This window comes from Artemia sp. Qi Xiang Cuo, chromosome 9, assembly GCF_049724085.1.
Source record: "Artemia sp. Qi Xiang Cuo chromosome 9, ASM4972408v1, whole genome shotgun sequence".
Lineage (NCBI taxonomy): Eukaryota > Metazoa > Arthropoda > Branchiopoda > Anostraca > Artemiidae > Artemia > Artemia sp. Qi Xiang Cuo.
In genome coordinates, this window is record NC_142802.1 from 49,206,526 (window position 1) to 49,278,614 (window position 72,089).

The 72,089-nt window shown below is 34.4% G+C and overlaps 1 protein-coding gene and 1 long non-coding RNA gene across 2 annotated transcripts; one reads left to right on the forward strand and one right to left on the reverse strand.

The window, feature by feature from the left end:
- Nucleotides 1-20,717: 20,717 nt before the first annotated feature.
- LOC148948746 (uncharacterized) lies at nucleotides 20,718-37,726 on the reverse strand. Its single transcript, XR_016142199.1, has 4 exons — nucleotides 37,608-37,726; nucleotides 34,198-34,366; nucleotides 26,583-26,693; nucleotides 20,718-20,874 (listed from the first exon to the last, which is right to left on the reverse strand). It is a non-coding gene; the product is annotated as an uncharacterized LOC148948746 (long non-coding RNA).
- A 9,978-nt stretch (nucleotides 37,727-47,704) lies between these two features.
- Nucleotides 47,705-48,487, forward strand: LOC148948747 (vesicle transport protein USE1-like). Its single transcript, XM_089095008.1, has one exon. It carries the CDS (start codon nucleotides 47,741-47,743, stop codon nucleotides 48,485-48,487), a length of 747 nt encoding a protein of 248 aa, XP_088951134.1. The 5' UTR covers nucleotides 47,705-47,740.
- The last annotated feature ends 23,602 nt before the right edge of the window (nucleotides 48,488-72,089 follow it).

A 72,089-nucleotide genomic window follows, 5' to 3' on the forward strand; every position in this document is an offset into this window, starting at 1 on the left:
GTCTGTGAATAGAATTCAAAGGAGTGAGAAGAAGAATAGTTTTGACTTTACTCATTTGGATATATATTTGTGTGTGTTGATGACGACGAGTGGAATGTTCACCCTATTAGAAGTTGATAGTGTAGTTGATGGTAATAATACAAGAGCACCAAACATTGCGGTGGAAATCACGAAAGGATCACGGCTTTGTCTGGAATGGGATGCAGTATATGCAAGATATGTGATATCCTTGAGCAAATTTAAAATGGAGGATCAATTATGTTTCGCTGCTAAAGTTGATATAGCTCGTGTGAATAGACTTCACTGTGCTTTTAGTGTAATAGTGAAACATATTGAAGTCAATAAACTGTATCACAAACTTTACATGCTTAGTATTATTGTTGTTGTTTTAATTATTCAGTAAAATTGTTTCGAAATCGAAAATGTTCCCTTTCTTTTCTGGTTAGGTTAGGGCTAACGAATCAGGGTCAGTCTAGAGTCAGTAGTCAGAGTGAAAGGATTGTAAAATTAACAAATTTGAGATAGAGAGAATTAGATCAAATCTAATGTTTATGGAAAAACATTTGATTTTGGATGACAATTTTCTCGAGTTATCTCTTCAACGCATGATATTCTCTCGTCAGGGAACACTTGACAATATAATGAGGAGTGATTCTCCCCCATTGGACTATTTTATGAAACTTTTTAGGCGTGATTCAAATGCTTATACTCAATTTATTGATATATTAATTGGAACAAAGCAGAATCAAATCGTGGATATACTTTTGAAAACATTGCCAATGGATTCAATGTAGATGGCTCCACCATTCGAAAGAGGTAACGTCACAGAGTTACTCCTCTCTCCATTCCCCTCACTGAGTTTATCGAGCGAGTTTCGTTTTACCTGTGAGAGAGTTGACATCGGAAACCAAAAAATGTTCTATACATGTCCATTGTGCATGTACACTCTTGGCAATTGGACTCAATGTGAGAATTGCACAATTATTGATGACTATAGTAAAAAGTGCAAATTATGTAATCCATGTAAATTACATAGAGTCTATGCAGTACAAATTAAAGGATGTAATTCATGTCTTGAAGAGGTGTGTGACTCTCACACTAGAAGGCACCTGTGCTCCAACTACCACTACGATAAATGTGATCAGTGGGAGAATACTTACCCCGCTATAATTGGAAAAAATACCAAACGTGATTTTAGTTTATTTCTACGAGAATGGTATCGTCGTGGATTTAAATTATTCTGGGAGGAGGAATCTGGTCTACGTTTCAACTGTTGGGGTAACAGGACAATTTGGTTTCTACGTCATCGTTGTGACGACACTGCTTACTATGACTATAAACTAAGTGATTTTTATTTGGCAGTTACCGAATGTGATTCACCATTTGAAAACACTGTATGTGATATTGCTTCAAATAGTCAGATTGAAACTTGTGAATTTCATAATATGAATGCAAATAGTATCATTGACTATACAAAGAGATATGACAAGAGTGAAGTTACATTGTACTGTAGAAAATCTGACCCTGACTTTGCAGTCAATCAAGATCAATATACAGTGAATCCAAATGATTTACCAGCATTAGTGGTTCACGGCAGTTGCCTATACACCGAAAACGAAGAAATCTAAAGTGAAGATTTAAAGACATTGTTGTATATATATATATATATATATATATATATATATATATATATATATATATATATATATATATATATATATATATATATATATATATATATATATATATATATATATATATATATATATATATATATATATATATATATATATATATATATATATATATATATATATATATATATATATATTATTAATAAACAAATTCACAAACATTTTTTAAGCACTTTATTCGTAGGGCACTGAAATCAATACTGTATAGGTCTGAGAGGATATTTTCCACTAGAAAGTCGTTCAGACGTGGATTGTCACCATAAATGTGGAGAAACTGCTTGTAAGTATAGCCGCGATATCGGAACACAAAATATAGTAGTGCATGGAAGCCACAGCTTTTGATCGTTAGATCCTGCACCCTCTTCCGATTTTGAATAATAGTTTTCCCACTGCTCTCGATATAGTTGCTGATGTGGGGTGTGTAAAATGTATAGGGTAGACCAAGAGGATCAAAAAATTCAATCGTCGTCATTGTTTGAAAGATGCACAGCCAATGACCCGTCAGCACAGTCGACGGACTGCTATTAACAATAATTAAGGTATTGTTGACACTTTGAATTTTTCCAAGAAAGTCCGAGGGTAGACAATGGGATTGGTACTTGGATATGTAGGGGTCTATATTAAATACATTGATTCTTTGACTGGTGGTCATGGTGCCAAGTCTAGTAGAATACTGGCTTTGGGAGTGATTTCCCAATAGGTTTCATATTGATTTAGTGAGATTAGGGCAATACTCTCAGCCAATGAGTCGGCAAATGTACACTCTAAACGCACACTCCCCTTACGTACTATACTCAGATCCTGTGCGCCAGACAAATCCAATACAATGATACCATGTGTTTTAGCAAACATATCTTCGGTTATACCATTTTCAAATAGTTGAGAATCATGATCTAGAGTTTGCATGGTCAACTCGTACAATGTTCTATAGGATCTATCAAAAGATAGATTGTAGAGTGGGATACCGTTTACTTTACACACAAGAGATGAAAGTCCAAACATCTCGAATTTATGTGGGCATCCAGTCCACGATCCTATTGCACTGGCACTTTTTACAAATGCCAAAGCTAGTTTTGACGGAATTTCGCCATTGATAAACGATGAATCGGTGAAGGTGCGAGACACCGTGTCAAAATGAAATTGATTGCTTGTTGTGCGAAGAAAAACTATCGTTGTATCATTTCCATTGGCTCTCAGAATTTCGACGGTTAATGCAACAGAGATCATAACCTGTTTTTTTCGCGCATGAACCTTTGCTAAGGTGATGGAGAGACTAACATCAGGACTGGTAAAAAGCTTGTTTCTCAACATGAAATTGGATGGTGCAAGTGTCAGTTTTATACCCAATTTAACATCGGGCAGCAGACATTGGGGTATATTAAATATTTCATGATATATTTTTCCAACTAGATGTAATTCACTAGTTGTAGCATTTTAAGTGCATTTGTACTATCAGTATTAGTAATATATTCATCTCCATTAGAGGTTCCTCTCAATTCCTTGAATGACGACGGTGTCGTCAACATGAATTTCATATAGCTTGTATAATTTGAGAGATTGTTGCTTGTGCTCACCATTGTGTCATTGATGCAGACACTAATTTGGTGAATTAGATTATGTAGTATACAGCTTTCATAGGGCAAACCATCGGCCCACATCAGTAGAGTGTTATCGGATTTTCTGAATTTCGTTTGCAAATCAATAAATGTTAAAGACATGTCCTCATTGGAATAAATTTGAAAGTGAATATTATCGGAGAGGGGTTGTTGAGGATAAAATTGTTCATAGTATCCATGCTTGACACTCACATAAAAATTTTCAGCATTGAATAGATTCAATGAGGCGGTGATTGATGGTTGAGAATCCTTATGCGGTAGGTAGGACATCTTAAGAAAATAAATCTAGTTTTGATTTAACAATTTTCTTCCTGGAGCTTCTTCTTCTTCTGTTTACACTACGTGTCGGCTTTTTCCTTCTTTTCTTTGACTAGAGGGATGAAGTCTTTCGTTTCCGACCTGAGTGGAGACTTATGAGTGATGCATTGTTTCTCTACCTTTTTAAGCCTTTACCATTTTGTTTTAAACTCTCGCCAAGGGTTCGCTCACTGGACTTAAGATTTTCCGTAGCATTTTTTTTAAAATCCTTGCCAGAGCCCCAATCATATAGTGTAGAGGATGCAAAATATGTCACAGCCGGTACAAGATATTTTCTTGACAATGGTAGTGAAGAGCGAAACATCTTAGTAAACCAACTGCCAAGACCATAGCCACACATTGAAGAGCGACATTTGTAATAGTACGTTCCATTGCCATGCTGTCTTGGGCCAGGAGTATTAACATAGCAGTCAATATCAGGACAAGTGAATACCAATTTTTTATTAGACATCTTGTTGTTGAACGATGGGACGAAAATGGCATGTAATCACATCCAAACCTTTTGAAATTGCTATGGGATCACCTAATTCAGTTCTTAGTGTTAACTGACAGAGTTACAAATAGGAAGTGATTACAAGAATATATTGAAGCTGCTTTATATTGTAGTGGTGAATATGTTCTCGATTGGTTTTTCGTTCAAGAAGTCGTAGGTAGGGAACATTTGAATTACCAACCCCATATGTTTCCACAAATGAAGCATAGAGAAATATACAAGTGTCTGTGGAGAAGGCAGGCGGGTAGTCAGCAAAAATGAAATTAGTGTTTCCGGCACTTTTACCATTGATTATATTGAGCTGAAAGCCAAGAACATCCTTTAGGTTATCATTGAGAATAACCTTTTCGCTGGCAATAGGTGAACTAATGTAGATCTTCCCCTTCTCCTTTGAATAGTTGAAATGAAAAGCTCCTTTTTTACGAGCGGAAATTCTTTTATTAATTGAACGACATAAATCATTCATACAGGTGAGTTCCTCGTAGGGTAATTCAACATATGGATAATCCATCCAATTGATTCTTTGAATTTGTTCTTGATCACCTGAGGATGGTGGCGACCAATCATAGGGTGTAATTTTTATTTCATATTTACGATCCTTTCTCAGGATGTCGTAGGTATTTTTGAGAATACATTCGACAAGAGCCACTTCATACTTTCCATTGAATTTGATGGTGGGGGAGAGTCTCGTCCAAAAATCACTTGTTTTATTCTAGTCATTGCAGAGTGGATTAGAACCGCTGGAGATAAAAGTCGCATATAAACCATGTGGTATTCTCGATGTCTTGAACAGTGGATCAAGAATCAAAATCTCAGATGTGTCAAAGTAAGCAAACATGCTCTTTTTTTCTGCACCCATGGGTATGGCTCTATACTTTCTTTTCAATTTTATACCTTTTGCTAGTCTTTCTAGCCTTTCTCAATTCACAATCATATAACCCTACTAAGAATCTCATTATCCTTGTCGTCCTACATTTCATATTTTGTGGGCCCAACGTTCAAAATTTTGTACACTCTAAGAAGTTCGGTGCTTCACTAATAATTCCCCTTTTCAAAAATATTGGTGGTTCTATTAACTCGAACAGTATCACCAACATTGAATTTCCTCTTCACATTTTTTTTTCTTAAAAAAAACAAAATTAAATTCTCGTAAATAAAATTAAACAAGTTTCGAGAAAGCCCTTTAACCAAATAAAAGTAAAATTAATATGCAAACTTTGTTTTAATTATTCGGCCTTTGTGATTAAGAGGTCATTTTTAAAGAATTGGAACAAAATTCAAACTTTAGATTACAGAGCAAGGTATTGACTAGGGGGTGAAACCCCTAATATACGTATTAAATATATATGAATATAGATGTTCGTTACGTAAGTTAATTCGTAAGTTACGTATATTTATTACTAATAAAAACGTTCGTAAATAAAATTAAACAAGTTTCGAGAAAGCCATTTAACAAAATAAAAGTAAAATTAATATGCAAATTTTGTTTTAGTTATTCATGTACGGTGAGCCAAATCAAAACGTGCATTAATTCAAAAACGTTCAGAAATTAAATAAAAAAACAAGTTATTTTTAACTCAAATTAAGGAACGACGTTAAAACTTATAATGAACAGAAATTATTCCGTATATGAAAGGGGCCTGTCTCCTCCTCAACGCCTCGCTCTTTACGCCAAACTTGAACTTTCTCATAAATCAATTTTTTTAACAATAAAATTTTGTTTTAATTGCAAATTTTGTCTTAACTAAATTGAATTAACATTAACTCCATTTAAAAATGGAGGGCAACTAGGCCCCCTCCCACGCTCATTTTTTCCCAAAGTGGCCAATCATAGGGTCTAATTTTTATTTCATATTTACGATCCTTTCTCAGGATGTCATAGGTATTTTTGAGAATACAGTCGACAAGAGCCACTTCATACTTTCCGTCGAATTTGATGGTGGGGGAGAGTTATGTCCAAAAATCACTTGTTTTATTCAAGTCATTGCAGAGAGGATCGGAAACATTGGACATGAAAGTCACATAGAAATCATTAGGCATTGTTAATATCTTCAGCACTGACCCAAGAATCAAAATCTGAGGTGTATCCTAGCCAGCGAACAAGTAACTGTAGCTTGACCCTATGAGTACGACTCTTTTATATCTTTTCAATTTGATACATTTCACTAGTGTTTATAACTTTTTGCAGTTAATATTCATAAAAACCGCCGAGAATCTCATCATCTTTGTTGTCTCGTAGTCGATACGTTGTGGGCTCGGTGTCTAAGATTTTGGACACTTTAAAAAGATTGGTGCTCCATAAATAATTCCCCTTTTCAAAAATATTGGTGGTTCTATTAATTCGAACAGTATCACCAACATTGAATTTCTTCGTTTTTTTTCTTTTTCACCATTGGAGTATTGCTTTAGAAAAGCATCAAATGTATTTTCACTGTAATGAACATCCCGAGGGCTTGAGTTGGACAGAGATCGATGAGGTCGAAAGGTTGTATATCTGCATGATTTTATCTAAATCATGAATAAAAGCAGATGTATTTTTCAATGTACAATATCTTGAAATTAATAGACGAATCGTTCTTATTAATCGTTCGGCCAATGCAGCCTTTATCGGACTGTGACTATGATATAGTGTCGTATTATATTTCAATAGAACCCTTTGCACATGGGGATTAACAAATTCACTGCCACGATCCGATTGAATTTTTCTATATGAATCCTGTTCGAGAATACTTTCAATGGCCCAAGCTACTTCAATACCTCTCTTTGATCGTAACGGAATGGCATAGGCATAACGACTAAAGATACAGATTGCCACCAGAATATATTTGTAGGGCGCATTGTAACTCCGATGAACTGTGTCTAAAGTTTAAAGATTTGTTTGCAATATATTCTTAGGGGAAAAAGCTTTAGTTTTTCGATATTGATTACCACGAAGCCTGTGATTCTGGTGAAGTGTGTTACTCGATTCAATTTCTAGATACGCCCTTTATTTTTTTATTATGGTATCAGAGACAACTAAAACGTTTTGGGAGAACTTAAACTTCCCGCTTCACCAATATTTTCATAGACACCTTCCAAAGCTTCATCCAATTTGAACGCAAACACGTAGTGTAATGTCCATTCCCCTTTTGCACAGTGGAGGGTGAATCAATTCGTCTTCGCTTTTGACTAGCAGCCACAGGTGTTATAAAATCATTGCTGCTGCTGCTGCTGCTGCTGATAGTATTTTCAAATATTGAATCTTCTGCTTTTTCAAATGGTGTTGGCGTTGTTGGAGGACTATATTCTCTTAGTTTCTTAATAATTTGCTTATTGCCAATAAGAATTTTTGGGAAGTTTGATGCATTTAGAAAGGTGCATAGATTATTGTCAAAGAATAAAAGTCCTTTACGATTCGTCACCATATCACAAATTAAATCAACTAGATTATAACTTTTTCCCTGAATTATAATTCGTTTCCCTGTGCTGTCGACTTGAACTCGATGATGATCAGTTTCCAACATGAGATATGATGATACTCTTTTACTCTGATCTCGATAGGTCAGTGGCAATAGGTTTCAAATTTTCAATACAATTGAGTTAATGTCCTTCTCCTTTGATTCCAGTGCTGCTGCTGCAGAATCTTGAGGAGATTATTCCTGTTTGTAGGGATCTGTGACGGTAAAAGCGACGGGTCTCTCACGATATGGCCTATTCTTGTCCATACATCGCAATGCAGCTTGAAGTAAAAGCCGTTTTTTACAATCGGCAATATTCTCATCATTAATGAATTTGCTTAGATTGTGTTCAAAATGTTCGACGGGCGAGAGGACAAGTTCAAATGGTGTCAATTTATAGGGTTTAGCCATTCTCTCTCTAGAGAAAACTGTTTACAAGTCCTCCAATTATTGGCAGTAAAAGTGTGAAAAAGCTACCGCCCGCTTGAAGGAGACGTTTTCTTTTTAAATTTTTTCCCTTGTTTTTACAAGCCAAGGCGCGTACAGTGGAACGATGTTGCTTTGTCTGTTGTCTTACACCATCTAACAGTTGAAGATTGCCCTCGGTTAAATTTAAACAAAAGTCAAAAATTATATCAATGAAATCCTTGTCGACACCATGTCTGAGCATGACCATCCTGATTCGAGGTTTTGAAGTGCCTAAAACTGAAAATGGATGCCGTTGCTCGTGTAGTTTCTTCAGTGTCATAACGCCAACTAATAGTCTTTTCTACTGTTCACCGGAAGATATACTGTAATTTCATTGTTGAAAATGTCGGTGACTACACGTAGATCCTCGGGCGTGCTCTGATTAAGATCCAGCAAAAAACAACCATAGGGCTTGCTAGTCGCCTGAGTGTACGCTGACAACAGAAATTTTGAGCGCCGGTGTATATCGGTTTATTGAGAGTGATGAATGAGCTAAAATTACGAACGTCTCGACAGATAATATAGATAGTACAATTCAATGGAAGGGTTCACATACATTTGCTCTGATGAAACGGATTGTATAGAACCAGGGTTATGGACATCTTTTCATGTTGGGAGCGAACAGTGAACAGTTGTAACATTTCCTGTGAGAACTGTTCAATGGATTAAGCCAAATCATCAGTAATCAGCCACGAGTTCGGTTCAATACTATTGAAAGCATCAAATACCCGCATTAATTGTATTGGTATGGCTGTGGCACTGGATTTTATTTGATCGTAGGACTCCTGCCAAAATTCTATAGCAATAGTAATTTTTTTTTTGTTTTTCCGAAAACATTTTCTGACAATTTGGAATTATTTTAGCTAAAAGTGTTGTTTTCCCCGACATTGAGGGACCATACAGAAACGATCTGAAGGGTGTTTTAAATTGATACATGCTGCTGCTGCTGTTGTTGACAACAGTCGGACTACAACTAACTGTAAATCATACGTATCCAGTAAATAAGTAGTAGTAGTAGTAATAGTTTTCCCATAGATCTATCTAGTACGTTAACAAGAACAACAAAAAAACAATATTTCATGGTCATTTATTTGCAACATGAAAACGCCTATTTGTTCAACATGAACAATAACAACAACAACATAAGAATAACACTTGTTCAATAAGAACCTGAAAAGAACATATTTTCATGGTCATTTATTTCGGCAACATTAAAACTCTATTTTTTCAACATGAGCATGAACAACAACACAACAATGACACTTTATATACAACATAATTAAAAAAAAAACACTTTTGTACATGAACATGAACAGCAAGAGAAAGAACAACACTTATTGTTTAAAAAAACACTTTTTTTACAGCAAGAACACTTTATTTACATAAGAAAACACAGAGTAGCACGATATTTATGAATGACTTGAAAACATCAAAAAACACCTGAAAAAGACACTTACAAAAAAAAATTGATAGCACAGTTGAACATTATAAATTTAAAAGTGGAGTTTTTTAAAACTTGTAGCTCACTTATAATAACATAAAAGTCTCTGCTGTAATTCCTTGTTTTCAAGATTGAATGAATTATTATTAATTCAGTAGAGTTGGTTCTTTACTATAAAACGCAAATAGCTCTGACATCCCTCATTTGGGCTACAGTATAACGAATGCCCATGCTTTCTTGTGTCCCTGTAATAGATTTCACAATAATCCAAGCCGCCAAGGTAGAAATTAACCACTTTGTCAGTTGAAAATTTTAATGCTATATTATCTTCAAGGATATCAAAAAGAATTTGACATAATTAAATATCCGTCGGATAGAGCTTGCAGATATCAGGGTGACATTGCCAAGTAACCTGCTGCCCAATTTTTGGTTTTGAATGTTTACTCAGATTGTTATAGGTGACTTCAGCCATCATAATTTCCTTGTCAGATCTAGATTCAGAGCATTTTTCAATAGTTGTCTCGTACTTTTCAGGACAGTTTGTTCTACTACACAGAGATTTTTTTGCCAAATATTCAGTAGAACTAAAAGAACTGTTTAAAACACAGCTAGAAATGCTTTTTTCTTGAGTCGGTGTTCCAGGAGTTTGTTCTAAATCATTAGCCTTACAAACACATATACTAATAACCCTAACAGGCTCGTTTTTGCCAAAATTGAAAAACATTGCTTTTCCTTTGCTGCTGATAGGTATGCTTGTTTATATATTTTTATTGCTGCTACATTTACTGCAATTACTCCTTCCAAAATTAATATACGAATTTTCTAAGAAGTAAGCCTCCGTATATTCACTGTGTTGTCGAACATTTTCCATTGTATCTATAAACTGTTCCGCAGTTGCCAATCCATACCTTGGAAGCTTTTCATTAAACTGACAACATTTCTTTTGGATATTACTATGAAGCTTTGCCAAAGCATTTCTAGCTGACTTTTCAACAGCATCCACTCTTTCGAAGAGAATTTTAATCCGTAATTTTGAATACTTTTCGTGATCCTGATAAAACATGCGTAAAATGTTTCTCAATTTACAAAGATCAGCCTGCATTTTTGCCATCTTCTTGTATTTCTGAATGTAATTTTTCCCTTTGTCCTTATGCGTTCTTCGGTACAACCTCGCAGAGAATTTAAATTTTTTCATTATAGCTTTTGTCACCCCAGTATCTACCCATTATTCTGGTAGCAACTTTTTTCTTATGTTTGTTTCAGTAATCTATATCGTTATCATACCGTTCCTTGCTCTTTGGTTTGGCTGTCTCAATTGTTGCTTCTCTGTAATCCTCATCATTATCATACCGTTCCTTAATCTTTTGTTTGGCTGTCTCAATTTTCGCATGTCTATAAACTACATCATTATAATAACGCTGTTTGTCACTATAAATTTTCGCATCTCGATACGCCTGGTCGGTTGAATACCTTTGCTTTTCTCTTTTCAAGATGCTATCTCTGTTTTTTTGGTAGTACTGTTTTTTTAACTTGCGTGTAGCTTGCTTGATTGAAACCATTATGTAACCATTAGTTGAATGTTTAAGTCACGCATCAAGTATCTAGAATCTAACAAAAAATTAAACTAATTTTTAAATTTTCAGGTTTTTTTCTAGTCTAAATTAAAAGATTAAAACTATTGTTCAGACACCATAAATATTTTTGCAGTTTATAACTTTAGCGATTGTGAACTAAAAACGGAAATAAAATAAAAATCAATTTTTTCAATTTTTACGTCACGTCGCTCATTAAGTCATATATGGTTATTAGTACACAATAGGTTTTAGATATTACGTCATGTCACTTATTACGTCATATATGGGTATTAGTAGATAATCGGTAAAATATTCGTTCTTTATTCTAATTTAAAATGATCCATTGAACAACTCTCTACGATGTTCCAGTGCTAAGCTATCTATGAAATATGAAGTTTAAAATATAACCTTACCATGAACTGTTTGATGGCTTCAAAAATCAAATGTCTTTGAAAACACAGCAGTATGGAAAGACATCAAAAATACAGTTTTTAGTGGAAAAATTTATCCTGTTTTAAAATAATTTGTTTTAGTTACAAAACATTTTTAACCCAATTAATTTCCTTTCAAATGAGCCATTGAACAACTCTCTACGATGTTCCAGTGCAAAGCTATCTCTGGAAAAGAAGAAATAAAGAAAAAAATATCCCGTTTGTGGAGAATAACGTGGTTAAAGTCAATTTTCTTGATTTTCAAGCCAATATATTTCCCCTGCTGTTCAAGCCAAAGGGCGGTAAGTTTCCGTTCAAGGGGTTTCGGACAAGGCAGTTCTAATGGTGTACTTTTTGATTTGATCTGACTCCTTTTTTTTTGGAATTATGGGTTTTTACATTTCTTAACATTGGACGTGATCGTCTCTTACTAGGTTGCTAGCTACCGCTGCAACCCGGATTAAACAACTTTCTAGAACTCCATTTAACCAAAAAATAATAATAATAATAATATACATATTTCGTTTTAATCATTCAGGTACGGTGAGCCAAAATCAATACCTGCATTAATGTAAAAACGTTCAGAAATTAAATAAAAAAAAAAGTTTTTTTAACTGAAAGTAAGAAGCGACATTAAAACCTAAAAAGAATAGAAATTATTCCGTATATGAAAGTGGCTGTCCCCTCCTCAATACCTCGCTCTTTACGCTAAAGTTTGACTCTTTCTCACAACTCTATTTTTTAAAACAATAACTATAGGATGAAATGTGAGCTAAAACAACTAGTAATGTGCAGTAATTTACCATTATATAGAAGGGGAAGGAGTGGAGGTAGGTACTTCAAAGTACCTTCCCGGGACATACGTTAGCATGTAGATCCATCCCTGAAAGTTCCATTTTCCTAACCCGACCCCTTTCCAAGATAGCCAAAAGTAACTAAAGTAGAATTTTACCCTGCTTTTGCTATCTTTGAAAGGGGTAAGGTTAGGAAAATTAAACTTTCAGGAATGGATCTGCAGACAAAAGTGGCCTGGCTCCCATCTCCGGGTTTATCTCCCTGACCTAAAATTGCTTACCCTATAGCTCTGAAAATAAAAATTATCCTTAAGAAAAATTGCTGACACTTAGAGCTCTCAACTGATACTAAGTTTTTGAATTTTTTTTCTGTTTTTGATATTTTACTAAAAAGTACAAATATAGGCGTGAACTTAAAATTAATGACTGAAATATTTTTTTTCACAGAATTTTTCATTATTATTTGGAATTACTTTGTCAGGAGCTTTCAAATGAGGTGTTACATGACTATATACAAAAAAAAAATTATTTTGACTGTTGGGGCTATTGAGGTGGAGGCAGACCAATTTTGTTGATTCATTTTTTATTCAAAAGCTATCAATTAGCACATCATTTAAAAGCTATATTTCTTCTAAACATGTTTCAAAGGTTATTTTCTACAACAAACCTAAAACGGCCCCACAAATCCTCTTTTGCCTCCCATCTCCCCTTTCCTCCCAAACCCTCCTTGTAAAAAACAAGAAAAATGAAAATTCGTAAAGAGATTTGTTATAGTAAGATATATCTTAAATGGAGAAGTTTTCATTGTCTAGGAATGTCCTAGCTCCATAAACCCCCCTACCCCTGAATATAAGTACCTCCCAAAGGAAAACAGGGCAAATTTAAATTTGGTTCAAAATACATTGGATAAGACTTGGATATTTAAAATTTTTATGTCAGGAGCTTTCAAATGAGGTGTCGCATGACTAAATTCAATTATATTTTATCTTTACTGTTACAGAGGTAGTCTAGAGGTAGACCAAATGAGGTCTTTCATTTTTTGTCAAAGTTTATCAAACAGCACATCATTTGAAAGCTATCCTTCTTCTGAATATGTTTCTAGCGTTGTATTCTACATTAAACCTAAAAGGGCCACACAAATCCTCTTTTGCCTTTCATCTCCCCTTTCCTCTCAAACCCTTCATGTCAAAACAAGAAAAATGAAAATTCGTAAATAGATTCTTTATAGTAAGGTATACTTTAAATGGAAAATGGTTTCCTTCCCTAGGAATGTCCGAGCTCCACAAACCCCTACCCCTACTCCCCTACCCCTGAATATAAGTACCTCCCAAAGAAAAGCATGGCAAATTTAAATTTGGTTCAAAAACTATTGGATAAGACTTGGACATTTAAAATATTTATGTCAGGAGCTTTCAAATGAGGTGTCGCATGACTGTATTCAATTGTATTATGTTTTTACTGTTATGGAGGTAGTCAAGAGGTAGACCAAATGACGTTTTCACTTTCTGTCAGAGCTTATCAAATAGCACATCATTTGAAAGCTATCCTTCTTCTGAATACGTTTAAGGTGAAGTTTTTTTCTGAATAGGTATTAAGGTGAAACTTTGAAGAATTTTGAGGGGTATCTTAAACTAAATCAAAGGCAATTTGTGAATCCAGTAGCATATATCAAAAAGGTGAATCTGCAATATTTTAAAACGGCTAGGGTATTAAGTTAAAACCTTCAAAACATTTCGAGGGGTGTTTTAAAGTCGTTGAAGGGCCACCAATTTACCTCCCATGCCCTCTTTAAATCCCTTTTCTTCAAAAACATTCGACCAAGTTTTGAAATAGCCATCTTGTTCAAAATAGTTTAAAGGTCAAATAACTATGCCTGTGGGGATGGCATAACACTCCGCAGCTTTGGAGAGGAATGCCGAGCATACTATGTATGTTTGAACGTACTAATCGAAACATACTATGTGCAAGTTAATAATCAAAAGGGCGTATCACCAATATCCAAGGAACGGTTGAGGGTATTAAGTTGAAACTTACACATTGAGCCTTCAGATATATACAGAAATAGTTATATGGAATGGGAAGGGGGGGGGTGGTTGAAGGTAAACACTGATATTAATCTTTCTTGATTTCTGAGAATGTTTTGGGTCTACGCTGTTATTATGAAAGTTAAGAGCAACATTAAACCGCAAAATGAGATGGTTTCATTTCGTATAGGAGAGGGCTGCCCCTACCTCATCTCCAACCTCCCCCTCATGGTTGTGAAAACTTCAGAGTATGCTCATACGATCAGAAATGGAGAGTTCTAGTCCTTTTTTTATAAGCTAAAAGTGATGGGAGACTGACCATCCCCTGTCCTGAAATTGTTTTTGATATCTGGTTCTTTTGTTACCCGTTAGAACACCTGTTTGATATGGTACTTATTTTGTACTTCCTCTGGGATGGTTGACTTTTGTGTGTGGGGGAATTATCCGGGGGGATTTTCCGCGGGTGAATTTTCCTGGGGAGGAGGGGAATTTTTCAGTTGGAGTTTGTTGAGACTAGAAGGATAATGAAGTCAAAAGTACATAAAGCATTCTGAGATATCTAAATAAAAAAGTTTCAAGTACTAAGGAGCTTCTGATACAGCCTTCAATAAGAAGAATAATTGAAATTGGTTGAACACCACTTAACTAATATCACAAAAATAAAAACTTACTATTGCTGTTGTACTCAACTTCTTTAGGATACTCCAAAGTTTGGCATTAATAGCACAATTATGGAAAATGTGAAAAAATTAATCTTTTTTCTTCCGATTGTATGCTTGCTCGGTCGGGAGCAAGCTTGGATCATACTCGTTTGGATTTGGTACGTACTGATCCCTCTCACCATCACCAAAAACAGCCTCTGAATCTAACTCATTCCAAAGTTGTCTTTTTTTGGGACGGGGGTCTAGAAATGGATTAACCGTTCAGCAGCAGCATAAGAGCAAGGAAGAGACAACAGTATCTTCATAGAATTAGGTAAAGATATTAACATAGGGCTGCTACCGACATCCATCCAGTTTTTGGGCTCAGCCGAAAAAGTGCCAGCTGTTTTTTTTTTACTTCTACTTAAGAAGCACGCAAAAGTAAGACTTTCTGCTACTTTTTGTCAAGACATCGATTTCCAGGGTCTGAATTGGGAATAAATGTCCATCAGACTATTTATTGTTGACAATTGCTGTAACGATCAGGTCAATACAATCAAACAAATTAAAAAGCTGATCACTAAAATCGGTAATGCGGTCATTATCTTCAAGCAGTATTTGATAAACAATTCATTTCAAGCTCAGTGTTGCCATGGATTGAAAAGCGACGATTTGTGTTCGCGATGAAAAGCTTTATTCGCGACTTCCCTTGATAAAATTGGGTCGTCACCTCCCTGATTTCCTGCAATCTGGCTTCCAGATTTTGAGCTTTTCAGTACCTAAAAGCCGTGATTATCAAAAATCCAGAAGTGAATGACCACTAGTGTAGTAAGGCGCTATAATACCAACCAGAATGTAGATTCTCGATACTGGAAGCCCAGATTCCGAAAAATTCGGGAGGTAGAGACATACTACTAATGATGGCTTAGATCAAGTTCTTTTAGAATAATTACCATCATTTGGGCAATTCATTTACAATTTACTGAAAACGGTTCAATTATTGTAGGTTTCTGGGAATTTTGCTTCCTTTAGATTCGGTCTAACTGAAGTGCCAAAAACAGCCTCCAAATCTATCTTTTTCCAAATTTGGGTTTTTGTGTTCCTAAATTAGAATTGCCGTTCAACTAGAGCATAAGAGTGGAGAAGAGACATCAGTGTTTGCATAGACGTAGGTAAAGAGCTAAACGTAGGATTGTTACCGAGGTCCATCAAATTTTTTAGCTCAGCCTAAAACGGTTGTTTGTTGCGTGGGAGGATCTTTCCATGGGGGAAGCAACATTGCTATGAAGGGGGCCCGGATTTCCCAGCATTATTTAAAAAAAACGATCAGAACTTAAATAAAAAAAAAACAAGTTTTTCAGCTGAAAGTAAGGAGCAACGTCAAAACTTAAAATGAACAGAAATTATTACGTATATGATTGAGTTTGCTCCCTAGTCATTACCTCGGTCTTTACGCTGATTTTTTTTTTAGTACTTTCATCAGAGCTTTTTATTCTAATTAACGACCTTTGTGATTAAGGGGCAATTCTTACAGAATTTGAAAAAAAAAATTCTAACTGTAGCATAAAGAGCGAGGTATTAACTAGGAGGCGAACCCCCTGATATGCGTATTAAAAATATATGAATATAGAAGTTTGTTATGTAGGTTAATTCGTAAGTTACGTATATTTATTACTAATAAAAACGTTCGTTAATAAAATTAAACAACTTTCGAGAAAGCAATTTAACCAAAAAAAAAAAAAAATAAAATTCATATACAAATTTCGTTTTAATTATTCATGTACGGTGAGCCAAAATCAAAACCTGCATTAATTCAAAAACGATCAGAAATTAAATAATAAACAAGTTTTTTTAACTGAAAGTAAGAGGCGACATTAAAACCTAAAAAGAACAGAAATTATTCCGTATATGAAAGGGGCTGTCCCCTCCTCAACGCCGCGCTCTTACCGCTCAAGTTTGACTCTTTCTCACAACTCTATTTTTTAAGACAATAAAAAACTTTCGCGTAAAGAGCGAGACGTTGAGGAGGGGACAGCTCCTTTCATATACGGAATAATTTCTGTTCTCGTTTTAAGTTTTAATGTCGCTCCTTACTTTCAGTTAAAAAAAAACTTGTTTTTTTATTTAATGAAGCATTAGGAGTGGGTCTAAAGAATAGTTAAATTGTAAAAATGTTGTTTATTATGTCTAAAGTATGAGCTAAATTGTTTGGTACTTAAGATAATACACATGTTACTGGCTGACTTCCTTTTCTCTGGCAAATTATTGTATTTTTTATCATTAGAAATGGAAACTATAGTAAGACACTAAAATTTTCAGAGGATTTTCAGTGGTTACTGTTAAGTTCTATAGAAAAACAATAGAAGCTCCGTACTGGAACAATTTCTGTTAAGGTTTTACCAATTATGAGGAGTTTTTCCAAGTTTCAGGATAGAATAGATAGCAAAACTAAGAAGGAGTTGACCTATATGTGTTCTTGAATATTAATGACTAAAGGTGAAGCTCGTCTAGCTTTGTTTAATGACAAAACAGTGTTTTTAGGTGCCAGTGATCCGTACATTATCAAATTGCAACATTAAATGGTAGTTTGGATTTTTGAAATTGTTGGAGTTGAAAGGTGCGAAATTTCTGTCAATATTACTGACTATTGTCGTAAAGAGGGGCATCAATCGACAAAGATATAGGGGGAAGTAGGCAACATGCTTTTTTCAAAATCTAGCAGAGAGACATTTTTTTCTTTCATTGATTTTCTTAATTAAACATTAAAAATATTTGCTTAATGAGGTACTTTCCCATTATATGGGGCTTTCTAAAAAGTCAAGTTTGGTTAATGCTAATGAAATAAATTAAAATACGATGAATATATAATAGTGTATAAAGAAATTTGGGCTTTATATTTGCACAATAGGGGTTGAGGGGAGGGGGGTAAAGCATAGCATATATTAAATACGTACCCCCCCCCCCTAAACCCCAAAACACAATAGTTTGAATATCGTATACGCAATGAAAACCATGCTATCATTTGTTAATCTATAGCGGTTAAACCGTCAAAAACGGGTTTTTCGTGACTGGTTTCCTTGTAAAATACCATATAATGGGAAAGTACCCTTAATGCTAAACGTTGTTTTTGAAATAATAAGAATAGTACTTGCTTTTCAATGTGAATGGAGAAATTTCATTGTGAAGAGACCCTAGTAAAATCTCGTTACTTATGCTATTAAGGGCAATTTGCATTTGGCATAAGTGGAAGAAATTCATGTTGTCTTGCAAAATCCAAGGCAAAGGGCTAAGGATACATGGGGTTCTTATGGCTTCAAACATTTATATTGCATGATACGGCGGTGACAGCCTTATACCAAAGGCTGCCCAGCCAAGGGTGGATCCATGATTTTTTTAGGGGGAGCGAAAAATAGGTTAATCCGATAAACTTGCGTTAAGAGCAAGTTTATTTAACGCAAACTTGTGTTAATTAAGTAAATTACACTACGATAGACTACGTTTGGGGGGGGCCTCCCCCCCTCTGGATCCACCATTGGCCCCAGCCCATGAACTACTGGGAAACGGTAAGTAGAGATGCTGCCTTATTCATGTTAGATGGCGCGCATTTATCAGAACTTCTACGAAAACGCAATTTACGAGTCAGTTTATTTAAGCTAATTTTGTAAATACGTCTTGCGTAATCTGCAAAACAATAATTTTTATCCGTTTTAAGTTTCAACTTAGCTCTTTACTCCCGAAAGAAAAAATCTCATTTTTTTAAATTAACAGGAAACAGAAGCGACTGATTACAATAATAAAAAATAATATATAAATAAATGAGTCAGTGCCACATGGTTAGGCTAGGTGGGGGAGAGAACAAGTTTATATTTTAGTTGTCCGAATCCCTCAGAATGGTTTATCTATTCTCAAATAAATTTCCAGCTGACTAGCAGCCAGAGCTTTTCTTCCACCTTTGGGGGATTTACCAAGCTGCACAGCGTTGGCAAGTCTCTTCTCACCTTCAAACTTTATACCTTGGCTGCCGATTACACTCTCTTAGCGAGTGGTCATGCAAGGGTAACGAACCACGGTAAAAATCTCAGCTATGGACTCGCTAGATCCTACGGGCAGAGAGGTTATGACGAGAAGTTTTATCTAAGTGGAAAAATAATCAACGAGGGAGGGATGGGTCATTTATACTGCTTCTTAACTGTGACCCTTTGACACCGGGCGTTTAGTTCTCGGTCGTCTTATGTTTCATTTATGCATGTTTTGCTGATTTCTTCACTTTATTCTTTACCCTATACGGAATCAATATAATATCTAAATTTAATATGGCATAAGCATTCACACAATAATTTATCACAAAAATACATATTTAAATTAAAAAATTAAATTGAATGAAATACAAATTGCTAAGCACTTAGGACTTTCCAAAAATATTTCATTATGACGTTAAAAGAGTAGTTTTTGGGGAATTATTTGTTGTTGTTTTTTTTTTTTGGGGGGGGGGGGAAAGATATGAGTGGGCTATTGGGCTGAAGGGAAAAGCGGGTTGAAGGGGTGGATGCATTTGGATGGTGATTGTTACCCTGGGGGTCTTTTGCAGAAGCTGATTGTCTTCTTTTTATTATTATTTTAATTACTCTAGGATGCTTCTAGGAATATTTATGGTTTTTTTTTTAAATTGAGGATGCCTTTAGGAATGCTTATGTAGTTAATCGCTACGCGTTAGCAAAATTTTAATTTTTCCCTAGCGTAGTGATTTACATCTGTAATAGTTTATATTTTTGTTTAGTATGTTAAATAATGATATAAAAAGATAAAGATGTAGCTCATAAATATCTAAATGTAACAGATAAAAGTTGAATGTTTCTTTTATAACCACGGATGAGTCCACCGCGCTGCTACTAAATCGGCTGCGTCCGTTTAAAAGATATTAAGCGAGATTTTCCGTCAAAGTGGGAATTACACCCCACCTACTAACAATCAGATCATTCGACAGGATTTTTTCAATTCATTTTTTCACATCTTAATTGGTTTTTGTCAAGATTCCCATAAGTCTCAGGTCTTTACAAAATGCACTATAGCCTATCTCTTTTTTGCTTGCAAATATATCCCCCATTTTATGCCTAAAGGTCATATGCTTGTACACTATAATGGTTCTCACTATAATCGAATTTTTGATACTCGTGTTGGTGCGCATTGGGCCTTACAATCGGGGTCATAGTGTTCCAATTTTAGGACCCGAAAGAAACTAAAGTCAGGATAACAGGTTTTCATTTAACTTGGATTTCAGTTCTGACATTTTTTTTATAAGCCTAGTTCCAAGCAGTGGCACCAACTCTCGAAACTTTAGTTGGGACAAGGAGATTTTCTATTTTCTTTTTCTATGATGAAAAGACAAAAGAATTTTTTTTTCGAAACCTAGGGTGCGTAATTGGAAGACCCTTCCCATGTGGCGTGACCAGGGGTATCCTGAGGCTCATTTAATTGGGGGTGGGCGATCTTCAGAAATTTTACCGCATCGCTACGCGATTTATGCCGAATTTTCTGCAGAAATCAAGAATTTTGCTAAATTTCAGCTTATTTTGCAAAATTTACGAATACCAAAAAAGTTGGGGGGCGGCGCTATTTTTTTGTCAGAAGTCCTGCAATCCTTCCAGTATTATAAAGACTAATTTATTCACAAAAATATAATAAAATTAAATCAAAAGCTTAGAAAGATTTTCTGGGAAGACCTTCTATATCAAATCTAGATCTACTTTTTGCTCGTACACAAATAAAAAGATTGTGACAAAGAAAGCTCCATTTTTTAAATTAGATTTCGACGTTTTATTAATAACAACAATTTTGAACAAATATACCGAATGAAAAAATCAAAGCACATGTAAGATTGAGCAAAACGCTACAGTTCCTTTCGGTAGATTGGTTTGGGGAAAAGCTTGATAATGTATACCATTCCTAGAAAAAAGAACAAAACCAGACATCACTAAATTATAATACATATGAGTGGGTCTTAAGATTTTAGTCCTAATTTCCTGAAAGACAACGTTGTTGTAAAGACCCAAGAGTAACTGAAGATCACATTGACGGCTGCTATTTCCCACTGTCATATTACTCATATCAAACCAAAGCGACCGCATGAAGTTAATGTACTTGATCAAGCCTCTAAAAGACCTCCAGTTCTTCACTCAGATGGATGGGCGTTTCCAAATTTCCAGCAGCTACTAGAGTTCTCTGAACATGAACATATCCTCCATGATATCCACATTGGCGCCGACAACAATGCTGAGAGTGATTATTTTAACAAAAAGTTGTCTGGTACTTAGTTTTATGAAAGCAAACTAAGTAACATCTTTAGGGATCTTAAGCTTTCACAAACGTATGACTTACTGGCTTCTATGCTTAAGGAAAACAATTTACATTAAATTGAAACAAAAACTAGACTGCATCAGACTACTGATACACTGTATTTAATAAAATATTAAACATCTTAGTAGAACGACCACCATTAAAAGTATCGTTATACTTACATCTTCCCCCAATAATGTAGCTGAGGGGGATTCGGCGACGTATTAAAAAAAGAATGGCAAATGAAGGACATCAAGGTCATCTGAGAAAAGGAAAGTCTTAAGGATTATTACAAGAGAGTATTTCTCATTTTGGTTCTTAGGCATTTTTGACGGTTCTTCGACGACGCGGTTCGCGAATGGTAATGACCTGATATCAATATCACACTTCAATGACATCAATACAGGAAAGTACGTAAGAACTCATTTTGGCACGAAAGACTAACGCAAAAAAAAAACACAAAAAGAGGCAAATTATATAAAATTATATCATACAGTATAAATCAATAGAAACCTAGAAAATTCTCTAGAGGGATGGACCTGAACACCCCCCCTCCCCTCTGTATTTGCCTGAATCGATAAGATATACTTTTTGTTAAAGATCTAAGTTTATAGATCGGGAGGGAAAAATCTATAAAAATCTTGAAAATTCTCGAGAGGGATGGAGCTAAAGACCCCCCCCCCTCTCTTTGCCTGAATTGATGAAATATACTTTTTGTTATAGGCCAAAGTTTATAGACCGTGATGCATGCTTTTGGGTTATAGACCTAACGACTAAGGTAACTCCTCCTCACCACATGAATTAGGCAAAAAAAAATAAAAATAAAATAAATATTGACAATGGCAACAAAAATAAACATTTTCTTACAATTTTATCAAAGGAAAAATTTGTAAATTTGCTTAAAGTAAAAGAAATGAAAAAAAAATTAGAAATGTGACCCTAAAAACTTCCTTTTCTTAAAACGTAGTTACTCAAACGTTTTACTGTCACGGTTCTTACTAAAATCGGGTCTCTGGTACTCAGGGCGGTGGTGTTTAGAATCTAAAATCAGAGTAGCAATTTTCTTATTCCGGGACCCAACTGCATCTAAAATCGATGTAGCAGCTAGCTACTTCCGGTATAAAAGAAAACCAAGAAATGGATTTTTTTTTTTTTGATTTCCGGGGATGTGGCAATTTCGTCTGCATTTGTTCTCGGTTCGAGCAACCTCAGGTGTTTTGTAGCATATTTAGATGTATCCTTATGGATTTAAATTTCTGAATCTTGGAGAGGGGGCGGGGAATTATATACACAAATTTGTTCCTCTGTTTTATTTTATTAGTTTTAAAAAAAATTTTTCCGAAAAAGAAACTTTTAAAAAAAAGTAAAGAGCTGTATTAAAACCTAAGATAATTAGAAATAAAGTTCTAAAATAATTTAAACTATAAGCCTAACTGTAAACTTTCCAAAGTCTATGGCGTCAATTGCGTCTTATTAAAAATTATGTGTAATTTTCTGTATTCTTTAATTTTCTTCAAAAAAAAAAATAACAAAAAAAAAAAAAAAAAAAAAAACAAACAAAAAATAATAATCAAGATGAGTGGAGAGAACTACCGAAAACGAACTGAACGTTTAATGTAAAATGATATTAATCCCTAGAAGCAATTCAAGATTCAAGACTTTATGTAACAGTAAGTTTTTGGTTTTTCAGTATTGTAGGATAGTTATATAAATTGTGTTTAAGATACGTCTTGTTTTCAGTAAAGTGCAAATGACACAATATACTTTAGAAGAATTACGGTTACGGAGGGGGGCGTAGCCAAACTCATGTTTGTAGTAATATCTGTTTGTGTTAAATGTGACTTGAGTATTAATTATTACTCGTTTTAGGATTAAATTTTTCATCTATATTAGTACCTGTTACCTTTACGTTTGATGTGATTATTTATTTTAATTTCTGTTCATTTTGGGTTTTAATTATTTTTTGACAGTAATTTCTGGTCATTTTAAGTTTGGATAATTATAGGAATTTATTTCTTCTCGTCTTAAGTTTTAAGATGGATCTTTACATTTCTTTGAAAAACTTCTTTTTCGGATTTTTTTTTTAATTATTTTTTTATTAAAAAAATTTTATTCCTGGTTATTACAATAAATAGTTTTAGGCTTAAGAATTAAAACATTGGATTCTAATTTAGATTCTCAAGTTGCATAAGGTGATCTGAGTGTAGTCTGTTTGCATTTAATATAATCACTGTACAATTTTTTTTTTCAATTTCAAATCAAGGATTGGAACAGTTTCTGAACTAAGATTTTGATTCAACAGCAATTTATAGATAATATAATCGAAAGAATCATCATGGGAGAATATTCAAAAGATTATAAATGAATGAAAATAGAATAAGAGAATAAATATATAACAGAGGAATCACTCAGCTCTTTTTATTTCTGACTCTTTAAATTCTTTTATTAGTCACTTTGACTTGAGCTTTTGGTAAGTGTGGTGCGGAAAAGATGTCATTCTGACAGCCAAAATACACATAATGTCTTTTGATTGAGTTCAACAGGCCCTCTCAAAATTCCCTGAAAGTTCAAACTTAATACCCTAACCATTTTGAAATTTCACGTATGCCCTTTTGACAACCTGAATACGAATAATATATTTTGATTTATTTTAGTAGCCCATTCGATATGCCCTGAAAATTTTACTTAATAACCTTGGAGTTCTTGATATATTACGCAGACCATTTTGAAAACCCATTTCTCTGCCTTCCAATAACAGACTCCATATGTAAACAATGGGTACCTTACCCAGTGGGTGTGGGGGACATGTAATTCCCGAAGAAAGAGTTATTATATCGTTAGGCTATTTTGAACAAAATGGCTAACTCAAAATTTTGATCGGATGTCTTTGGGGGGACAACAGTTCAATAGGGCGTGGGAGGGGTGTCTGGATGCCCTCCGACCGTTTTTTACTCCAATATTTGGGTTGGGTTCGCAATTAGACACGGTCACAAGAAGTCCCCGTCAGAAGTAGTTCTAGCAGCAGTGCCAAGTAGTCGCAGTTGCAGCCACAGCAGTAGTACTTCTAGTTAATACCATTAACCATCCCTAAAACATTGCAGATAGGCTCTTTGATGACTTGGGTAAAAATAGTTTTTTTTTTTATTTAGTTAAATATCCCCTGAAGTTTCGTCTAAAATCCGTAGCTTTTTCGGACATACCCAGGATCAAACAATTCTACCTTCTCATATGGGCATATTGCATAACTTACAACCCTTGTCCCGGGGGCTGTAGGGGGCATGGCATCCCCACAGGCACAATTATTATTTCTAAATTCCAATCAGTGTTGAAGGGAAACATCTAAAAATGGCAAGGGAAGGGGTTGCTTGCCCTCTGGTCACTTTTCAATATCCCCCTCAACATACCATGAAAGTCTCAACTTAATACCCTCAGCCGTTCCTGAGATATTGCTGATACGCTCTGCTGGCAACCAGCGCGCACATATTGTGTTTTAGTTTTGTTCAACATCCCCCTCAACATTTCCTGAAAGTTTCACCTTTATATCCAAAGCCCTTTTGCAGACCCGAGATCGAACATACCCTCCTTTCGCAATAACAAACCTAAGATGTAAACAATGAGTAACTTCCATAGCTTACAGCCCTTGCTCCACGACCTTTAAAGGGTCATGTTATCCCCAGAGTCATAGTAATTTGACCTTTAGACAATTTTCAAGAAACTGACTATTTCAAAAAATTTGGTTGGATGTCGATGGAAAGGGGGGACAGCTAAGAAAGGAGTGGAAGGCGAATGGCTGCCCTCCGATCATTTTGGATTCGAAAGATTTGAGTCAAAGTCGTAAGTAGTCACAGTCGCAGTTAGTCGTGGTCACCAGTTTTCGCAGTGAAATTAGCAGAAGCAATGGCCCTGAAAGTTTCAGGTTAGTACCCATAACCCTTCCTACGATATTGCATATACGCCTTTTTGATAGCCAGGATGTCCATAGTTCTTTTTATTTAGTTTAACATACCCCTCAATATTCCTCGAAATTTTTACCCAAGGTCAGCAATATCTAGTATTAAGTTAGCAAGACACAGACACAGTGATGCCTGCCATAGGAAGTACAAAAAATACCAGAGAGGAATATTCATTGCGTCTTACAAAATACAGGCACCAAGTAGGAGATAAAAGTAAATTATATCCCAGTGTACTGGGGAAGGAGGGTTACTCTCCCCACCCACAATTTTGATCTTTTTTCATTCCCTCCTTTTTATTCTTCAAAATACATTGCCGTCCAGGATGTAAAAAAGGGAGATTCATGCTTAAAATAGAGAAAATAAAGCATATAATTATTTCAATATAAGGAGTTATTTTTTTAATTGTCTGCTAACTTGACGTCATCAAGATTAAAAATTTGCAAATATTGTTCTGTGTATAAAGCTCGCCACAAGGTAAGTTCATTTTGAAATAAGACAACTTAAAAAAAAGACAGATAAAGAGCACAATACTGCCCAAAAAAATTATCGCCAAAAATTTATTGTTGCAAAAAGAAAAATATTAACAAAAATAACAGAACACGCTTTGTGACGTGCCTCGTAGTTATGAGCTTTTCTGTTTTTTTTTCTTCTTTTTTAAGTAATAATTTTATCTCTTTTTCAGTACATGGTCCTTCTTTTTAAATAAAGAAAATGATAAATTTACAAACTTGGCACAAACGATATAAGTATTTACCCCCTCCTCACCCCATCTTATTCAATCCTCCTACAGAGGTTCATTCCTCGAAGAAAATGAATTACTTTGACTTGACGCTCTTGCTCAGCAGGTTCACCGGCGTAGAGAGAACTAGTTGACAGCACCGTCAGTCTTCTCCAAGTTTTCCTGTCCCGGGCTAGTTATTGGGTTTCGTTTAGGTTGATATTGTGGCTGAGGAGTCTTTGGTTTATGACACCAGCCCACCTAGTGCCCGGTGTTCCTCTAGGACGTTACCAGCCATTTTCCGAGGGGTTGAAATCCGTGATGATCCTTGCAGGGGTGCTTGGCGGGAGGCGGAGTAGGTGGCCGTACCACGTCAAAGAAAGGTTTTCTACTTGAGTAGAGAGATTTGCCAGTTTGAAGAAATTCTTCCTCAAAAATCTTGTAATCTCAAGGAAGTTGCAGTTGTGATAAACATATGTCCAAACATAATGGAAATAATGGTCACGGAAAAGCTTTAAAATTTGACAAGTTATACAGTAGATCTAGAAAGAATTTTCTCAAAGAACCTAAGGCAAAATCCATTCCACTGAAGCCCTTTTTCTATAAAAGAGGATATAAGAAATAGTCATATTAAGAACAAACATTACCTAAAAAAATCATAAAAGCTGCAAGGAGAAGAAGCCATCGGCCGAGACGCCAAAAACTTTTGAAAAGCCCCTTTAGGCGCATCATTAGTGTGGGCGACGTTTCAAGTTGACCTGAAATGGAGAACTTGTTACCATTCGCAAAAAATCTGTTTACTTTCTTTGATAGCTTGGATACACTTACACTATTTTGATTTGGTGAAATTTTAAGAGCAGCAGTAGCCTCGAAAGTTTGAACATAATACCCTTAGTCGTTCTTGAGATACTGCTGAGATGCCTTATTGGGAATTAGCATTATCACAGTACATTTTGATTTAATCTTTAGGCAACATTTAGTTTTTAAACATAATGGGCAAATGAGAGGTTGGGAGTGGAAGGGGGATTAGTTGCCCTACAACCACTTTTAACTAGCAAAAAGGGCATCAACCCTTCCTATTTTCAGCCTAATGAGCCCGTTTTGAAGTTCCTACGACAACTGCTTCGATACGAAGTGCACTGGTCTAAACAACAACAACAACAACAAATAGCTCTTATCACTTTCGACTATTAAAAAGGGTACTAGCCCTTTGAATTTCAAATCGAATGAGCCCTTTTCTGAAGTTTATACGACAGCGCCTTCTATAAAAACCTTATATGCCCCCAGGGCATAACTTAAAACCCTTACCCTGAGGGTTGTGGGGGAGTGTCCTTCGAAAAAACCTATTTTCTATCCGGAAATTAACTAGCCTACGCTAAACAAAATGGCTATCTCAAAATTTTGATTGGATGTGTTTGGGTGAATGATGGACGTGGGGGGGGGGGGCGCTAGCTGCCCTCCAATCACTTTCGACAATTAAAAAGAGCACTAGCCCTTTGAATTTCCAATCAAATGAGCCCCTTTTGAAGTTTCTATGACAACGCCTTCTATAAAAACTTTATATACCCCAGGACATAACTTAAAACCCTTGCCTTGAGAGTTGTTGGAGAGTGTCCCCCTCAAAAACATATTTTCCCTCTGGAAATCAACTTCGCTGAACAAAATGGCTATCTCACAATTTTTATTGGATGTGTGTGGGGGAAGGATGGGCGTGGGGGGGGATAGTTGCCCTCCAATCACTTTCGACTATTAAAATGGGAACTAGCCGTTTGAATTTCCAATAGAATGAGCCTGTTTTGAAGTTTCTAAGACAACGCCTTCTATAAAAACCTTATATACCCCTAGGACATAACTTAAAACCTTTGCCCATAGGGTTGTGGGGGAGTGTCCTCCTCAAAAAAACATTTTCTATCTGGAAATTAACTATGCTGAACAAAATGGCCATCTACAAATTTCGATTGGATGTGTTTGAGGGAATGATTGGCGTGAGGAGGGGGGGGGGCTAGTTGCCCTCCAATCACTTTTATCTATTAAAAAGGGCAGAAGAACTCGTAATCTCAAGTCAAGTAAGCCCCATTTGAAGTATCTAAGAGGACCCGTACTATATGAAGTGCCCGGCTTTAAAGAAAAAAAATTATAAACTGTACATTCTGTCAACATTGATCTTATATGCCCTCAGGTCATAAATTAAAACCCTTGCCCCGAGGGTTGTGGGGGAGTAACCTCCTCAAAAAGATATTTTCTATCTTTGAAACCAACTACGCTGAACAAAATGGTTATCTCAAAATTTTGATTGGATGTGTTTTGGGGAATGATGGGCGTGAGGGGGAGGGGGGGGGGCTAGTTCCCCTCCAATCACTTTCGACTATTAAAAAGGGCACTAGCCGCTCCTATTTCCAATCGAATGAGCCCTTTTCGAAATTTCTACTACAACTCCTTCGATACGAAGTGCCTCGGTATGGAGAAAAAAAACACACATTGTGCCCACATCGTTCTTTACTTAGGCAGCGCTAGCGCACTGCCTATGATAAGGTACTTTTATTTGTTTAGCTATGCTTTTAAATTCAATTTTAGAACTTGGTTCTGGCATGATGATGTCAGGATCTTCACAGTTTTCTTTTTTATTATGTTCTTCAAATTTTTCTTGTTCATTAAAGCGTTTCCCACAGAATGTACATGGATGAATTTTACGCCCATTTTTAGTTATTCGATATGCAAGTAATCTACTTAAATCTTTAATTCAAACATAATGATTATCAAAATAAAGTAAATTAATCATATGTGTAGCAGTTTTTCCATTGATCTTAGTTTTAGGAATATAAGCTTCAACCACTCTTTTCCTTATTTCAAATAAACAAATTTTAAAATTATATTTGTTTTCAAATTTATAAATATCTTGAATAGCCATAGAAAAATTAGTAGTCCCTTTAAAGATAAATTCATTTTAATAAGGTTTATATTTTGATAGTCTATCAACATTTCTATCATTCACTGGGTGAAGAAACCCAGTGAATTACTATCATTATTTTTTATATTAATACATTCTTTTTTTTTACAAAATCAGATAGTTCTTTATAAGTACCTCCCAAATAATTTGGTAATCTTGTCATTCGATAATCTATTCCATCGACTCTTTCAAATTGTAATCTTGATTTACAATAAACGATTAACTAATATAGGCGATCCAAAATCCGAGATGCTATGAATTTACAAAATATGAAAATTATTTTAAACACTTTCAAGGGTGAAGTTGTTAACCAACAAGTTCTTACAAATCAGTATTCAAGTCAGGATATTAATATATTAACTAAAATTTATCAATCACCTGACAATATATTGACTAGAATTGATGACAAAGGACTCATAGTAAAAAATACCTTAAAAGTAAGAAAAGAAGATATTAATGCAGAAAATAGAAGAGTTAGAAACGTTACAGACCTAAAAAATGGTGCAGATGCAGTTAATCTTTCAACGTTATTGGTACACTCGAAGGGTTTTATGTAGCTATCTGATCGTTTAGACAATTTCGAAAATGTTATAATAAATATACTTGAAAAAGATCCTGATGAAACCTTTAAAAAGAGACTGATATGAAGGTTTAAGTAAGAATCAAGCCTATGAAGTTTTTTAATGAGTATTACGAAAATCTTAACCTTGGATTTTTTTTCTTGGAATTTTCTCTAATAAATGGAGGAGTATACAATTTATTTATCAGAATTTCAAAAATAAAAAATTGAAACTTGTTTCGATGCAAAACAGAAAGGTAAAGTGCGATTAATGCATACAAAAATGAATGAACGAGAACCTGTTAAAACTATTACTTCATAAAAGACAGGTGACTAAGATTGAAAAATATAAAAATGAAAATAAAGAATGTGATATTGATTTATCCTATAAACAACTACTTCAAAGTCATCCAAGATTGCCGTTCTTATCACTTCTCGAAAAATTAGAAAATAAACTAAAAGCTGACTTTATTGAATACACAATTCATTTATCTCCTCCTCAAAAAGTAAAAATAAAAAGATGTTTTAAGAAAAAGGAAAATTGCCGAATTCGAATATAAAATATTATTGTTGGTAAAGAACCTGTTAATCTATTGCTCAGAAGAAAAAAAAATTCAACAAATTGAGCAAGGAAAAAAAAAGAACAAAGTGCTGCAATAGGTAAAGCTGCTCTAACAAGTGGTGCAGCTGCATTAGATACAAATGTTCGAAAGAAAATTTTTGATAAAATTACTGATTCTTCAAACGGTAAAGGTGAAGGTTTAACATTACCGGGGACTTTGTCGAAAGATCGAAGTTTGAAATTACCCGATACACGCACGCAAAATTGTTGGACCTGGATCAGAAGTGATTGTTGAAGCCCTCAAAAACGTTGTAGACCCAAGAAAATACAAGTAGAAGTGGTTAAAGTACCTAAACAGCGTGGAAGACCTATAAAAGTTGTTGAAGCTGAGATTTCACAATTCAAAGAATACTCGCTTCCAAAAAACGGGGAACCTCAGAAAGAATAAAAAATCACATTATACCGCTGACAAATATTGATATATTGAATGAATTAGGTCATATTCCTCATTTTCGAGGTGTTTTTTCTCGAGATAACTTACCAAACAAAAAAAAAAAAAAAAAAAAAAAAAAAATGCGGTGTAATTAATTATGACTGCATGGGGTCGCCTGGGACGCATTGGACTTGTTATTTCAATTATCTCAAGTGCTCATTTGTAGAATTAATGATTCTTTCGGAATACAACCCGGAAATGAAATTGTCAACTTCTTAAAAACTTCAAATAAACAAATTGCTTATCATTCTACTCAAGTCCTGAAATTTAACAATGTGAATTGTGGTCATTTTTGTGTTGATTATGGAAAAAGAAGATTTAAGGGAATGGATCCACAGAATTATATTTAAAGTTTATTTTCAAATATAAATAGAAGAAGAACTAGAAAAGAGATTGTTTGTTTATCGTAGAAGTTTTAAATATTATGGAAATGTTAGTAATGCTTTCTTAGTATCTAAGTTTATATTTAGTGCTTCGGGTTTATCTGCCTTTGCTATGCTACCCCTTACTTCTTTAAGTCTTGGGACAGTTCTGTCCCAAAATGCAAAATCCCTCTATAGGCTATTATCACTTTTTTTGTGTTGGCGATCTTACATCAGCCTGGGTTCTAAGAACACCCCACAGGGTTTTTGTTTGGAGGGAAAGAAGCAGCGCGTAGGCCTCTACTTCTTACTCCTTGATCTGAGGCCAGATCATATTGACATCTCAACTGCTACACGAGGTAATAGTAAGAGTCATACTTGCCAGATTATATCGACATCTCAACTGCTACACGAGGTAACAGTGAGAGTCGAACTATTGGACCGCAATTGATGATCAGTTGACCGCTTTACCAACTCGGCCATTCTGGCCTGTAATGAGAGTTGAAACTATCTTTTTGTGTTTCATTTGACAAATAAGATCATTCAAATTCTTTTAGTTTTATAATTTTTTCTTTGATTACTGAATATTATATTTTCTCTTATCTGTATTGCAACCACGGTTGCCAAAACTTTTAAGGGCAAAAGTGTCCAAAGTGTTCTCTAGAAAATTAACCAATATACAGGGTTGCTAGGTAAATGCTAATTTAGCTACTTATGGCTATCTTGGAAAGGGGTTAAGTTAGGAAAATGAAACTTTCAGGGATGGGCCTACAGGCTAGTATGTCCCAGGAAGGTATTTTGAAGTACCTACCTCCACTCTTTCTGCCTCTAGAGGCTCCTGAAATTTGCCTACATGATAGGTCTATACATATTGAAATTTTGACCAAACAACTTTTAACCTTTATTTTTAGTTTCTTTGTCTCTGGCTTTAGTTTTGAAAATACAATTCCTGTTATTTGAGTAGAATTTTAAGCCATACCAATGGGTTTTTTGTTCAGAATTTAGGAAATATATTTGCATATCTTTAAAACCTTATAAATTGGGACTGAACGAAGTTGTGAAGCTGAAAACAATTTTGTTGTACTTTATTTAAGCAGAAGATCTATTTTGCAAGGTTTCACTTTTATAACACAAAGATTATTAAAGGTCATCAAAGGTTAGGACCCTCTAGAGGGAGGAGTGGGGGTAAATACTTCAAAACACCTTCCCGGGACATACTTTAGCCTGTAGACCCATCCCTGAAAGTTTCATTTTCCTAACCTAACCTCTTTCCAAGATAGCCAAAAGTAGCTAAAGTAGAATTTTACTGGTTGCCACTATGATTTTTCAAAGTCGGTGAAAAAAGTGCCGAAAAACCTGTGCGCAAAAACATCTATAAGAAAAATCCCCAAGACGTTACCAAAGCTTAAAAGTAAAGTGCAAATTAAAAGCAGTCGTATTTATATATACATAAAAAAAAAATTAACATTTGGTTTTGATTTGGAAAAGTGTCCTTTTTTCAAAAAGCTGCCTTTTGACCCAGTAGTGTCCCCGTGTCCCTCAGAGTGAGAAAGTGTCCAAAAGCCACTAAAAGTGTCCATCTGGCATCCCAGATTGCAACTTTCTTAAAAAATTTGCTGGCTACTGCGCTTGAACCCGGGGTTCCGGGTCAGCGTCTTAACCAGTTGGACTACAGAGACTAGCATAGAGTTATAAACTAATAGGGTGTTAATATATAAATTATTTTCGGTTAGGAAATTTGTTTAATAAAATCATCAACTAATAAATGGAGAAAATTTTAAGCGAAATAAAAATGTAAAATAAATTCAATCAAACAATTAAGAAAGAAAATTTAGACATTGGAATGGTGTGCTTGATTAAAGGGACGAAATGAGTAAAAACTAAATATGAAAATAAACTCGTTATCATTATTGATTCTAAAGGTGAAATAGTTGACCTATTTACACCTAAGTGCTTTGATTCAAAATTAGCTGATCTTGAAAAGTAATTTAAAAAATTAGATAAAGGTATGATTTTAAAGGCTATTGAAAGAAAAAATAAAGATAATATAAATTATTTAGATATTGATATTGAACTATCCACTAAAAATTAAATTATAGTAATTATTACAGTTTTGAAAACCAAATTTGATTGACATTCAAATTTCATTTTGAATGTAGAGATGGAAAATGTTCCAAATGTGCAATATTTGAAGTTAAAATTATGTAAAATGGGCTGTAAATAATGAAAATTGATGGGGTGAGCTAGGTGAGGCACATTCGGCAATTACTATACTACCGACAAAAGACAAGCCGGGGCAAAAGTCGACATTCAACAGTTTATAAAAGCTCCAAACAATGAAATAGCTATAAACATCGACATTAGAGTTTATAAGGACGTTAGCCAAGAACCTGATACTGTATCAGCCTCTGTTAAAAAAAACAAAGGTTTGGCGTTATATTTTTCTTAATGACAAAAGACAAGCCAAGGCAAAAGTTAAAGGTCCAATAACAAAAGAAACCGTAATTTTACAAAGGCGTTAGTTCTAATGTAAGGTAATTTAAAATATTTAACGGCTGATTGATTAAAATGAAGCACAGATAATTTTGATTAGAAACTAATGAAAGTGAGAATCGCAGTAGCTAAAGAAAAAGCAAAAATCACATTGAATTGTAAACGAAATTTTGAACAGTGATCTGTGGTTGGAAACTAGAAAAGGCGTATTTGTTATCTCTAACGTCATAAGAAATTAAAAGAGATGATGTATGAATATAAGCTGCTAGAGCAAAAGGCGTGGAAAAAAACTTTCTAAGGTCAAGATGAACAAAAATGGACAATGAAATCTACGGTTGGAAAATAAGGAACAGCGATGACAGACCACAAAACGATCTAAATGGGTCAGAACTCTAAGAAAGAATTTGTATTTTTCACAGGGCGACAGCATCAAACCTGTGGTGACGTCATGACATCAAGAAAAGGCTCAAATTATCTGCGGTTAGAAGACCAGCGACAATGAGAACCCATATATAGAATCCTGCCACGGAAGAGTTATTCGACAGTTTTCATCGACAAGTCGTAATCCTTTCAAAAGAGTAACTTGTACAAAATCTGTAAACAAAACTAGTGTCTTCAAATGGATTCTAACAGCTTATCATAGGCTAAGTAAGATTATATGAGTAGGGAAAGTTACTTATTCTAATGAAAAGGAGAAAAATATAACTTTTCTGTAATACGACAATTATAAATCGGTTTCGTGTTAGAGACACCCGCCCCTTTGAAACTTCTTGACCTGACGAGTGCTGTGTTAATAAAGATTACCCAAAAAAGCAAAACCTAAAGATTAATAATAAATAGTAAAACCTTCAACTACTTGGCCATCCTTTTCCTTTTCGAGAAGTTGTTTTTTCATTTTTCTATCACAAGCAGCCTTGAAACGTTGACGGAGTATCTTCAAAGTGGTGTCTTCACCTACTGATGCTTCGCCATGACTAACGCAGTCCAAAGCAGCACTCTTTTCTTCAACAGATGGCTGATAAAAAAGAAATAAAATATACTAATGTGAAAGTGCCACAAGTAATTAACATTCCACTATCAAACAGTAGATTGGCCGCTTAGCAGAGTACAGAGATAAGAAAAGGAAAAACAAAAGTCATTAAAAGGGGAATCACCGTAAAATTTATAATTTTTTCTGATGCTTTTACGTGCTTTACTACATTGTCCGAGAAGTATCCCCCTCCACCATAAAAAAACAAGAAATGATTCTTAGGTAAGCTAGAACAATATCGAAAAGCATCATTTGAGATAAAGAAAGAAAGAGGAAAAAATACGAACAATCTAGAAGAAAGAAAAAAATCCTCACAGTATTCAAGATAAAGATACCTCATCTAATTTGGGCGTACACTAACGAGGCGTGGCATAAAAGTATTGAGACTGATTTGTTCATTAAAAATGTTCTTATTTCTTTCAAACATCAATGTTATCCCTTCCAAAGTACTTTCCTTTGGCAGCGGCTCACTGTTGGAGACATTGTTCCCGCTGTTCGTAGCAACGCTGGAAATCTTCAATTATTATGGTCTTTAGCATGTCTGTTATAGTCTTTTGGATGGTTTCTGAAGTCCCAAAATGACGGGCTTTAAGGACATTTTCAGTTTAGGACAAAGGAAGAAATCACAGTGACTGAGGTTGGAAGAATCAGGGGGGTGGGAACCACAGGAATACCTTTTGAGGTCAAAAATTTTTTTATGATGATGCCAGTGTGACATGTGGCGTCGTTTTGATGGAGCAATCATTTCTGGAGCAATGGAGATGATGGAGCAATCTCACGCGATGACCCTTTTTCTGAGCCTTTCAAGGATGGCTTTATAAAAAACAAATTGGTTAACAGTTTGTCCTGGAGGAACAAATTCTTCGTGGTCAATTCAAATTCTGTAAAAACAAACAAATCAGCATTTATTTGACCTTTGATTTGCTCATTCAAGCTTTCTTAGGTAGAGGAGAGTTTGAAGTGTGCCATTTCTGACTTTGCCTCTTAGTCTCAAGATCGTACTCAAACATCCGATGTTTCCTCACGTGTGATCACACGACTAAGGATATCTTGCTCATTAGCGATCCTGTCCAATCAATCCAATCAAGGCACTCGTTTTTTCGCCTGTCCTTCTGCCCAATTGGGAGGTTTTTCGGCACAATTTTTACATAGACTATTCGCATGTGCAAATGTTCACTCAAAAATTTGATGAACGGTAAATTTATTCAAATTCAATTGTGAATTCAACATTCGTAATGTTAAACGACGGTCTAATCTCACAAGAATTTTCACACTTTCGATGTTTTTGTCGGTTCTCAAAGTTGAAGGCCTCACTGAACGTTTTTCATCTTTAACATTTTTTTTCTATCATACACAAGGAAGGCAAATTTTGAACGAAAAAAAATAAACAAATTTTAAACATAAAAAATTAAACTGAATAAGGATAGTTTTGATCCCGTGACAAACAAAAAAGTTAGAATGTCATTTTCGGTTTACTGAACAATAAATAGATTGTCCAAACTGAAATTGTTGCTTGGCATTTTCTTTTTTGTCTTGTTTCTGTTTTTTCTTCACTTTTGAAACGAATAAATTTAAAAGGATTAATGAGAAAAGAATTATTTTTAAGACAGTATAAAACCAAACGAATTTTCAAAATATATTTTGTATCGAAAATTCGACCATACATAAAGGCGGCGTTACCACCCCTCATATCCTCCAAAATGCTAGTGTCATGTGTGCTTTATTAAATAATTGAAAGAAATTTTACACTGAAAGTTTATATTATTTAACTGACTTGCTCTATATTTAAAAGAGATAGGCTTAAACGGAAGAAACCATTGATGTATCACGCGTATCATGCATATATTGAATTTATTACACAATAGGACTATAGAACTAAAAAGTAGACTTAATTTGCCAAAGCAAAGTAAAGTGTTGCAACGACCCTTAGTCGAATATCAAAACAGAAGTGTTGCGGGAGCAACACTTTGGCCAGGATTTCAAGGAAGGAATTAAAAAAATCACTTTAACTTTGCAGCCGGTTGAACCTTAAATGCATATGTAATGTAACCTTGGTCTAGCAACTGATTCTTAATTAAAATTCGCCTTCTTGTCTTTGAATTCTGTTTTCCCAATTCTTTAGAACAACTAAAAATTGAACTAATTTCCAAAAGTTTAACCAAGAAGACCTCCATAGCCATGAAGATGACCATGCTCGAACAATCTATTCTTAATTGCACATCCCTCATCGTAACCGACAGGAAACAAAATTTTTCGCACCATAAAAAATTGGCAAAATATAACAATCCTTGTCGCAGAGAAGACCAAGGCATAACAGTCAATTGTTACTTACAATCCCTTCCTTGTTTAAAGTCTGAGTGAGACTTTTTTTTTTATTGTGTAGCAAAACATTTGAGTTGTCTTCTCCGAAGAGTATGGGTAACTTATAAGAGTGGAAACTGGCACTAGTTATGATAAAAAAAAAACATTTAAGCCATCTAGCGTCTGGCGACACATGGCATTTTTTCAAGCTTCGTAATTGTTCTCTTGTCAGGAACTGAGATCAGACACTTATTATTGATGTTTTTGAAATCAACCCTCCCCCCAAACTCAAAATTTTTCAAAATTCTACTTTAGAAGCTTTTAAAATATTTTAAATATTTCTAAAGCGCTACGACATAGAGCGACATATAATGTGTCCTCTGAAGTTGATGCTGATGTTTTTTGTAATCTATCTTTTAGTGCTTAAGAAATATTTTAAAAGCTTCTAGAGTAGAATTTTAGAAAATTCTAAGTTTGGACGGAAGGGAAATTTCAAAAACATCTTCCCATAACATAATTTGTCCTCTAAAAAGAATTAGGTTATTTTTACTGGTCTCTCTTGTCAAATCCTTTCCCTAATTAATACAGTTTAAATGGTATTATCAACAGAGTTGTTTGGCATGTGCCTGCTACCCTTAAGGGTAATGGTTTCTGATAAGACAAGTGTGACATCACAACAAACTTGGTTTCATATACCATAAACAAATTCGGCATGGGTTGAAAATTAAATGGCTTAGGATTTAAATAGAATTTTGGATATATATATTAATGAACAAGGTTAAAAGCAGAAGTTGTGTAAGGTAAGCAGTGATTTATATTTATGATAGAAATATAGAATGAAATATGAGTTAAAAACAACTAGTAATGGTATTTGTTTAGTTTTGGGTCACCTCATAAGGAGACATGTTAAGAAAACAATTCTTACTTTAAAATATGTATAATGATCCTAGTTCTTATATTATCCAAGGGGAGAACCTTTATCATCAATTCTTTCCTCTAAAAATCATAAAAAGAGAAAAAGTTTCCAAATATCACCACGTTTTTAATTCAAAACTTAAGTCTTTTTAAATTGCCGCTTTAAATTGCCGCCTTATAAGTTCTTTTATAGATAGCGGTCATGCCGGTCTTTTTATTATTTTTTTTTTTAACAGTAGTGGCGAAGGGCGAATAGCAGTGTCGAAGGGCAAATAGCAGTGGCGTAAATACAAAATATTAATAGCAGTGGCGAAGGGCGAATAGCAGTGGCGAAGGGTGAATATCAGTGGCGTAAATACAAAATATTAATAGCAGTGGTTAGGTTAGGTTTGGTTATGTTAGGTTACAAAAGATGCACGGAATTTCGAAGGGCAAAGAGCAGTGGCGTAAATACAAAATTTTTTGTGAATGGCATGATTTATAACAGAATTCACAATTTCTATAATCTCAATATACCACTACTTTTTCTTTAAACACGTTTTTTGACACACGTGTTAAACACGTGCTAAACGCTATCTATAAAACAACTTATTTGGCAGCAGTTTACAGCGGCAATTTCAAAAGACTTAAGCATTGAATTAAAAATGTGGTGATATTTGGAAACTTTTTCTCTTTTGAGGATTTTTAGAGTTCCGAAAGCTGGGACAGGCTTTCAAAACTGTTCATTATCTCTACTGCGTACCTCTTTAATTGTAGGAGTATCAAGACTGCGGAGGCTTAACATCGCACGCGCTTTTCAGCCTTCTGGGGTTTCACCTTACGATGAATTTTTGTAATTACAGATCGATGATCGGTGTTATCAAGGTAAGCACCACGAAGGGAGTGGTAATTAGAAACGGATGATCTTCACCGCGAGAGATAATTATATAATGAATCATTTTCTTCATGACGCCGTCGTTGCTAGGTACATGGGTGAATTCGAGGTCTTTCGAAAATTTAGTTGGAGATAACAAGCTCTAAGGCAACAGGTCCTATGACATATTTCCAGATGCCGGTGCGATCACTAACAGTAGCGTTAAAGTCCCCAAGAAGAAGCAGTATCTCGTGGAGAGATGCAAAAGATATAAGTTGCGTGAGGTATGTGTAGAACTGGTCCTTAGCATCGGGCTCAGCCTCGTTCGCTGGTGCAGAGTATCCTACTACAAAATATCTTCTATAACGGTACTGCAGGTAGGCTAAGAGGAGATGCTTTGACATGGTGTTACAAGGTATCCTAGCTCCCTTAGGGAGAATCAGTATCAGTTCAACGCCAGCTCTCCTTGTGTTGCCAGTACCCGACCAAATAAAACTGTTGTGGTTGCTAATGAATTTCTCACCTTTTCTTGGGAAATTGTGTTTCTGTAACGCCAGCAATAGCAACAGAATATCCACTTGGAGAATATCCGATATATTACCAGATATGTTTGCTAAGTTTTTTAAATAATTTAAATCATAGTTAATATCACTCTCATGGACATTACAATGTTTGCGGAGTCAACAAACAAGATTACGTAGAACAGTTGTTCTCAGGGAAATAGCAATTTAAGGGTTTGTAGTAGTTTTTAGTTCGTCAAGTTAAAATGTAGACCATATCAGAGAACATTTGCTGATCCGATTTTTATCACACTATTTTCTCTGTTTCCTATGTTTAGTATATAGATACATAAATCGCAGTTTTATGTATCTGCCAAGTGTCAACCTGGTCTCCAAATAATATTTGATCTTTTTCTGGTTGCCAACCAAAATTTAAAGCCAAAAACAAAAACAATCATGACATAATTGAAGTTTGAGCAATCCTTCTTGGAATAAGCAAAAAGTCCTCAGGTTTTACTAATAGATGTTTATGAAGGGAAATTGGCAAAGGGGGGAGCGATCTTTATAATTTGATGATGCATCACGAGCAGTGGCGACTGAACCTACCGGCATAATTAATGTTGACCAAGTATGGAATCTTTTCAGTGAAACGAAATTCTTATTAAATAAAGCATTGCTCTAAAATCTCGTGGGGTAATCAAAAACTTCGAAAATAATTCTCAAGACTGAAAATCAATTTGATGTAAGTAGGAATCCTTGATTAGCAACCCTATTGCTCATAAGATGTACATGTTGTGCCTCAATTGCCTATAAAATATGTGTTGCTAAACTGTCATGCCAAAAGTTGTGTTAAATATAACTGTTTTTTCACGTACTATTTCAGATTCACGTACCCCGCCTCTTTTAGCCCACCTTCAAATCAAGCACTGGAAGGATATACCAAAAAGTTAGAAGTTGTGCGAAGACTTATTATCTCTGATGAAATGGTAATTATTAATTTTTTTTTTACTGTAACGAAGTAAACATACGCTGAATTATAAAAGGAGAATGAAAGCACCCGGAACTAAAGGACATACATCATATTTTCATATTTCTATAGTTGGGAACTGTTTTTTTTTTTGGGGGGGGGGGGACAGTTGTAGAACAGTCCCACAGGGGTATATGCTACTATGACTAATATCTTGTAATTTTTAGTTGTAAAATGAGCAGCTAGAATTTTATTATTACTACCTTCCCATCTTAAGCTAGAATTAGAAGCATATTTATTTATTATGATACCTATTCCTGGCCTATGTACCCGATTCTTCCTGCTTGAGTAACTAAATTCTATATCACCTAATTTTATGTTTCTTGCCCATGGGATATGAATTTCTTAGGCCCCTAGCAAGTCTAGTTCAAAATGTCTGGATTTATGTCAATATCAGAAAGCGCTATCTGAAGCTTTGCAGCCAAGATTTCGTTCCATCGAGCCATGTTTCTGCTTTTGGATAAAAACAACCGTCTCAAATCGAATTTGCACTAATGCAGGGTTCGGACTCGCCTATAAATTTCAATATATTCCTATATTTTAATTCACTCCTATAAAATGCCTATATTTTGGCTAAAATCCTATTATTCCTATATTTTCGGCTGAAGAGCACCAAGAACATTGCTCATGATTTGCAATTTTCACTGCTCATTATGTAAGCAAAGATGTGCTTTTCTTCGCTTTTGACTCTGCTTGTAGACTCTGCTGTCTTTTGGTGTAGATTGATCATTAATTACAACTGTTGAGCTGTTTGAACTTAACTAATGCTTTGTGTTTGGATTAGTAAGCTGCTCCTGCCTGGGCTATACTGTTGTGTTGACTTAGTAGCCTATGTTTTGTTTTTTGTCATGTTGGGCCTGTCCGAAATGAGCAAAGATCAGTATAAAGGCTAGCAGTCTCTACTTAATGAGACTGTGAGTTCTTGCGACTTATGCGTTTTCTGGCTGAGCACTATAAAAGGCTGATGCGAATACGGCCCAGTTTCGGACATGTCCAGATTTTTTCTTTTTATGGCCTCTTAATTGCGGGGTGCTATTTTGCAGGTGATGCTTGGTAATTAAGTATGTGGCCTACCAAGTCTACCTACTAAGACGGATTGTAGCGGCAGAAAGATTGGCAGATAGTGTAAGACTGGGAACGGCCAGTACTCGTTCATTTGCGAACTCTGCTTGAAAAATCTTGGTTGCACGGCTGGGGTTGCTCAGCTAAACCAATACGTACGATCTACAGAATACAAAGCCGCAGTTACTGCTCAAATACATCCACTACAGCTTCACCTGACCGGACAATCTCGAGTTGATGAAACAACCGAGGACTAATGGTTTATCCTCGGTAAGGTTTATCCCGATGCTAAGGACCAGTTCTATACACACCTCACGCAACTTATATCTTTTGCATCTCTCCACGATATACTGCTTCTTCTTGGGGACTTTAACGCTACTGTTAGTGATCGCACCGGCATCTGGAAATATGTCATAGGACCTGTTGCCTTAGAGCTTGTTATCTCCAACTAAATTTTCGAAAGACCTCGAATTCACCCATGTACCTAGCAACGACGGCGTCATGAAGAAAATGATTCATTATATAATTATCTCTCGGCGGTAAAGATCATCCGTTTCTAATTACCACTCCCTTCGTGGTGCTTACCTTGATAACACCGATCATCGATCTGTAATTACAAAAATTCATCTGAAGGTGAAACCCCAGAAGGCTGAAAAGCGCGTGCGATGTTAAGCCTCCGCAGTCTTGATACTCCTACAATTAAAGAGGTACGCAGTAGAGATAATGAACAGTTTTGAAAGCCTGTCCCAGCTTTCGGAAATCTAAAAATCCTCAAAAGAGAAAAATTTTCCAAATATCACCACGTTTTTAATTCAATGCTTAAGTCTTTTGAAATTGCCGCTGTAAACTGCCGCCAAATAAGTTGTTTTATAGATAGCGTTTAGCAGGTGTTTAGCACGTGTGTCAAAAAACGTGTTTAAAGAAAAAGTAGTGGTATATTGAGATTATAGAAATTGTGAATTCTGTTATAAATCATGCCATTGACAAACAATTTTGTATTTACGCCACTGCTATTTGCCATTAATAGCAGTGGCGAAGGGCGAATAGCAGTGGCGAAGGGCGAATAGCAGTGGCGTAAATACAAAATATTAATAGCAGTGGTTAGGTTAGGTTTTGGTAGGTTAGGTTACAAAAGATGCACGGAATTTCGAAGGGCAAAGAGCAGTGGCGTAAATACAAAATTTTGTAAATACAATATTAGAGCTATGACAGTGCCAAGCTATCTGTGGAAAAGAAAGAAAAATATATCCCGTTTAGGCAGAATGTTGTAGTAGCTGCCACTTTTCTTGATTTTCAAGCCAACATATTTCCCTTGCTGTTCAAGCCAAGGGACAGAAAGTTTCCTACTCAGGGGTTTCGGACAAGGCGGTTCTAATGGTGTACTTTTTGTTTTGATCTGACTCCTTTGTTAGGAACTGTGGGTTTTTATATTTCTTAACATTGGACGTGATCGTCTCTTACTAGGTTGCTAGCTACCGCTGCAACCCGGATGTAATTTGTTTTGATCTGACTTTTTTTTTAGGAGTTATGGGTTTTTATATTTCTTAACATTGGACGTGATCTTCTCTTACTAGGTTGCTAGCTACCGCTGCAACCCTGAAAAATTAATTAGCTATTTGGACAAGACATAGGTAACTAAGGGCAAGAGTTCGTTCTTTACTATAAACAACCACGATGACGTGAGTTACAGCTTGGGTTTTGTTCTATGCTATATCATTACAAACAGGAAAAAGCCTATGGCTTTTTCTTCTTTGAAAGAGTAAGAGACGAACCACAAGCAAACAAGTAGCTAACTAAGTCCAATGTGTTCAGTGGTATGTTATTCCAATGATCGTCTTTTAATGTATTTTTTTTAGTTTTCTTTAAAATGAGCCATTAAACAACTCTCTACGATGTCCCAGTGCCAAGCTATCTGTCGATTTACTAACCTATACTAAAATTAAGTGGCGTATAAAATTTAGTATAGGCAAGAGGTCGTTCTTTATTATAGTATAGTCAACAGGACACAATTAGAGAATGATCTCTAGCCAATAGTAACTGGAATATTAGAACAGATCTTAATAAGCATTACTGTAATAATAATTGACAAACACCATTTATGATGAGCTATATCGGTCCTTTATGTAGCAAGCAGCGAAAAGCCTGCGGCTTTTTATTCTTCTGAATAGTACGAGACGATCCTCAATTAATCAGACAGCTAACTAGGTTTATAATCCTTTCTTTAACATATGATTTATGTACAAAAATCAAATGTCTTTGAAAAGACCGCTGTATGAAAAGACAACAACAATGCATTTTTTAGTGGAAAATTTATTCTCTTTTAGTAATAATTTATTTTAGTTACAAAAGATTTTTAACCCAATTAATTTCCTTTAAAATGAGCCATTGAACAACTCTCTACAACGTTCCAGTGCCAAGCTATCTGTGGAAAAGAAAAAAGAAAAAAAATATCCCGTTTAGGCAGAATGAATCTTACCGCTGGTATATGATTATGATTTATGCACAAAAATCAAATATCTTTGGAAAGACTGCAGTATGAAAAGACCTCAAAAATACAGTTTTTAGCTGGAAAATTTATTGTCTTTTAGAAATAATTTATTTTAGTTACAAAAGATTTTTAATCCAGTTAATTTCCTTTAAAATGAGCCAGTGAACAACTCTCTACGATGTTCCAGTGGCAGGCTATCTGCGAAAAAGAAAAAAAAGGAAGAAAAAAATATGCCGTTTAGGCAGAATGTTGTAGTAGCCGCCACTTTTCTTGATTTTCCAGCCAATATATTTCTCTTGCTGTTCAAGCCAAATAACAGAAATTTTACTATACAGGGGTTTCGGACAAGGCAATTCTAATGGTGTACTTTTTGTTTTGATCTGATTTTTATTTTTGGAGTTATGGGTTTTTATATTTCTTAACATTAGACGAGATCGTGTCTTTATGTAATTACAAACAGGAAACAGCCTACAGCTTTTTCTTCCTTGAAATAGTAAGAGACGGACCTCTTAAAATCAAGTAGCTAACGAAGTCCGATGTATGCAATTGTTTGTTATTCCAATGATCGTCTTTTAATGTAAATGCAGTTTACATAATAATGGATAATTATATGACATTGGATGTGATCGTCTCTTACTAGGTGGCTCGTTACCGCTGCAACCCTGATTCTAATGATTGTCTTTTGATATGATTTATATTCAATTTTGTTATATTCATTTTAAATTCGTTATTTTGAGTCGGACAAACACTCCGGGGGAGGAGGGTTCAAATCCACTAAACCCTCTGGATATGTCCTTGAATGTTACTCTTGACTGACACATTTTATGATGAACCATTTATGATGAGCTATATCGGTACTTTGCGTAACTACCCCTAGAACCACCATACATCAGTTACTATGGGCGAGAGATCTTTCTTTACTGTACGGCTTACAGCTCCCGTTGCAACCCAGATACCCCTGATATCTGGATAGCTTGCAACTACTCCTGGAACCACCATATATCAGTTACTATGGGAAGAGATCTTTCTTTACTGTAGGATTTAAAATTAGTTTTGTTTTTTGTTAGGTTTTTGTTTAATAACAAGCCGACATATTTTCTTTGTTGTTTAAGCAAAGAGACTCCGGGTTACAGCTGCCACTGCAACCCGAATACCACTGCAATCTAGATAGCTCGCAACTACCTCTGGAACCACCACATATCATTTACTATGGGCGAGAGATCGTTCTTTACTGTTCATTTATGATGAACTATATCACTCCTTTATGTAGGTTTCTAGCTACCACTGCAACCCGGATAATAAACTGATTACAAACAGGAAAAAGCCTACGGCTTTTTCTTCTTTGAAATAGTAAGAGACGAACCTCAAACAATCAAGTTGCTAACTAATTCCAATATATGCAATTTTTTGTTATTCCAATGATCGTCTTTTAATGTAAACGTAGAAAATGGAGTCTATTTATTTTTTTTTTAATTACAAAACCTTTTTAACCCCATTGATTTCCATTAAAATGAGCCATTGAACAACTGTCTATGATGTTCCAGTGCCAAGCTATCTGTGGAATTACTAATCTATGCTATAATTAAGTGGCGTATAAAATTTACTATAGGCAAGAGGTCGTTCTTTATTATAATACAGATTAAAATTCTCCTTGAAAGAGCGGATGCTGTTGAAAAGTCAGCTAGAAATGCTTTGGCAAAGCTTCATAGTAATATCCAAAAGAAATGTTGTCAGTTTAATGAAAAGCTTCCAAGGTATGAATTGGCAACTGCGGAACAGTTTATAGATGCAATGGAAAATGTTCAACAACACAGTGAATATACGGAGGCGTACTTCTTAGAAAATTCGTATATTAATTTTGGAAGGAGCAATTGCAGTTTATGTAGCAGCAATAAAAACATATATACAAGCATACCTATCAACAGCGAAGGAAAAGCAATGTTTTTCAATTATGGGGATCAGAATATACATTCAGGTATTTCACGACTTGCGTTATATTAGAGAGGAAAGACGTAATTATTCTAATTAAATAAGGGTCAACTTGAAAGTCATTAGATGGTTTTTCTAATAGTATGTTGTGGTTGATTAAATCAAAAGCTTTTGCAAGTCAACAGCGATAACACTGAGCCAGGAATTGGGTTTTTCGAGTGTGTTACTTAGTGTGTCCATAAGCTGAACAAGATAGTGGATGGTAGATGTAGAACGTATGTTTCCGAATTGTCTTTGGTCTTATCTGTACTGGGATTATCTTATTTGGGATTATCTGTACTTTCAACCACTCAGCTAAAAAGCTTTCATATAACTTCGAAAAAACTGGAGTAAGAGTAATGGGATGGACACAATTAAAATCTTGATTGTTACCTTTCTTTTTTACGGGAGTAATAAAACTTAATTTCCAACAATTTGGAAATTTACCAGCAGAGGTAATTTCATTAAAAAGTAAGGACAAAGGCTCTGACAGATTGTCGGCGAAGGCTTTAATTATTACAATCAGGATGTCTAGTGGACAAATACTACACTTTTTAAAATTCTTAATTTTTGCCTCTACATCCGAGGGCGAAATAATGGAAGAATTGAGAGAGCACACATCATAAGGAGTGTCAAAAGAAAGGGGAGGGAGATTCTGAACTATGGAAGAAAGAAATTTGTTCAGATCATTGGCTGTAACTGAAGGATTTTCTTGGAAATGAAAATCTATAATATTATGTGTTTTCCCACAAATTTTTTTATTCTATTATACCATTATTTTGGCTTTGTAGAACATAAATCCTGGACTTTCCATTTGTAATCTGAAGAAGCCGATTTACATATTTCTTTTGTTTTACATGTCTACGCAGTGAGCTAGCTTCGGATATTTTACCACTCTTAAGTAGATTCAATTTAATTCTAATTAATTATTTCAATTGGCTAGTAATGTATGATTTGTCATAAGAACATGTTTTTACTTTTTTCACAGGGAAGAAATCTATGTATTTTGTTTGAATAATATTTTGGAATTCAGAGACTTCAAAATTAATGTCATTTTTACCTTTGAGAGCCAGCCAGTTTTCACTGGTAATCAAAGATCCAAATATGAAAAGGCCATCATTGGAAATTGGGCGATAAGAGAACTCAGTAACAGAAAAAGTATTATTAAAGCTGTTGAGAGGCTTCATTAATAAACAGAAATGGTAACTTCCTCCTAACAGGGGCAAGGGGCATAGAAAGCCTGCATATTGGTGCAAATCAAATCAAGGATAGACTTTGCTTTTGTTGTTGGTATTTTTACAATTTGTTTTAAGTTTAGGGAACTACAAAGGGAATTTAACTTTAGATCATGAGCATCACCTACTAAGAAAATACCGGCGTTCGGGAATTTGCATAGGACAAAGTCGGCACTACTATGCTGTTGTTGGTAGAATCGCTGTCTTTGTGCAGCGTTTTGATTTGGGGAAAAATAGAAGCAGCAAAACACAATCAAATTAAAGGGGCGTGGTAAAACTTTGGGTCTTACACTTACCCTTGTTGAAAAGTCAGCTAGAGATGCTTTCGCAAAACTTCACAGTAATATCCAAAAGAAATGTTGCATGTTTAGTGAAAAGCTTCCAAGGTATGGACCGGCAACTGTGGAACAGTTTACAGATGTAATGGGAAATCTTATACATCACTGTGAATATATGGAGGCATAATTGTCCTTTACTTAGTTTCAGCTTAAATTCGATGATCGAGCCTTTATGTACTACATTCAACGACTATGACGTCATTGATCAATATTGTAAAAAAAAATTAAGTTTTTCGTAAAAAATAATTAATTTAAAAAAAAGTGCAAAAGGCGCTAGATCTAGAGATCTCCTTTATAATGAGCCATTGAACATCTCTCAACGATGCTCCAGTGCCATTCTTTCAGAGATAATTTTAATCTTTAATTTTGAATATTTTTCGTAATCCCGGTAAAACATTCGTAAAATTTTTTTAAATTTACAAAGATCAGCCTGTGCGTTCTTTGCAGCTTGTGTAAACTGCAAAAATATCCATGGTATCCGAGCAACAGTTTGAATATTTCAATTCAACCTGGAAAAATACCTTAAAAATGTTAAAATTAGTTTTATTTTTGGTTAGGTTCTAACTACCCGATGTGCGATTGACTATGTAGTTTCAGACCAAAAAAATGTCTGATTTACATGCTAAAATGGTTTCCAAAAAAAGTAGAGCCGAAATTAATTTTATCCGCCTAATGGATGCAACAACCAATGCTATTAGCAATGAAGACATAAAGAGAAGTTTAGGAAATAAGCTAAAAAAGCATATTGTAGCCCTTGAAGACTTTCTTTTTGAAATGAAAAGTTCTCCAAACCCACCTTCAAATCAAGCACTGGAAGGATATACCAAAAAGTTAAAAGTTGTACGAGGACTTATTATCTCTGATGAAATGCCATCTGTTGAAGAAAAGAGTGCTGCTTTGGACTGCGTTAGTCATGGCGAAGCATCAGTAGGTGAAGACACCACTTTGAAGATACTCCGTCAACGTTTCAAGGCTGCTTGTGATAGAAAAATGAAAGAACAACTTCTCGAAAAGGAAAAGGATGGCCAAGTAGTTGAAGATGAACGCAAAAAGCTACTGGGACGCAGCAAGGCCGACCAGAAGACGAAAATCAGTTCTGAAAAACTTTTAGAAAGCCAAAGACAAAAGGAAGGGAAAGCTATTAGCAACATTTTAGGTCTTGCCAGAGAGATGAAAGACCAAGCACTGATGTCAAATAAAATCATCAACGCCGACATAAAGAGTTTGGATAGCTGCAATGATCTTGCTGATGACAATGCAGTCCATCTTGGGACACAAATGATGCGCCTAAAAGGGCATATCAAAAGTTTTTGGCGTCTCGGCCGATGGCTTCTTCTCATTGCAGCTTTTATGATTTTCTTAGGAATGGTATACATTATCAAGCTTTTCCCCAAACCAATCTACCGAAAGGAACAGTAGCGTTTTGTTCAATCTTACATGTGCTTTGATTTTTTCATTCGGTATATTTGTTCAAAATTGTTCTTATTAATAAAACATGGAAATCTAATTTATTTTTAAAATGGAGCTTTCTTTGTCACATATAATAAAGATCGAACTCTTCCCTATACTAACTTGCATAGGCAACTTCACTATAGTGAAGATTACAGTATTTATATTATACATCATTATAAATTATAAAAGGTTCGAATGTTCGAAGATTATAGAGTTAAAAATTTTCCCACACCGGGAATCGAACCCGATCCTCCTAAGTGAAAGTTAACTATCCTAGCCACTAGACCAAATGGGACAATAAAGAAGTATGATTTAAGAACCATATGCATATTATTATTTCACCAAACCAATTATAATAAGGCCAAAACAAAATCGTCGACTTGCAACCTTACTTTTGACACACCATCCGGGTTGCAGCGGTAGCTAGCAACCTAGTAAGAGACGATCATGTCCAATGTTAAGAAATATAAAAAACCATAGTTCCTAAAAAAGGAGTTAGATCAAAACAAAAAGTACACCATTAGAACCACCTTGTCCGAAACCCCTGTATAGGAAACTTTCAGTCCCTTGGCTTGAACAGCAAGGGAAATATATTGGCTTGAAAATCAAGAAAAGTGGCAGCTACTACAACATTCTGCCTAAACGGGATATTTTTTTTTCTTTTTTTTCTTTCTTTCCACAGATAGCTTGGCGCTGGAACATCGTAGAGAGTTGTTCAATGGCTCATTTTAAAGGAAATTAATTGGGTTAAAAATCTATAGTAACTAAACTAAATTATTTCTAAAAAAATTTTTCCACCAAAAACTGCATTTTTGATGTCTTTTCACACTGCAGTCTTTCAAACATAATCGTATACCAGCGGTAAGATTTGAACCAACGCCTCCGAAGAGACTGGTGGCTAACACCAGTGCCTTAGACCACTCGGCCAGGCTGCCTCTCATAAATAATATATATGTGAATCTGGGTTGCAGCAGTAGCTAGCAACCTAGCAAAAGACGATCAGTCCAATGCTAAGAAATATAAAACCCAAAACTCCTAAGAATAGAATAAGATCAAAACAAAAGTACATCATTAGAACTACCTTGTCTGAAACCTTACTAGATAAATAATGAATGTCGTCATAGTTTTATATGAGAGCTATGACGAGAATAGAAAAACACGATATTATGTTGTGGTTTCTTAAGACATCATGAAATAATATCATTGCGCCATGACGTCATGAAATAAAATCATTACGCCGTGACGTCACAATTACTACTTAAGAACGACAAAGATGTAATTGGTCTCATTCATTAATTACATAATGGTTAGATCAAAGCAAGCTGCACGCAAGTTAAAAAAAACAGTACTACACAGACAACAGAGATAGTATCTTGAAAAGAGAAAAGCAAAGGTATTCAACCGACCAGGCGTATCGAGAAGTAAAAATTGAGAGAGCAAAACAAAACAGCAAGATGTATTATCACAATGATGAAGATTATATTATAATAAAGAACGACCTCTTGCCTAAACTAAATTTTATAGGCCACTTAACTATTGTATAGGCTAGTACAGTTATTATATTTAAGGTCAATATATTAAAATTTTCCACTAAAAGACGGTCATTGGAATAAAAACCCAATACATACATTTGATTTAGTTAGCTACTTGATTGTTTGAGGCTAGTCTCTTACTATTTCAAAGAAGAAAAAGCCGTAGGCTTTTTCCTGTTTGTAGTTATAATAAAGAACGACCTCTTGTCTATACTAAATTTTATAGGCCACTTAACTATAGTATAGGCTAGTACAGTCATTATATTTAAGGTCAATATATATTAAAATTTTACACTAAAAGACGGCCATTGGAATAAAAACCCAATACATACATTTGATTTAGTTAGCTACTTGGTTGTTTGATCCGGGTTGCAGCGACTCGGCCAGGCTGCCTCTCATAATTAATATATATGTGAATCTGGGTTGCAGCAGTAGCTAGCAACCTAGCAAGAGACGATCAGTCCAATGCTAAGAAATATAAAAACCCAAAACTCCTAAAAATAGAGTAAGATCAAAACAAAAGTACATCATTAGAACCACCTTGTCTGAAACCTTACTAGATAAATAATGAATGTCGTCATAGTTTTATATGAGAGCTATGACGAGAATAGAAAAACACGATATTATGTTGTGGTTTCTGAAGACGTCATGAAATAATATCATTGCGCCATGACGTCATGAAATAAAATCATTACGCCGTGACGTCATAATTACTACTTAAGAACGACAAAGATGTAAATGGTCTCATTCGTTAATTACATAATGGTTAGATCAAAGCAAGCTGCACGCAAGTTAAAAAAACAGTACTACACAGACAACAGAGATAGTATCTTTGAAAAGAGAAAAGCAAAGGTATTCAACCGACCAGGCGTATCGAGAAGTAAAAATTGAGAGAGCAAAACAAAACAGCAAGATGTGTTATCACAATGATGAAGATTATATTATAATAAAGAACGACCTCTCGCCTAAACTAAATTTTATAGGCCACTTAACTATAGTATAGGCTAGTACAGTTATTATATTTAAGGTCAATATATTAAAATTTTCCACTAAAAGACGGTCATTGGAATAAAAACCCAATACATACATTTGATTTAGTTAGCTACTTGATTGTTTGAGGCTAGTCTCTTACTATTTCAAAGAAGAAAAAGCCGTAGGATTTTTCCTGTTTGAAGTCCGGGTTGCAGCGGTAGCTAGCAACCTAGTAAGAGACGATCACCTCCAATGTTAAGAAATATAAAACCCCCCAACTCCTAAAAAAAGAGTCAGATCAAAACAAAAAGTACACCATTAGAACCGCCTTGTCCGAATCCTCTATAAAGGAAACTTACCGCCCTTTGGCTTGAATAACAAAGAAAATATATTGGCTTGAAAATCAAGAAAATTGACTTTCACCACGTTATTCTCCCCAAACGGGATATTTTTTTCTTTCTTTCTTTTCCACAGATAGCTTGGCACTGGAACATCGTAGAGAGTTGTTCAATGGCTCATTTTAAAGGAAATCTCTAGATCTAGCGCTATTTGTACTTAATTTTTTTTTAATTAATTTTTTTTACGAAAAACTTAATTTTTTATATATCCGGGTTGCAGCGGTAGCTAGCAACCTAGTAAGAGACGATCACGTCCAATGTTAAGAAATATAAAAACCCATAGTTCCTAACAAAGGAGTCAGATCAAAACAAAAAGTACACCATTGGAACCGCCTTGTCCGAAACCCCTGTATAGGAAACTTTCTGTCCCTTGGCTTGAACAGCAAGGGAAATATATTGGCTTAAAAATCAAGAAAATTGACTTTAACCACGTTATTCTCCCCAAACGGGATATTTTTTTCTTTTTTCTTTTTTTCTTTGTATCCAGAGATAGCTTGGCACTGGAACATCGTAGAGGGTTGTTCAATAGCTCATTTTAAAGGAAATTAATTGGGTTAAAAATCTATAGTAACTAAAATAAATTATTTCTAAAAGAGAATAAATTTTTCCACCAAAAACTGCATTTTCGATGTCTTTTCACACTGCAGTCTTTCAAACATAATCGCATACCAGCGGTAAGATTTGAACCCACGCCTCCGAAGAGACTGGTGGCTAACACCAGTTCCTTGGACCACTCGGCCAGGCTGCCTCTCATAAATAACTATATATGTGAATCTGGGTTGTAGTCCGGGTTGCAGCGATAGCTAGCAACCTAGTAAGAGACGATCACGTCCAATGTTAAGAAATATAAAAACCCATAGTTCCTAACAAAGGAGTCAGATCAAAACAAAAAGTACACCATTAGAACCGCCGTGTCCGAAACCCCTGTATAGGAAACTTTCTGTCCCTTGGCTTGAACAGCAAGGGAAATATATTGGCTCGAAAATCAAGAAAATTGACTTTAACCATGTTATTCTCCCCAAACGGGATATTTTTTTCTTTTTTTTCTTTTTCTTTTCCACAGATAGCTTGGCACTGGAACATCGTAGAGGGTTGTTCAATAGCTCATTTTAAAGGAAATTAATTGGGTTAAAAATCTATAGTAACTAAAATAATTTTTTTTGAAAAGAGAATAAATTTTTCCACCAAAAACTGCATTTTTGATGTCTTTTCACACTGCAGTCTTTCAAACATAATCGTATACCAGCGGTAAGATATGAACCCACGCCTCCGAAGAGACTGGTGGCTAACACCAGTGTCTTGGACCACTCGGCCAGGCTGCCTCTCATAAATAAATATATATGGAATTTGGGTTGCAGCAGTAGCTAGCAACCTAGTAAGAGACGATCAGTCCCATGCTAAGAAATATAACAAAAGTCCTAAAAATAGAGTAAGATCAAAACAAAAGTACATCATTAGAACTACCTTGTCTGAAACCCTACTAGATAAATAATGAATGTCGTAGCTTTATATTAGAGCTATGAAGTGAATAGAAAAACACGAAATTATATTGTTGTTTCTGATGACGTCATGAAATAATATCATTGCGCCTTGACGTCGATAAAATCATTACGCCGTGACGTCATAATTACTACTTAAGAACGACACAGATGTAAATTCTCTCATTCTGGATTAGAATAATGGTTAGATCGAAGCAAGCTATACGCAATTTGAAAAAACAGTACTACACAAACAACAGAGATAGTATCTTGAAAAGAGAAAAGCAAAGGTATTCAACCGACCAGGCGCATCGAGAAGTAAAAATTGAGAGAGCAAAACAAAGGTATTCAACCGACCAGGCGTATCGAGAAGTAATAATTGAGAGAGCAAAACAAAGGTATTCAACCGACCAGGCGCATCGAGAAGTAAAAATTGAGAGAGCAAAACAAAGGTATTCAACCGACCAGGCGTATCGAGAAGTAATAATTGAGAGAGCAAAACAAAGGTATTCAACCGACCAGGCGTATCGAGAAGTAATAATTGAGAGAGCAAAACAAAACAGCAAGATGTGTTATCACAATGATGAAGATTATAGACATGCAAAAATTGAGACAGCCAAACAAAAGATCAAGGAGCGTTACTGGGGTGACAAAATCTATAATGAAAAAATTAAATTCTCTGCGAGGTTGTACCGAAGAACGCATAAGGACAAAGGGAAAAATTACATTCAGAAATACAAGAAGATGGCAAAAATGCAGGCTGATCTTTGTAAATTGAGAAACATTTTACGCAAGTTTTATCGGGATCACAAAAAGTATTCAAAATTACAGATTAAAGTTCTCTTTGAAAGAGCGGATGCTGTTGAAAAGTCGGCTAGAAATTCCTTGGCAAAGCTTCATAGTAATATCCAAAAGAAATGTTGTCAGTTTAACGAAAATCTTCCAAGGTATGGATTGGCAACTGCGGAACAGTTTATAGATGCAATGGAAAATGTTCGACAAAACAGTGAATATACGGAGGCGTACTTCTTAGAAAATTCGTATATTAATTTTGGAAGGAGCAATTGCAGTTTATGTAGCAGCAATAAAAATATATATACAAGCATACCTATCAACAGCGAAGGAAAAGCAATGTTTTTCAATTATGGCGAAAACGAGCCTGTTAGGGTTATTAGTAAATGTGTTTGTAAGACTAATGATTTAGAACAAATTGCTCCCCAAACGGGATATTTTTTTCTTTTTTTTTCTTTTTCTTTTCCACAGATAGCTTGGCACTGGAACATCGTAGAGGGTTGTTCAATAGCTCATTTTAAAGGAAATTAATTGGGTTAAAAATCTATAGTAACTAAAATAAATTTTTTTTAAAAGAGAATAAATTTTTCCACCAAAAACTGCATTTTTGATGTCTTTTCACACTGCAGTCTTTCAAACTAAATCGTATACCAGCGGTAAGATTTGAACCCACGCCTCCGAAGAGACTGGTGGCTAACACCAGTGTCTTGGACCACTCGGCCAGGCTGCCTCTCATAAATAAATATATATGTGAATTTGGGTTGCAGCAGTAGCTAGCAACCTAGTAAGAGACGATCAGTCCCATGCTAAGAAATATAACAAAAGTCCTAAAAATAGAGTAAGATCAAAACAAAAGTACATCATTAGAACTACCTTGTCTGAAACCCTACTAGATAAATAATGAATGTCGTAGCTTTATATTAGAGCTATGAAGTGAATAGAAAAACACGAAATTATATTGTTGTTTCTGATGACGTCATGAAATAATATCATTGCGCCTTGACGTCAATAAAATCATTACGCCGTGACGTCATAATTACTACTTAAGAACGACACAGATGTAAATTCTCTCATTCTTGATTAGAATAATGGTTAGATCGAAGCAAGCTATACGCAATTTGAAAAACAGTACTACACAAACAACAGAGATAGTATCTTGAAAAGAGAAAGGCAAAGGTATTCAACCGACCAGGCGCATCGAGAAGTAAAAATTGAGAGAGCAAAGCAAAGGTATTCAACCGAACAGGCGTATCGAGAAGTAATAATTGATAGAGCAAAACAAAGGTATTCAACCTACCAGGCGAATCGAGAAGTAAAAATTGAGAGAGCAAAACAAAGGTATTCAACCGACCAGGCGTATCGAGAAGTAATAATTGAGAGAGCAAAACAAAGGTATTCAACCGACCAGGTGTATCGAGAAGTAATAATTGAGAGAGCAAATATAATAAAGAACGACTTCTTGCCTATACTAAATTTTATAGGCCACTTAACTATAGTATAGGCTAGTACAGTTATTATATTTAAGGTCAATATATTAAAATTTTCCACTAAAAGACGGTCATTGGAATAAAAACCCAATACATACATTTGATTTAGTTAGCTACTTGATTGTTTGATCCGGGTTGCAGCGGTAGCTAGCAACCTAGTAAGAGACGATCACGTCCAATGTTAAGAAATATAAAAACCCATAGTTCCTAACAAAGGAGTCAAATCAAAACAAAAAGTACACCATTAGAACCGCCTTGTCCAAAACTCTTGCATAGCAAACTTTCAGTCCATTGGTTTGAACAGCAAGGGAAATATATAGGCTTGAAAATTAAGAAAAGTGGCAGCTACTACAACATTCTTCCTAAACGGGATATTTTTTTCTTTTTTTCTTTCTTTTCCACAGATAGCTTGGCTCTGGAACATCGTAGAGAGTTGTTCAATGGCTCATTTTAAAGGAAATTAATTGGGTTAAAAATCTATAGTAACTAAAATGAATTATTTCTAAAAGAGAATAAATTTTTCCACCAAAAACTGCATTTTTGATGTTTTTTTCACACTGCAGTCTTTCAAACATAATCGTATACCAGCGGTAAGATTTGAACCCACGCCTCCGAAGAGACTGGTGGCTAACACCAGTGCCTTGGACCACTCGGCCAGGCTGCCTCTCATAAATAAATATATATGTGAATTTTTATAATAAAAAACGACCTCTTGCCTATATTAAATTTCAGAGGCCACTTAACTATAGTATAAAGGGCAACGCTACAGCGTTGCTTATAGTAAAGGCCATACGGCTCCAATGTTTTATTATTATTATTTTTTTCCCAGGGGCACTTAATACGGAAGGGTTCGTCTTTGAAACTTCAAAGGGAGCTCATTCGACTGGAAATCGAGAGTTCTAGTGCCCTTTTTAATAGTCGAAAATGATTGGAGGGCAACTAGCCCCCCCCCACACCCATCATTCCCCCAAACACATCCAATAAAAATTTTGAGATAATCCGGGTTGCAGCGGTAGCTAGCAACCTAGTAAGAGACGATCACGTCCAATGTTAAGAAATATAAAAACCCCTAACAAATAAAAAAAGTCAGATCAAAACAAAAATTAGACCATTAGAACCGCCTTGTCCAATACCCCTTTAAAGGAAACTTACCGCCCTTGGGCTTGAATAACAAAGAAAATATATTGGCTTGAAAATCAAGAAAATTGACTTTAACCAAGTTATTCTCCACAAACGGGATATTTTTTTCTTTCCGCCTTGTTTTCCTCCTCAGGTAGCTGGGCACTGGAAAATCATAGATGCAGTTTACATAATAACTTTGGCGATTCAGCCAAAAAAGAAAATTTTGGTTCCAGGAGACAAAAAACCAAACTAATTCAAAAATTGTAAGGTATTGTTCTAGTTTGAATTAAACAATTAGTGTTACTGGTTAGACATAATAAATATTTTTGAAGTTTGCATAATAGCCTTAGAGATTCTGAACTAAAAACTAAAATAAAAAAATTTGAATATTTCTCATTGGAAATATAGGACAACAATATAGAGATAGGTAATTTACGGGTTAAGCCAAAAAAGTTTGAACTAAGGTGTAAAAAATGGCGTAGCGAGTTAATTGAAGCAAAAGGAAAACTAAATTAATTTTAAAATTTTCAGGTTCTTTTCTGGTTTGAATTAAAAAATGGAAATTATTGTTCAGACACCACAAATATTTTTGCACTTTGCAGCTAAATAAAAATATTTTATTTAAAATTTTCAGGAATTATTCTAGTTTCAGTTAACAAATAAGATTTTTTTTCAAGGAATCGAGCAGCTAACTAAGTCCAATATATACAATGGCATGTTCTTCGAATGATTTATGTTAATTAGGTTCCTAACAGCCGCTACAACCCAGAACTATTAAAAAAGATATTTTATCTTTAATTAAAGAAGGAACTAGATGTAGCAAGTTTTACGATTGAGACGATTCGCTCTTACTATACAACATACAGTTCGTTATCACGAACTGTTTGCTTTGATGTATCTGTTGGTATCAAAATTTCGTTCTTTAGAGTTTCGGTTGCTATTGAGACAGGTAGCTATTATTACTATAGAGTTCATTACCGTGAACTATTTGATAGCTTCAAAATTCAAATATCTTTGAAATGACTGCAGTATGAAAATATATCAAAAATGCAGTTTTTTTGACAAAATTGATTCTGCTTTAAAAAATATTTTATTTTTAATTACAAAAGTGACTAGATGTAGCAATTTCCTTTAAAATGAGCTATTATACTGCTCTCTCTGATTTTCCAGTTCCCAGATAGCGGAGGAGGAAGAAAAAGCGGAAAGAAAAAAAGATGCCGTTTGTGGAGAATATCGTGGTTAAAGTCAATTTTCTTGATTTCAAACAATATATTTTCTTTGTTATTCAAGCCAAAGAACGGTAACATAGAAGTTTTGGACAAGGTGGTTCTAATAGTGTACTTCTTGCTTTGATCTGAATCTTTTTTCTGGAGCTATGGGTTACTTTAGTTTTTACCATGGGGCGTGATTGTATTAACAGGTTGCTAACTACCGCTGCAACCCAGATCTTATTAGGTTGCTAGCTACCACTGCAACCCGGATGGGTTTTTATATTTCTTAACATTGGACGTGATCATCTCTAACTAGGTTGCCAGCTACTGCTGCAACCCGGACTAGCTACCACTGCAACTCGGAAAATGCGTAGACATCATAAATATTTTTGCAGTTTTTAGTTAAATAAAATTATTATATTTAAAATGATCAGGAATTATTCTAGTTTCAATTAACAAATGATTGTTTTTGTTAAAACCAAAATTACTGCATTTTACATAATAATGGATAATTGTATAAAAAAACCTAACTGACAAATACCATTTATGATGAACTATGTGGGTCTTTTATGTAAATTTCTTCTTTTCAAAATTAAATTAGTTACTATGGCCTAGAATTCGTTCTTTACCATAATGAACTATATCAGTCCTTTATGTAAACTTTCCTAACCTATACTATAGTTAATTGACCTATAAAATGTAGTATAGGCAATAGGTCGTTCTTTATTATAAAATTTAGTTTGCAACTCAGCTATCTATAAAACCATGATACTGATCATACTTATAAAATTCCCATTTACAGTATCGATCCTGAATGTAAAAAAATAAAACTAATTTTATAATTTTCAGATATTTTTCTAGTTTCCATTATAAAATTCAAACTATTGCTCAGATACCATAAATATTTTTGCAGTTCTCTACTTTAGCGATTCTGAACTGAAAACTAAAACCAAATTATTTTACGTTAGGTCACTCATTACGTCATATAGTACTCAGATTAGTATACAATCGGTGTTAGATATTACGGTATGTTACTTATTATGTCATATATTGTTATTATTATATGAAAAAACATCAAAAATAAAGTTTGTTTTTGTATAAAGTGATTCTATTTTAAATTTTTTCGTTTTTTAGTTAAAAAAGGAACTAGAACTTTTAATATCTTTTATTATTTCAGTTCGTTCCTTAATGTAATGATCGTCTCTTACTGGGTTGCTAGCTACCGCTGCGACCCGGATTTAATATATTGACCTTAAATATAACTGTACTAGCCTATACTATAGTTAAGTGGCCTAAAAAATTTAGTATAGGCAAGAGGTCGTTCTTTATTATAAATCTTTACTATAAACTTTATTATAACTACCGCTGCAACCCGGATTACAAACAGGAAAAAGCCTGCGGCTTTTTCTTCTTTGAAATAGTAAGAGACGAACCTCGAAAAATCAAGTAGCTAACTAGGTCCAATGTATGCAATGGTTTGTTATTGTAATGATCTTCCTTTAATGTAATTTCGTAAGAAAAATGATTCTATTTTAAAAATAATTTGTTTTATAATTACAAAAGGTTTTTAACCCCATTAATTTACTTTAAAATGAGCCATTAAACAACTCTCTATGATATTCCACTGCCAAGGTATCTGTGGAATTACTAACCTATGCTATAATTAAGTAGCATATAAAATTTAGTATAGGCTAGAGGTCGTTCTTTATTATAAACCATAAACCATTAATAATAACCTGGTTACAAACAGGAAGAAGCCTACGGCTTTTTCTTCTTTCAAATAGTGAGAGACGAACCTCAAATAATCAAGTAGCTAACTAGTTCCAATGTACAGAATGGTTTGATATTCCAATGATAGTCTTTTAATATCTTTTCAACACATTGTAAACAGTAACCTTTGATTACTGTAAGCATCATCTATTTAAAGGTTCCTTATAACACTTCAGTTACTATAGACTGAAGATCGTTCTTTAATGTAAAATAGTAAGAGACGAACCTCAAACAATCAAGTAGCTAACTAAGGCCAAAGTATGCAATGGTTTGTTATTCCAATGATCGTCTCTTAATGTAATTCCAATGATCGTCTTTTAATGTAAAAATTTTGTAAAGGCAAGAGATCGTTCTTTATTATATTTATTATAAAATTAATTACAAAAAGTCTTTAACCCCATTAATTTCCTTCAAAATGAGCCATTGAACAACTCTCTACATTTATTATAATATTATTTATGAGAGGCAGCCTGGCCGAGTGGTCCAAGGAACTGGTGTTAGCCACCAGTCTCTTCGGAGGCGTGGGTTAAAATCTTACCGCTGGTATACGATTATGTTTGAAAGACTACAGTGTGAAAAGACATCAAAAATGCAGTTTTTGGTGGAAAAATTTATTTTCTTTTAGAAATAATTTATTTTAGTTACTATAGATTTTTAACCCAATTAATTTTCTTTAAAATGAGCCATTGAACAACTCTCTACGATGTTCCAGTGCAAAGCTATCTGTGGATAAGAAAAAGAAAACGAAAGAAAAAAAAAATCCTGTTTAGGCAGAATGTTGTAGCAGCTGCCACTTTTCTTGATTTTCAAGCCAATATATTTCCCTTGCTGTTCAAGCCAAGGGACAGAAAGTTGTCCTATACAGGGGTTTCAGACAAGGCGGTTCTAATGGTGTACTTTGGAATTTGATCTGACTCCTTTTTTAGGAACTATGGGTTTTTGTATTTCTTAACATTGGACGTGATCGTCTCTTACTAGGCTGCTAGCTACCGCTGAAACCCGGAAAAAAAGAAATAAAAATATCCCGTTTAGGAAGAATGTTGTAGTAGCTTCCACTTTTCTTGATTTTCAAGCCAATATATTTCCCTTGTTGTTCAAGCCAAGGGACAGAAAGCTTCCTATATAGGGGTTTCGAACAAGGCAGTTCTAATGGTGTACTTTTGGTTTTGATTTGACTCTTTTTTTAGGAGTTATGGGTTTTTATATTTCTTAATATTGGACGTGATCGTCTCTTACTAGGGTCTTAGCTACCACTGTAACCCGGATTACAAACAGGAAAAAGCCTACGGATTTTTCTTCTTTGAAATAGTAATAGACGAACCTTTAACAATCAATTGGCTAACTAATTCCAATGTATGCAATGGCTTGATATTCTAATGATCGTCTTTTAATGTAAAATTATTATTTATCTAGTAGGGTTTCAGACAAGGTGGTTCTAACGATGTACTTTGTTTTGATCTGACTCTATTTTTAGTTCTGGGTTATTATATTTCTTAGCATTGGACTGATCGTCTCTTACTAGGTTGTTAGCTACTGCTGCAACCCGGATTCAAATATATAGTTATGAGAGGCAGCGTGGCCGAGTGGTCCAAGGCACTGGTGTTAGCCACCAGTCTCTTCGGAGGCTTGGGTTCAAATCTTACCGCTGGTATACGATTATGATTTATGTACAAAAATCAAATATCTTTGAAAAGACTGCAGTATAAAAAGACATCAAAAATGCAGTTTATAGTGGAAAAATTTATTCTCTTTTAGAAATAATTTATTTTAGTTACGAAAGATTTTTAACCCAATTAATTTCCTTTAAAATGAGCCATTGAACAACTCTACGATGTTCCAGTGCCAAGCTATCTGTGAAAAAGAAAAAAAAGAAAAAAATATCCCGTTTAGGCAGAATGTTATAGTAACTGCCACTTTTCTTGATTTTCAAGCCAATATATTCCCCTTGCTGTTCAAGCCAAGGGACAGAAAGTTTCCGATATATGGGTTTCGGACAAGGTGGTTCTAATGGTTTACTTTTTGTTTTGATCTGACTCTTTTCTAAGGAGCTATGTGTTTTTATATTTCTTAACATTGGACGTGATCGTCTCTTACTAGGTTGCTAGCTACCACTGCAACCCGGATTAGTATAGGCAAGAGGTCGTTCTTTATTATATTTTTGCCATCTTCTTGTACTTCTGAATGTAATTTTTCCCTTTGTCCTTATGCGTTCTTCGGTAAAACCTCGCAGAGAATTTAATTTTTTCATTATAGCTTTTGTCACCCCAGTATCTCCTCATTATTCTGGTAGCAACTTTTTTCTTATATATTTTTCGGTAATCTTCATCATTGTGATAACGCTCCTTGATCTTTTGTCTAGCCTGCTCAATTGTTGCTTCTCTATAAAGTTTATCATTGTGATAACGCTCCTTGATCTTTTGTCTAGCCTGCTCAATTCTTGCTTCTCTGTAATCTTTATCATTATCATATCGTTCCTTGCTCTTTTGTCTAGCCTGTTCAATTGTTACTTCCCTGTAATCTTCATCATTACCATACCGTTCCTTGATCTTTTGTTTGGCTATCTCAATTTTTGCATATCTATAATCTTCATCATTGTGATAACACATCTTGCTGTTTTGTTTGATTACTTCTCGATACGCCTGGTCGGTTGAATACCTTTGCTTTTTTCTTTTCGAGATACTATCTCTGTTTTTTTATAGTACAGTTTTTTCAAGTTGCGTATTGCTTTGTTTGATCTAACCATTATGTATTCACGAATGAGACCATTTACAGTTTTGAAGTTTCTTATATAGTAATTATGACGTCACGGCGTAATGATTTTATTTCATGACGTCATGGCGCAATGGTATTATTTCATGACGTCTTCAGAAACAACAATATAATTTCGTGTTTTTCTATTCACGTCATAGCTCTAATATAAAACTATGATGACATTCATTATTTATCTAGTAGGGTTCAGACAAGGTAGTTCTAATGATGTACTTTTGTTTTGATTTGACTCTATTCTTAGGAGTTTTGTTATATTTCTTAGCATTGGACTGATCGTCTCTTACTAGGTTGCTAGCTACTGCTGCAACCCAAATTCACATATATATTTATTTATGAGAGGCAGCGTGGCCGAGTGGTCCAAGGCACTGGTGTTAGCCACCAGTCTCTTCGGAGGCGTGGGTTCAAATCTTACCGCTGGTATACGATTATATTTGAAAGACTGCAGTGTGAAAAGACATAAAAAATGCAGTTTTTGGTGGAAAAATTTATCCTGTTTTAGAAATAATTTATTTTAGTTACTATAGATTTTTAACCCAATTAATTTCCTTTAAAATGAGCCATTGAACAACTTTCTACGATGTTCCAGTGCCAAGCTATCTCTGGAAACAAAAAAAAAACAAAAAAAATATACCGTTTAGGCAGAATGTTGTAGTAGCTGCCACTTTTCTTGATTTTCAAGCCAATATATTTCCCTTGCTGTTCAAGCCAAGGGACAGAAATTTTACTATATAGGGGTTTCGGACAAGGCGGTTCTACTGGTATACTTTTTATTTTGATCTGACTCTTTTTTTAGGAGTTAGGGGTTTTTATATTTCTTAGCATTGGACGTAATCGTCTCTTACTAGGTTGCTAGCTACCGCTGCAACCCGGATTCAAAATTCAAATATCTTTGAAAAGACTGCAGTATGAAATACATCAAAAATGCAAATTTTTGGACAAAATTGATTCTATTTTAAAAAGTATTTTATTTTTAATTGCAAAAGGCACTAGATGTAGCAATTTCCTTTCAAATGAGCTATTATACAGCTCCCTATGATTTTCCAGTGCCCAGCTAGCTGAGGAGAAAGAAAAAGCGGAACGAAAAAAATATCCCGTTTGTGGAGAATAACGTGGTTAAAGTCAATTTTCTTGATTTTCAAGGCAATATATTTTCTTTGTTATTCAAGCCAAAGGGCAGTAAGTTTCCTTTATAAGGGTTTCGGACAAGGCGGTTCTAATGGTGTACTTTTTGTTTTGATCTGACTCTTTTTTTAGGAGTTAGGGGGTTTTATATTTCTTAACATTGGACGTGATCGTCTCTTACTAGGTTGCTAGCTACCGCTGCATCCCGGAGCAAAAACCTATCAAAAATCAAAACTATTTTTAAAATTTTCAGGTATTTTTTTAGTTTTAATTACAAAATTAGAGTTACTCCTGAGACACCATAAATATTTTTGCAATTTACATAATAACTATAGCGATATAGTTATTATCTTTCAACTATATAGTTGCAGTTCACCAATCAGATTTTTTGTTAAAACTCTAAATTAATTACTATATTTTATATAACTATATCCTAGATTGCTCTAAATCCTGCTAAGCTGCTCTAAATCCTGATCGAAAATTGTTAGGTTCAATCCCACGTGTCGCAAGGAAAAAAACTAAGCTTCTTTATAATTATTTGATTTCCTTTCATCCTTTGCCTAATTGATTACACAATACACTAGATGTAGCAATTTGCTTTAAAATGAGCTATTAAACATAAACTGAACCATTAACCATTATTAATAACCTGGTTACAAACAATATTTCAAATAGTAAGAGACGAACCTCAAACAATCAAGTGGCTAACTAGTTCCAATGTACACAATGGTTTGATATTCCAATGATAGTCTTTTAATTTCTTTTCAACACATTGTAAACAGTAACCTTTGATTACTGTAAGCATCATCTATATAATGGTCCCTTATAACACTTTAGTTACTATGGGCTAAAGATCGTTCTGTAATGTAAATTGTTCTTTACTTGTTTCAGCTATCTCTACAACCATGATACCTTAGAAAATTAAATAATTCCCAGTTTTAATGAAATAAATCAAGCTTTTATGTAATTATTTATTTTAATATTTTAGTTACTATATACTACTATAGGCTAGAGTTTGTTCCTTATTATAATTAAAATTGACTAGAGTTCACTCTTTACTATACAGAATAAAAATCCAATTCATTTGATATATTTACTGATATTAAAATTCCCTTTTTTAGAGTTTCTGTTACTATTGAGACGTTTTGCTCTTACTATACAGTTCGTTACCACGAACTGTTTGACAAAATTACCATTTACAGTATCGATCCTTTATGTAAACCGCTGCAACCCGGAGAGCAACCCGGATCTTATTATAATCAATTACTATGGACTACAGATCGTTCTTTAATGTAAAACATTGGACGTGATCGTCTCTTACTAGGTTGCTAGCTTCTGCTGCAACCCGGATAAAACGATCTGATAGACAATACTGATGGTTAGAGTTTGGTCTTTAAGTTATCATATACTGTTAAAATTCATTCTTATATGAACGTTTCATGGTGTAGTGGTTAGCACTTAAGACTTTGAATCCTGCGATCCGAGTTCAAATCCTGGTGGACGGTTGTTGTTATATGTAGCTTACTTATACTACCATTTAGGTTTCTGCTGTAATTCTTTCTTTTCAAAATTAAATTAGTTACTATCGCCTAGAGTTAGTTCTTTGCCACATCGTAATAATTTGTTTTATAATAATAATTAATTTTGTTAATTACAAAAGGTTTCTATATACAGCAGTTTTCTTTAAAATGAGCCATTACACAGCTCTTTACTATGACAGCGAACCGTTTGATTTAATACTTAAGTTACTATGGGTTAAAGTTCGTTCCTTATTGTAATGTGAAAAGACATCAAAAATGCAGTTTTTGGTGGAAAAATTTATTCTCTTTTAGAAATAATTTATTTTAGTTACTATAGATTTTTAACTCAATTAATTTCCTTTAAAATGCGCTATTGAACAACCCTTTACGATGTTCCAGTGCCAAGCTATCTGTGGAAAAGAAAAAAGAAAAAAAAAAAGAAAAAAAAAAGAAAAAAATATCCCGTTTAGGCAGAATGTTGTAGTAGCTGCCACTTTTCTTGATTTTCAAGCCAATATATTTACCTTGCTGTTCAAGCCAAGGGACAGAAATTGTAATATGCAAGGGTTTCGGACAAGGCGGTTCTAATGGTGTACTTTTTGTTTTGATCTGACTCCTTTTTTAGGAACTATGGGTTTTTATATTTCTTAACATTGGACGTGATCGTCTCTTACTAGGTTGCTAGCTACCGCTGCAACCCGGACATAACTTATATGTAACTTTTATTTTATAAGTCTCCGATAGTCTAATGGTAAGCATGCCCACTTGTTACCTGGGAGAAGGGGGCTCGATTCCCCGTCGGGGAGACCTTTTAATATGTTGAATTAAAAGCACTATCTTTTCAATTTAAAATTTAAAAGAGAAACTTGTTTGTTTACATTCTAGCTAAAATAATGAAGATAATATGGATGAACCACAGGGTTCAGTTTCTTTGGACTTGAGTTCGTTTTTTCACTATAAATACAAACAGGAAAAAGCCTACGGCTTTTTCTTCTTTTAAATAGTAAGAGACGAAACTCAAACAATCAAGTAGCTAACTAAGTCCAATGTATGGAATGGTTTGTTATTTCAGTGATCGTCTTTTAATGTAAAAAATTTTCAGGTATTTTGTTAGTTTGAATGAAAAGATTAAAATTATTGCTCAGATATCATAAATGTTTTTGCAGTTTACATAATAACTTTAGCGATTCTAAACTGAAAAACTAACTCAGTCCAATATATGCAATGGTGTGCTTTTCTAATGATCGTCCTTTAATATAATTCAAGCCAATGGACAGAAGGTTTTCCATACAGGGTTTTCGGACAAGACGGTTCTAATGGTGTACTTTTTGTTTTGATCTGACTCCTTTTTTAGGAACTATGGGTTTTTATATTTCTTAACATTGGACGTGATCGTCTCTTACTAGGTTGCTAGCTACCGCTGCAACCAGGATTAAGTGGCGTATAAAATTTAGTATAGGCAAGAGGTCGTTCTTTATTATAATTTAATTATCTTCTTTTAATATAATTTCGTAAGAAAAACGATTCTATTTTAAAAATAATTGGTTTTATAATTACAAACGATTTAACCCTATTAATTTCCTGTAAAATGAGCCATTAAACAACCCTCTACGATGTTCAATTGCCAAGCTATCTGTGGAATTACTAACCTATACTATAATTAAGTGTAATAAAATTTAGTATAGGTAATAGGTCGTTTTTTATTATAATATAATTATCAAACCTGATTACAAACAGGAAAAAGCCTACGGCTTTTTCTTCTTTGAAATAGTAAGAGACGAACCTCAAACAATCAAGTAGCTAACTAAGGCCAATGTATGCAATGGTTTGTTGTTTCAATGATCGTCCTTCTATTTTTGTAATACATTTATCGAAATATGCTGTGTATTTAATGTTTCGGATACCATGGGCTAATGTTTGTTCTTTGCTATAATTACATGTCTTAACATTGAACGTTATCGTCTCTTACTAGGTTGCTAGCTACCGCTGCAACTCGGATGATAATGTTAGTTGCAACTGGGGTTCATTCTATGCGATATGATTACAAACAGGAAAAAACCTTTGGCTTTTTCTCCTTTGAAGTAGTAAGAGACGAACCTCAAACAATCAAGTAGGTAACTAAGTCCAATGTATGCGATGGTTTTTTATTATTCTAATGATCGTCTTTTAATGTAATATGATTTATGTACAAAAATCAAATATCTTTGAAAAGACTGCAGTATGAAAAGACATCAAAAATGCAGTTTCAAAAAAATTCGATGATCGAGCCATTATGTAACCCGGATTAAAAAATTATTATCATATCTTATATGTAACTTTTATTTTATAAGTCTTCGATAGTCTAATAGTAAGTATGCCCACTTGTTACCTGGGAGAAGGGGGTTCAATTCCCCGTCGGGGAGAACTCTTAATATGTTGAATTAAAAGCACTATCTTTTCAATTTAAAATTTAAAAAAGAAACTTGTTTATTTACATTCTAGCTAAAATAATGAAGATAATATGAATGAACCACAGTGTTCAGTTTCTTTGGACTTGAGTTCGTTTTTTAACTATAAATACAAACAGGAAAAAGCCTACGGCTTTTTTCTTCTTTTAAATAGTAAGAGACGAAACTCAAACAATCAAGTAGCTAACTAAGTCCAATGTATGGAATGGTTTGTTATTTCAGTGATCGTCTTTTAATGTAATGTTTGAAAGACTGCAGTGTGAAAAGACATCGAAAATGCAGTTTTTGGTGGAAAAATTTATTCTCTTTTAGAAATAATTTATTTTAGTTACTATAGATTTTTAACCCAATTAATTTCCTTTAAAATGAGCTATTGAACAACCCTCTACGATGTTCCAGTGCCAAGCTATCTCTGGATACAAAAGAAAAGAGAAAAAAGAAAAAAATATCCCGTTTAGGCAGAATGTTGTGGTAGCTGCCACTTTTCTTGATTTTCAAGCCAATATATTTCCCTTGCTGTTCAAGCCAAGGGAAAGAAAGTTTCCTACACAGGGGTTTCGGACAAGGCGGTTCTAATGGTGTACTTTTTGTTTTGATCTGACTCCTCTATTAGGAGCTATGGGTTTTTATATTTCTTAACATTGGACGTGATCGTCTCTTACTAGGTTGCTAGCTACCGCTGCAACCCGGATTGCTAGCTACCGCTGCAAACCGGATTTCTTAACATTGGACGTGATAGTCTCTTACTAGATTGTTAGCTACCGCTGCAACCCGGATATAGGATTTACTATAATTAACAAAATACCCCTGATTACAAACAGGAAAAAGCCTACGGCTTTTTCTTCTCTGAAATAGTAAGAGACGAACCTCAAACAATCAAGTAGCTAACTAAGTCGAATGTATGCAATGGTTTATTATTCTAATGATTGTCTTTAAATGTAAAATATATTATTTCACTTAGCATGGTCATGTCGTTCTTTACTGTAATTTTATTCACCATTGATGATGGTACATTCAAATTTATGATATTTGCTTTGTGTGTTTTATTTTTGTGTCCCCATGATGGGACAGCCTTCCACGCCCCTTCTGCCCAGCATTTCTTTTCTTCCTTGTTTCTTAGGTTTTACGTTGTTATTTTTGTTTTTTGATTAATCAAATTTTTTTTTCAATTATTGCTGTTGATATGATGAGATTTTTGTTTTTCAATGTCCTATTATTTACATACCAAATTTTGGCACTTAAGAGTTTGAATCCTGCGATCTGAGTTCAAATCCCGGTGGACGGTTCTTATGAAATGTAGCTTAATTATGCTACCATTTAGGTTTCTGCCGTAATTCTTTCTTTTCAAAATTAAATTAGTTGCAATCGCCTAGAGTTATTTCTTTACCATATCGCAACAACTTGTTTTATTGTTAATTACAAAAGGTTTCTATATACAGCAGTTTCCTTTAAATTAGCCATTACACAGCTCTTTATTATGACCAAGAACTGTTTGATTTAATACTTAAGTTACTATGGGTTACAGTTCGTTCCTTATTGTAAAAACAGGAAAAAGCCTACGGCTTTTTCTTCTTTGGAGTAGTAAGAGACGACTCTCAAACAATCAGGCAGCTAACTAAGTCCATTGTATGCAATAGTTTGTTCTTCTAATGATAACCTATGCTATAATTAAGTGGCGTATAAAATTTAGTATAGGCAAGAGGTCGTTCCTTATTATATTTTTTTTTAGTTTTTCAACCAAATTCGAAGAATTCTTAATCTACGAAATTTGTTTAGACAAAAATGGTTTACAGATTGACACTAAGCACTTGCTCAAAACACTTGTTGACACTAACCACTAACACTTGCTCAAAAGTTGTTTTGAAATTGGTTACTATTGGCTGGAGTATCCCAAAATCGTATGGGATAATTTTCGCACATTTTTATTACATATTAGAAACCATAAACTGAATTGTATATATATATTAGTAGTTACCACGGTCCTGTGGAAATGGACTTGTCTTTCAGCTAAGAAGGATTTGAGTTCAAATCACACTGTGGTAACGATCGATCTTAAATGATAAATTTTAATATGTTGAATTAAAAGCACTATCTTTTCAATTTAAAATTCAAAAAAGAAACTTGTTTATTTACATTCTAGCTAAAATAATGAAGATAATATGAATGAACCACAGGGTTCAGTTTCTTTGGACTTGAGTTCGTTTTTTAACTACAAATACAAACAGGAAAAAGCCTACGGCTTTTTCTTCTTTTAAATAGTAAGAGACGAAACTCAAACAATCAAGTAGCTAGCTAAGTCCAATGTATGGAATGGTTTGTTATTTCAGTGATCGTCTTTTAATGTAAATTAGGTTTTTTGTTTAATAACAAGCCGACATATTTTCTTTGTTGTTTAAGCAAAGATACTCCAGGTTACAGCATCCGCTGCAACTCGGATACCGCTGCAATCTGGATAGCTTGCAGATACCCCTGGAACCACCATACATCAGTTACTATTGGTGAGGGATCGTTCTTTACTGTAAATGCTACTCGAAACATCTATCACAAATAGCATTTTATTTTATTTTATGTAAGCTTAATCACGTATCGAAATGATTTTATCTAACAAAAAAAAACTAATTTAAAAGTGTTTAGGTATTTTTCTAGTTTTAATTAAAACATTAAAGCTATTGCTCAGAAACCATAAGTTTTTTTTGCAGTTTACATAATAGCTTTAGCAATTCTGAGCTGGACTTAATTTTTTTTAAACTTTGTTATGTCTTAAAAAGACTTTGCGTTGTTGATAATGTATTTGCTTATTTTTCATCTAAATTTCAAGTAACAGCAGATTTTACGCAACACTATCACCTATTTCCCCATCTTATTTCAAGCTACAAAATATTTTGAAGATATTTTATTATAATTTGTACTCTTTGGTTGCAGCGGTTTTCTGGGTTAAAAGCCGAGTTTCAGTTTCGAACATTCCAATTACCAGTATCACCAGTATCCCTTATGTGATTGCAGCTACCTCTGGAACCACCATATATCAGTTACTATGGGAGAGAGATGGTTCTTTACTGTAATACTGTAATCTTAACTATAGTGAAGTTGCGTATGCAAGTTAGTATAGGGAAGAGTTCGATCTTTATTATAACAATCCTTACGCGTGCTCGAGCTTTATTGCGTTTGGTGGCATTTTTATCTCTTTTAAATAAACTTTTCTTATATTTCAGGATGTTAGCTTTATTTTTTGTGTAGTAAAGTTTTTTATTAGTAGAAATTTGGATTGTTCTATTTTGATATTGTTTTTGGTTATTCTTTCTTTTTTTCCACTCGCGTGAGACCATATTTTTTCAAGATTTAAAATTATTAAGCACACAAAATCCCGTGTCGAGTATCTAAAACCTAGCATAAAACAAAACTAATTTTAAAATTTTCAGGTATTTATCTTGTTTGAATTACAAAATTAGTATTATTGGTTAGACACCATAAATATTTTTGCAGTTTAAATAATAAGTTTAGTGATTCTGGACTGAAAACTAAAATAATTGCAATTATGAGACAATAATATGGAGATATGTACTTTACGGGTTACAGGATACAATAATAAATTTGAACTGAGATGAAAAAAAAATTTCTTCCAGGAGACAAAAAGCAAAACTAATTTTAGAATTTTCATGTATTTTTGTTGTTTAAATTAAAAAATTACTATTACTGATTAGGCATCATAAATATTTTTGCAGTTTACATAATAATTTTAGCGATTAAGCCAAAAAAGAAAATTTTGGTTCCAGGAGTTTCGGTTACTATTGAGACAAGTAGCTATTATTACTATAGAGTTCATTACATGGACTGTTTTATTGCTTCAAAATTCAAATATCTTTGAAAAGACTGCAGTATGAAAATACATCAAAAATGCAATTTTTTTGACAAAATTGATTCTACTTTAAAAAGTATTTTATTTTTAAATACAAAAGTGACTAGATGTTGCAATTTCCTTTAAAATGAGCTATTATACAGCTCTCTATGATTTTCCAGTGCCCAGCTAGCTGAGCAGAAAGAAAAAGCGGAAAGAAAAAATATCCCGTTTGTGGAGAATAACGTGGTAAAAGTCAATTTTCTTGATTTTCAAGCCAATATATTTTCTTTGTTATTCAAGCCAAAGGGAGGTAAGTTTCCTTTATAGAGGATTCGGACAAGGCGGTTCTAATGGTGTACTTTTTGTTTTGATCTGACTCTTTTTTTAGGAGTTGGGGGGTTTTATATTTCTTGACATTGGAGGTGATCGTCTCTTACTAGGTTGCTAGCTACCGCTGCAACCCGGAAAAGATTAAAACTATTGTTCAGACACCATAAATATTTTTGCAGTTTATAACTTTAGCGATTCTGAACTAAAAAAATAAATAAAATAAAAATTAATTTTTTCAATTTTTACGTCATGTCGCTAATTAAGTCATATATGGTTATTAGTACACAATAGGTTTTAGATATTACGTCATGTCACTTATTACGTCATATATGGTTATTAGTAGATGATCGGTAAAATATTCGTTCTTTATTATAATTTATGCAAACTTTATTAACCTATACTATAGTTAAGTGGGCAATAAAATATAGCATAGGCAAGAGGTCGTTCTTTATTATAGTGAAATAATAATATGCATATGGCTCTTAAATCATACATCTTTATGGTTCCATATGGTCTAGTGGCTAGAATAGTTAACTTTCATTTAACAGGCTCGGGTTCGATTCCCGGTGTGGGAAAATTTTTAACTCTATAATCTTCGAACATTTGAACCTTTTATAATTTATAATGATGCATAATATAAATACTGTAATCTTAACTATAGTGAAGTTGCGTATGCAAGTTAGTATAGGGAAGAGTTCGATCTTTATTATAACAATCCTTACGCGTGCTCGAGCTTTATTGCGTTTGGTGGCATTTTTATCTCTTTTAAATAAACTTTTCT

Coding starts and splice junctions, on each gene's coding strand:
- LOC148948747 (XM_089095008.1), top strand. CDS start 47,741: ATGGATGCAACAACCAATGCTATTAGCAATGAAGACATAAAGAGAAGT.